A 72,089-nucleotide genomic window follows, 5' to 3' on the forward strand; every position below is an offset into this window, starting at 1 on the left:
AAACTTACATGGAGACGCGTCTAGGTCGACAAACCTTTGGACCGCGTTTGGAGACTTCCCAATACTAACTATTTCCTCGCAATCATCAACCAACAATATCAATAAATAATCAATAATGACAATCACTTATCAATGAACACTCAATAAGAATCAAACTTGAACACACCATGACCTTTCAGTCATGAATAACCACACCAGTTAAATTTAGTGTTAGGATATTTATTTCCCTATTAGTTACAATCTAATATCATGTCTATTAGTCTCAATAGCAATAAAATCATCAGAAAACATTATCTATTAGCAAACAGAGCACGACTTAATCAATGCACTGGCTATATTTGTTCAATATTTATGCACATCATTAATCTGAATCAACTCAGCAGTGTCTCATTAGTACATGAATCAACAAAGCAAGATTTCAATCATTTGTCTATTTGCACAAGGTATTAGGGAACTCCTTAACTAACCTCAAATGAGCATTAGCATGTTGGGCTTCATGCAAAACATTTAGTGAACACGAATTTGGAAAACATCTAAATTAAGGCCTCTATCAAAATAGCAGTTGGTACCTAGAAAGAAAGGCAAACCGACAATCACAATTTGCATCAGATAGTTACCAATCCAACAGATCAGCAAGCAGCGTCAGTCTTCGTCCTCAGACATCAGTCGATTCACCATCAGCAGAGATAGGACGGGGCAAAGTCTTTAGCATGAAAGCAAAGCAAAGTGTCTTTGAAGACTCATAAGATAGCATAGCTAAGGAATGATTACTTCCCTCAGATGGAGGAGAAATTAGTATCAGGCAAGAATGGGGTAGAGGATGCTTTAAAGTGATAGGACAATTGAACTAAAATATGGCAACTAGCAAACTTGCTTTAGCAAAAGTCTCATAGCAAAAGGAATGGCAAATGGCAATGGTAGGAATAAAAGTTAAAAAGCTTTAGTTTTTCCTCGGGTCACGCCGTTAAATCAAAACTCTCTAACTATTTCCTAATTCCTCACTGGATAAAGTTTGGTGCATCATTATCACTGACCAATAATTTGGTAAGCACCTAGCTTGAATTTTCCACAGTTCACAGTTCCCACATCACGGATTGGTCCACGTTATTGATGTCTTCAACGGTTGGAATGTCAGGTAGAAAATGTTACAATTTGCGCTCCAGTCAGTGTCTACATTGCCTTTTCCTAGGAGAGTAACCTTGCACCTGTTACAAATTACACTGTTGCATCTAGCAAAAACATCGCCTTGAGCAAGCCGGTTCTCATGAGAATGAATTTACTACGGCTACAGACATATAGCTCCTGGAAAAGTGCAGCTTCGTGTCCTTCAGGAAAATCAGCACACTACACGTTAGAAAATGCAATTCAATATGAGGCCAGGCAGTTAGGCCCATGCCCTCGCTAAGTTAATGAAGCACATTCTTGACACATAACCCTAATTATGATATACTAATACAAATTCAAACGTTGTTGCATAATAATTCAGAATTAACAAGCCTTTTCATTAGTCTTTGTATACATTGGTGACCACTCCCCGTGGGTACATTTCAAACATGTGCAATATTTTCTATATTAACACATTTTCGATGCAGCTTAATCACACAATATATTGCAAGCTTTCCGTATTAATATTGCTTTTAAAAGGACACACTCCAACAATCCCTCCTCTGATGATTCTTGTCATCACACAAAACCTTTCCCCACAAATTTTACATCAGTTAAAATTCTGTCATTTCAATCTCTTCCCTTATTGGTTTCCCCTTTAATTTTTCCCTATCAATTTTTCCCTTTCTTTTTCTTCCCTCCTCTTATTCTTTTTCTCCTTATTCAATGTTATTCTTTTACTAATTTAACATGCCACCCACAATCCAAATAGACAAGCTATAACAATCAATATCCCCTGTATTATTTTAGACAATATCCCATGCCAAATGTTGCTAAGCCAATTCCCCACTGAAGCAAAACCCTCTCCAACCTTTGCCCAAACACCAGGTTCTTTCAATTCCTTCAAGTCTGTACTATCCTTAGTCAAGTTAGTAAGCATACTTCTAATCTCATTACTATTATCTGGTATATGTGCACAACAATGATGCTCATTAGGCATCCTACAAACTCTGCCATTTTTCGCTAAAAGAATGTCTAAAGCAAGCCTGCTTTGAAGAGTCATAGCCATAGCCATAGCCATAGCAGCAAGTTCAGTATCCATTAGGAGTATAGCGCCTGAAAAATTTGTCAGCATGTTATCCACAATAGTAGACAACTTTCGAATCTTTATTGAGTTCAAAATAACTCCCACTGAAGGAATTATTGTCCCAAATATGTTTCCCACTACACCAGCAGTGGTCTCTCTCTTCTGTCTAGTGCGATGTAATTCAGACAACCTCGGAAACTTCTTTAAGTCATCTAGTTGCTATATCTTTGGGAAAACTATCCCCAAATACCATGTCCCATACCATCCCTTTGGAAGACGGTAATAAACATTAAGCCCACATATACAGTAGATCCCTGGGATCGACGGATCCTGTCCATTTAACATGAACTTCCATTAACTCTGAAACAACACATGCTTACATTCACTCATTCCCACAAACACATTGTCATAATATGATTTCGGCCTAGATATACAAAGCTTTCCTATGTGCAATGCATCTAAAGCTAACTTCCCTTGCTCTCTAATTGCACCATAACATTAATTACTAGCAAAAGCTCGCTGCTGTAATCTTTTTTCTAATTTACCCTATAATGCTCTCCTCTTATCATCCGTGTGATCTAAAAAGCTTTTCTCTACAGGTGTGAGCAAGCATGTCAAGTTATTGCGGTGAGCATAAGATGTACTAATTTCCAGTGTCGGCTCAAAGAATCCTTTAACTAACTTTATACTATAGTATCTAGCTATATCACTCAAATCCTCTATTATAGGCACATAAGAAAATACTAAATCGTGATTAGAATGAAAGTACTGGATCTGCTCCTGGTTATAAAATCTTGTCAGTAACATATTACAACTTATCCCATAGGTTAATGGCAAGCTATGATAGGTAACCTCTTCTTGTACCGAGATAGAAATCTGTGTACACAAAAAGCAATCCTTCGCATCCATTGTCTCCACATATTCACTCAGCAGGCGATAGAAATGTTAGTAGAAAGTTCCCCTTTTGCATTAGTTCCCTCATGTAAGTATCTCTCATCTAGCTCAAACCTCTCCAAAGCTGTTAGTGCAGTAGTAGTTTCAGGAACTGAAGCATTGTTAGTCCCTCTCTTATCCATTAGTGTCATACCCCCAATCACAACCACAATGAAAACCAAACACACAACACCTAAACCAACACCCAAGTATTTACAACGCCTACTCCCTCTATTCTCCTGCCTAGTATTAGCCATGATCTGTAAAGAATCAGAAAGTGAAGAATGGTTATTTAAAACAACAACAGAGGATAGTTAATAATTCTCTCCCGCAGCAAAGTTAAAACAAACAAAATCTTCTTTCAGCAATTATTTACAGCTTTCAATCTCACTCCCAGGATCCCTTGTCAATTCAGGTTAGCAGCTTGTCAAAATCAGTTTCCAAAAGTCAATTCAAGTTTTCAAAGTCTCATCTGGTAAATTCCAAGTCTCTTTTCTCAATTTCAATCTTTATCTCAAATCTTTCCACCAATTTTAGTTTCTTCAGCCAGACTCAGGTGCCAAAGTATTGACCTGGGACTTCTCGATCAAAACAAAATGCCAAGAACTCCTGTTGCCATTCGGCTGTAGTTGCATACGCCCATTCAGGACCTGCGTACTATCTATTTGCTACTCTCTTCCTTTTCAACTTGCGATCACCTTGCAACTCTCCTTCACTTAGATCTCCTTGTCGTGTCTACTTCTTCCTCTATGACACCTTCGACAACCACTTCTCTCCTCTTCACTTGTAACTCTGGCACTTGTTTCCTTTCAGTGTCTCTTTAGGCTTTGGTCCTTCCTGTGGCACCCCTTCTTTCTCTCTTTGTTCTATGGTGTTTTTGCTTGATGGACCTGCAATCTGCTCAGGAGGAGTCTGGACACTCTGACTCTCCTCCGCCTCAACTCCTTCACTTTCTGGGTCTGTCAAGTTCTCTGGCTCATTCTCATAATCGTCTACTTCTGGGAGAACCTTCCTCTGACTAGGCTCCCCTGCTGCCTCAGTTGAGATAGGCTCACCGTCACCCCTCTGAATCTCTTCTCCCTTGTCTCTTACTGGAGTGACCAAACCGTCTTCAACGGGCTCTCCTTCTGTCTCAGTTACCCTTCGATCACTCTCCGGCCCTGGGACTTCCCTGTCAGTTGTTGGTACTTTCAACAACTCAACTTCCTCATCGGTTGGACACATCACCTTTTTCGTATGACTGATATGAATCCAGTTCGGAACTCCAGCACACTTCACAGCAGTGGTAGTTGTTAGTATCACTTGGTAAGGTCCCTTCCAATGTGGCTCCAAGAAAGTCTTCCTTACGTGTTTCTTGATGACAACCCAGTCACCAGCTTTCAGGTTCTGTCCGGGATCATGAATCTGTGGTAGGGTGGTGGCTTCCACCTGGTGAGAAAAAGAGCAGACCACATCAGCCAGACCCTTGCAGTATTCCAACACCATATCATCCGTGATATTCACAAGAGCATTTGCAGGCCCTGTGTGCAGTCTCATAGCTCGACCCATGAGAATCTCATGCAGAGACAGTCCTGTCTTCTTGTTAGGTGTATTTCTCATTGACATTAACACTAAAGGTAATGCGTCAGGCCATTTCAAATTCTTGGCTGCACACATTTTCGGCATTCTCGACTTCAGGGTACCATTCATCTGTTCCACATGCCCTGATGCTTCAGGGCGGTAGCTACAATGCAACTTCTGTTCAATGTTCAATGCTGCACACAGTAACTTAACCACCTCATTGTTGAAGTGACTTGAGCGGAATACACTACTTGAAGCCAGGACGCGTCCAGGATACCAGCAATCGTGCAAACAGCATATCCGGTTCTAAGCACTCCTACTGAGTCTTTCAAACATGAGCCATCAACAAAGATAATTTGGTCATTTTCTTCCAATTGGGTATCTTTAATATCAGGTCTTGGTTTGGTGCACATTTCTGTTACCGCAAGACAATCAATCATGTTCTACATCTTCCAAATTTTCAACCTCTGTATTTTCACTTGGAAGCAAAGTTGCCGGGTTCAATACTGTACATCTCTTTAACGTTACATTTGGTGACCCTAATATAATTTTTTCATATTTGGTTAATCTTGCATTAGTCATATGCTGCGTCTTCGTTCGGGTTAGAAGGATCTCAACTGAGTGAGGGACCATGACAGTTAAAGGATGTCCTATCACTATGCCTTCACACTGTGTGAGGCTTTGTCCAACTGCTGCTACTGCATGCAGACAACCCGGTAGGGCTGCTGCAACTGGGTCCAAAGTAGCTGAAAAATATGCTACTGGTCGGTTTATACCTCCATGGACCTGTGTCAAGACAGACAAAGAACATGCTTCGCATTCATAACAACACAGAACAAAAGACTTTGTGTAATCAGGCATACCTAAAGCTGGAGCCCTACACATGATCTCCCTTAACTCAGTAAATGCTCTCATTTCCTTCTCTCCCAAAACTGTAGCATTGTGACCCTCTTTGACCGTCAGCCTCTGCAATGGCTTGGAAATAACTGAGAAATTTGGGATCCACTGGCGACAGTAACCCACCATTCCTAGAAACATCCTAACATCTCTCCATGTCATCGGGGGGATTCATCTGTAACGCTGCAGTTATTCTTTGTCTGGATAACTTCCTTGACCCTTTCTCAATTTGATGACCCAAATACTTCACTTCTTTCTGACAATATTGCAATTTCTTTGGGGATACCTTGTGTCCATTTTTCCCCAAGTGATTCAGTAAGGCAATCGAATCCTACTTTCACTCGTCCCTTGTTTTGGATGCAATCAACAAATCATCAATGCACTGTACTAGAGTCGATTGGAAAGGCAGCTCCAATTACTCCAAATTCTTCTTCAGTATCTGATTGAATATAGAAGGTGATTCCAAAAACCCTTGAGGAATTCGACACCAACTGTAAACCTTGTCCAAGAATTTAAAACAGAAGAGAAATTGGCTGTCCTCATGAAGAGGCATGGAAAAGAACGCTTCGGACAGATCAATTACTGTGAACTATTCCGCATCACATGGAATCTGAAACCTAATCACAGCCGGATTTGGCACCACTGGACAACATTTCACCACTATGTTATTTATCTTCCTCAAATTTTGGACAATCCGAACCTTCCCACAAGGCTTTCTCAGTCCCATTTTTGGTGAGTTACATGGACTGCTCAACACCTCTTTCAAGACTCCCTGTTTCACAAATTCTGCAATAATTTGCGCAACCTTTATAAGGACATCTTGTGCCATATGATACTGTGGTATCTGGGGAAACACAGCATTTGGCTTCACACTGACTTTGACTGGCTCTACTCCTTTTATCAACCCTACTTCTTTCCTTGTCAAATCCCACACTTTTTCTTGAACTGTTCCCTGTAAGTCTGCCGGGAGATCGGCCACTGTGAACATCGGAAAGAAATTAATCAGAGGAGATTCCTCATCTGTGGTCTCAATTTCAGGCTCTGAAACCTGTACCTCCCCTTCATCGTCACTGTTTGTCTGGACCTCAACTCCCTCATTGGAACAGGTGATTGAACACCTCGTCTTGCGCAATATGTCTCTTCCCAATAGGGATACAGGACTCGAATCGCAAACCACAAATCTGTGTAATCCTTGGAAAGTGCCAAGCTCAACCTGAACTGGATCTGTGATGGGTTAGTCAGTGGTTGGTTTGCTACTCCTACTACCTTAACTGTCCATCCCAAAAGGGGCAGTTTCGGAACCTCTGCACTTCTGACTGTGGAGCGTGTAGCTCCTGTGTCAACCAAGAATGAAACCTTATGACCCATAACCTTCCCATGAACATATGGCCCTCTCTGATCTACCTCCAAGGATGCTGCAAGCCTGCACTCTTCTCCGTCTGAACTCTGATCCGACCATTCATCGTTTATTCCATTCTCACCACACAATGGGTATTGTTGCACTGTGTGATTCTGACTCATTCTTTGACCCGTGACCTGTTGAGGAAGCACCACCTGTTGCTGGTCCATTGGGGCTAAGGGCACTTGCATTTGCTGTCTAGGTACCATGGGGACCTGCTGTTTCATTTGTTGTAACTGTATTGGCTGTATACGTGGCATCTGCACCTGCTGCGTGGATGGAAAACCTTGCATTTGATTCACATTAGTCTGAAAATTTGGATTTGGACCTCTCTATCTTGGTCCTCTCATATTTTGAAATTAACTGGCATCATTGCTTTGTTGAATAACACCATCCTGCACCATCATTGGGCACTCCCACTTCCAGTGTCCAACGACCCCGCAAGCATGACAAGGTAACAGCTTCTTCATTCCCTGTGCATCGTTTTGAAGTACTACAGTGTTCAAGTCTGAACCACGGTTCACAATACCTCCACGACCTCTACCTTTCCCCTGTGCCTGAAACATCCTGTTTCCCTGCGGCTGCTGTACCATCTGCTGTAGAAAACCTCCCTGCATCCCTGTCTGTGCTGCCTTAATTTGCATCACCATCGCTTTCTCCTACAACTTTCTCTGCTTCAACTCCAACTCATCGCTGCAGTACTTCGCATACTGCAACACCTCATCAATCGGCTTTGCTTGCCAGCAAATCAAATGATTCTTAATCATCTGGCCAATCTCCGGTCTCAGCCCTTCCAGGAAACTGAACACAAGGTGATTCATGTCCTTCGCCTCAATAACCTCTGTGCTGCTGTAATGTTTAAACGCCTTCAACAACCTCCCATAATAGGCATGTATCGACTCCTTGACTTCCTGAGCCGTTTGATCAATCCTTTGCCAATCAATATTCTTAGCCGAAACTCTCGTTTTCAGAAACTCAATCACCTTATAATACTTCATCACATCAGGAGACAGCGCACCTGTGCTTCCATCCCTTGCTGGTTCCTCAGTCGGCCAGTCTACGCTCTTTTTGCACTCAATCGACAAATCAGCTGGAACTATGATCTCAAAGAGAGTATTCAGGTCTTCCCAAAGACACTTCGCAAGCTTCACAACCCTGTCTGTTTGCTGATACCACTCTATTGGTTTCTCCCTCAGCCCGGGGAAATAATTTGTAAATGACAGAATATCACCTCTAGTCCACGGTAAATGGACAAGAACCCCTCCAACAGCCTCTCTCATTGGTAACATCTTTGCCGTACGTGTATCCAGTTATGTTTTAGCTGACTGTTATATGAAATCACTCTTCCTCTTGTCTCTTTTCTTCGCCCATCTGCCTTCCCACTTCTCTAAGGCTCTCCAAACTTGTGCACTTTGCAGTATCTCCCTGAGGTGCGCTTTCATTCCCGTAGACCTCATGTGTTCAAAATCCTTTGGCTCAAAATCTAAGCAGTAACTACTCTTCAAATGTTTGGTATTTTCTAAATCTATACCGTACTTGTCAGCCAAATTTGCCAACCTCTGGTGCACCTTGCTCACTTCTCTAGTTATCTTTGGGCACAAATACCACAATTCTGCTTCCGTGTATGACTCTAGCCTGTTCACACCCATGCTCCCTTCAACAAGTTCATTGGCTTCCATACCCAACCTCATATGGTTCAGGTACTCCTCTCCTTCCGCTCTCCCTGCTGCTACAGGAGCAGTCTGTGGAGTGTTAAGCTTGTCTAACCAGTCGGTCAGCTGTTGTGCTATTAAACCTTGCAATGAGATATTGCACTAAAGGTGTCTGGTACATTTGCATTTGAGATCTGCGGTGTCAGCAGTCTCGAGTCTGACTGTCTCATGGCATCTGGAGGAGCCCCAATCGAACTGAATCTAACAAGGACCTAGATCCTTCAAACGTCGGTTCCACCGGAATCGGCCCTTGGGAGCTTCCTAGGAACCCTCCTCTTGTCGTATCTTGTGTCATTACATCTTAATCGCATACTCTAGGCTTCGCCTGCGCATACAATGGTACTAGTGGACCAACTGTAATAGGCAACGATATGGCATCTGGTGTCTGCCTATTTCCCAAAACATGTGGAAGACTAACTCCCATATTCTGGCTCATCACTGAAGTCATGTCAGACTGCGGTCCTGTGACCGAAGTATATCTCTGGATCATTTGCGGCTGCACCTGGGACAGAAAAAGTGGAGTCGATTCAGTCTGAATCAACTTTGGTCTCGCATATACCGGCTCTGTCTGCACCATCAGATTAGTGGCAGTCTCCAAAATGGGTACATCAGGGTAAAGCCTCTGTACCTGTGGCGGTGGCAACTGAGGTTGCATAACGGGGGGGTGGGCATAACAAAACTACTCTGCATCAGGACTTGTGTTGAGACAGGACTAACCTGTGTCTGACTCATTGTTGCCTTCTCATGTATCAACCCTGTAGGACATGCACTGGTACTCAGGCCTATTTCGTCTGCCACATATGGTGGTGGACTATCATTTAGTAACTGATTAAGGAATTCATCATCGTCTGAGTCTTCTGTCCCTATCGAGGACTTTCTAGCTTCTTTGTCTCTGGAAGGACTTTTGTCAGTCTTACGAGTAGCTTTCCTCCCTTTGCCTTCATCCGCTTGGGCTATCGCTGGAAACCGCTTAAACCCGTCTAATGTCTTTCTTCTCCAAACTCTCTGTACACAATTGCATCTACCCTCCGCTAGTGTCTTTTCTTCTCTCCTCATTCTCCTCTCAAATTTCTGTTGCTGTCTTGCCATTAGCTCCCAGATTGCTAACGCTTCAAACTGTGCTGGACTCGGAGGTGGCTTCAGATCATATAGAACCATCCGCAAATTTTCCAAAATCCTCAAATTGAACGTCCCATTTACAGGAAACGCTAGGCTCCCAATTTTCTCCTGCGCTTTGCACCATTGCTTTAACGAAAGACATGGCTCGACACCCTTTTCCTCCATTAGAATATAAGCTGGTGTAACCTCCCCTACACTCGCAGTAATGTATACGTCTCCCCTCAAAGCGCTCTTTAAAGCCTTGAAAATGTTTAGATTTACATCTTTTATTTTGTTGAAATCAGATCAGGAAGTGACTTAAATTCCCAGAATTCTCTTCACCTATCTTTTTAACCAATCGACTCTCACGGACGACTGCCAATCCGTGCGCGACCCTTCTCACTAACCAACCTATCCCAGCGCGGCTCCAATGACGTCACACTCACACGCACTGTGCCTGACAAAGTCTTGCGGCTTGTCTTCCCACTCTCGATTCACAAAAAAACTAATGCAATATTGTTGGACTTTTGCTTATGCAGGGTCATCCCCAGACTTTTTTGCCTCCTGCCTCCTATTTTTTTCTGACATGTTGCTGTTGGCTTTTCAACTCTGAGCACTTTACCACTGCTAACCAGTGCTAAAGTGCATATGCTCTCCTGTTTAAATTGTATGTAAGTGGTTTATCCATGATTGGCATATTTGATTTACTAGTAAGTCCCTAGTAAGGTGCACTAGAGGTGCCAGGGCCTGTAAATCAAATGCTACTAGTGGGCCTGCAGCACTGGTTGTGCCACCCTCATAAGTAGCTCTGTAATCATGTCTCAGACCTGCCACTGCAGAGTCTGTATGTGTATTTTTACACTGTAAATTCGACTTGGCAAGTGTACCCACCTGCCAGGCCTAAACCTTCCCTTTCCTTACATGTAAGGCACCCCTAAGGTAGGCCCTAGGTAGCCCCAAGGGCAGGGTGCAGTGTATGGATAAGGTAGGACATATAGTAATGTGGTTTATATGTCCTGACAGTGAAATACTGCCAATTTCGTTTTCACTGTTGCAAGGTCTGTCTCTCTCATAGGATAATATGGGGGCTACCTTTAAATATGATTAAAGTGTAGATTCCCCTAGAGAGTAGATGGACATGTGGAGTTTGGGACCCCTGAACTCACAATTTAAAAATACATCTTTTAGTAAAGTTGATTTTGAGATTGTGCGTTTGGAAATGCCACTTTTAGAAAGTGAGCATTTTCTTGCTTAAACCATTCTGTGACTCTGCCTTGTTTGTGGATTCCCTGTCTGGGTCAGTTTGACAGTTGGGTTGTTTTTCACCTCACACCAGACAGTGACACAAAGGGAGCTGGGGTGTGATCTGCATTTCCTGATTAGCCATCTCTGCTAGGAGGGAGGGGTGGAGTGGTCACTCTCATCTGAAAGGACTGTGCCTGCCTCTGACAATGCTGTCTCCAGCCCCCTGGTGTGTGTCTGAGGCCTTGCCTGGGCAAGGCAGGATTTCACAAGAAGGTGTGAGTCCCCTTTGAAGAAAGGTGACTTCAAAGACTAAAATGGGTATAAGAAGGGCACCCAAACTTACAAACTTTAGAAACACTTCTGGAATCAAGGGGAACCTCTGCCTGGAGAAGAGCTGATCGCTGAGGAACAAGTGCTGCCCTGCCTGTGACTGTGCTTTGTGGAGCTTTCCTGCAGTGCTGCTTCTGCCAGAGTAAGAGGGCAAAGACTGGACTTTGTGTGCCTTCCATCTTGAAGAAGAAATCTCCAAGGGCTTGATGTAGAGCTTGCCTCCTGTTGTTGAAGTCTCAGGGATAGCAAAGACTTCTTCCTGCCAGCACCTGGAGTCTCTGGAGAGACCCCTACTCTGCTCTGTGGTGCCCTTCCAGTTCCTGGGACCCTGAAAGGAGAGGCTGGCAGCCTAAGGACAAAAATACACGCACCGAGCGCCGTGCGGAGAAAAGATCGACGCGAATCCGATCGCGGCTGAGAAAACGACCCGACGCCGGTTCCGCAGCTGAGAAACGACGCCGCAGGAAACGCGACCGAAAAACCGACGCCCGGAGCAGGAGAAACGACGCGCAGCATCGCTGACGGAGGCTGAGAGATCGCACCCTGCGCCGCGGGACTTTCGGATCGTCGTGTGGCTGGCTTTTTCAACGCGCACCGCCGTGCCGAGTTGTTTTCGACGCACACAGCCGTGCAGGGTTACTTTCGACGCCCACCGCCCGTGCGGGGTTATTTTTGACGCAAACCAGGTACATTTTCACGCTAGCAGCGCTAGTGTGTTGTTACAACTACCTAAAGACTCTTTTTATTTTAAACCTTTAAAAAATCATAACTTGACTTGTGTATGTTGGATTTTTGTCGTTTTGGTCTTGTTTTGTCTAGATAAATATTTCCTATTTTTCTAAACTGGTGTTGTGTCATTTTGTAGTGTTTTCATTAAGTTACTGTGTGTGCTGGTACAAATACTTTACGCCCAGCACTCTGAGGTTAAGCCTACTGCTCTGCCAAGCTACCAAGGGGGTAAGCAGGGGTTAGCTGAGGGTGATTCTCTTTTATCCTAACTAGAGTGAGGGTCCTTGCTTGAACAGGGGGTAACCTGACTGTCAACCAGAGACCCCATTTCTAACATTGGTGACCAGCGGTCGGGATTGGACTTGTATTTGTACTTGACATACAGTAATTAAGTGTACACTACTGTTTTGATCTCAGACCACTACGTGACCACATACTACTTGTTTGGTGATCTTTTGATTTTTCTCTTAAGGACTCTTTTTATTCTACTTCCATGATTTTGCTGATCCCTTGACTGATTCTTTTCACTTCATTGGGAAATTATTTTTTTCTGCCTTTTGGAACTTTGCACTTGTGACCATCATGTCTCAATCTGGAGATGCAACAGCTGGAGCTGTGTTTGAAATGGAGAAACTGAAGGAGTACTCAGTTGCTCAATTGAAACAGTTCCTTAAAGATCTTGACTGTCCCACTGAGAGCTCCACCAGGGAGGGGGAGCTGCAACAGGCACAGAGGGCCTGGGTGACAATCAAGAAGGCTGGAAGGCACACAGAGGAGGAGAATATGGGGGGGGGAAGTGCAGAGGATACACAGTGGTGTAGTGGAGGAACCTGTTACGCCTGGGGGGAGGGTCCCCAGGAGGGGTGGCAGGGTGTCACCCAAGGGTCTGACTCCTGAAGAGTTACAGGACAGACAGGCAGAGAGGGAGTTCCAATGGGAGATGAAAAAGCTCAATTGGGAGTTGGAAGAAAGGAGGAGAAACTTAGAGATTTAAAAAATGATTTATGCTTACGAGCTTAAATTGAAAGAGCTGGAAGTCATGAGGGCTGAGTCCAGCTGGAATGGTGGCAGCAACAATTGTATATCCAGTGATGCTGCAGAAGTGCACATGCCCAGAGAGGTGGTGCCCTACTTGAAGGAGGGAGTTAACACACGCCAGGAGGTTCAGGGGTATGAGGTAGCTCCAGTGATGCACAGGGTCCCTGAGGTGGATTGGGGAACTGGCATGGGGAGTCATATTCCTACTGGTGGGAGGGACACTCTACTGACTCTAGGTGAGAGTGACAGGGAGAGGGGTTCCCCCCAGGTAGAAGTCCTGGTTATGGAGTGTGAAGACATCCCAGAAGAGTGTGGGTTGAGTGTCAGGGACAGTCAGGTACTGTCTCACCAGTCTCAGGAGGGTGATGTGGGGTGCTTTGTCAAAGCAGAGTCACTGGATGGTTGGGTGAAGGGTACTTTGGTTAATTCATGTGAGGGGCTGAGTGATGTAATTGCTGGAGAGCATATGTCTAGTCCTTATTTTCCAGAGCTATGCCAACACCAGGTGGAGTGTGAGTTCTCTGACCCCAGGGAGCTTACAATGGAGGCAGACTTCTGGGTGAGTACCAGAGAGTCTGAAGAGGCATTTGGGGGTGCTCCTGAGAGGAGTGGTCTAGGTAGTTCCCAACCAGGTGAGGTAGGGAAGGATTGTAGTGTCCCAGGTAGGTCCCAGTGTAGTGGGATGGGTGAGGGACCCCATGTCCAGTCTCAGAGGAGAGGGAATGGGGATGGGTTGAGGCCCAAGGTGCCCGAGATCCGGTCCCAGGTCCTGGAGGGTTCCCTGCGGGAACACCAGGAGGGGAGCCTAGCCTGTACCATAGGGCCATCTGTTGAGGGAGACCCCACAGTGTCAGGAGAACTTGGGGGGGCGGCTGTAGCCAGCGTCCCACCAGTTCTGGTGTCTGGCAGTACCACTCCTAGTGAAGGGGTGCAGAAGTCCAGACAGAGGGTTGAGAGGGGGTTGCGGACCCCAGTGGAGAACCTGGAGGGTCAGGGGTCAGCTCTGAGAGCAGAGCCCCCCATGAATGACCTTGGTGAGACCATTTCTGGGTTGGGGGGAATCCAGACTCTGTCAGATGGGCAGAGGTCAGGGGACCTGCGCCAGCCAGACTCTTGTGTGGCCCTTCGGGACAGTGTGTCCCTTGAGGGGGGTAAGTGTGCCCCCCTGGAAGTCCTGGTGTGCCAGGCAATGGTTCAACCGCAGGGTGGTGACCCTAGGTTGGATGACCAGGTTCAGAGGGTAAACTCTGACCTGGTAGGGGGTAGGTATGCCCCCCAGGAAGTCCTGGTTTGCCAGGCAGTGATCCAGTCTGTGGGTACAGACCCTGGATTGGGAGGCCAGGTTAAGGGTGTCCCCCCTGACCTGGAGGAAGGGGCTACTGCTAACAGTGCCCCTACCATGTTGTCTTCTGGGGGGGCCACTCCTAGTTGGGTGGTTCAGGACCCCAGAAGAGAAGGCAGGGGGAGGGAAGCCTCACACCTGGCCCTGGTCCAACCTGAAGGTACAGACCCCAGGTTGGAGGATCAGTTGCAGGTTAACATCCCTGCACTGGTGGAAGAATTGTGCAGGACTGCTTCTACAAGCACCCTGACAGTTTTTGACTCTGGGGGTGCCGCTTCTGCAGGGAGGTTACAGAGCCCCAGAGGGGAGGACCAGGGTCAGGTTGTCATCCCTGACCTGGTGGAAGAGAGAGTGGTCAAAGGGTGCCAGGCACCTGGGGCTACCACCCCCCACTCTCCACAGTCACAGTGGTTAGAGAGGCCTGAGGTCGGGCTCTCATCCCTGACAGTTGTCTGGGGCCACTGTGGCTTGCTGTCCTGGTGGACAGAGTTGCCCCTGGGGGGGGGAGGACGAGAGTCACACCCCGGGGGTGGAGTGGGCAACACCACTGTGTTGGCCCTGGTGGTACTATCTGCCCATTGCAATACATCTGTGAGCAAAGTAAAGTTAGGTGTTGCACAGATGGTGTCTGTAGATGTGGAGAAGGGTTCCCCATGGGTTAGCTTAGTGGGCCCTGAGAGTATGGACAGAGGGATCCAACTGGAGTCAGGAAGGCGTAGAACTGGAACATGCCCCTGCTGTTGTGGGCCTGGGTCCCTGTTCTATCGCCCCAATCAGGGAAGTACATCAAGGTATTGATTGTTCTCCCCTGGCTTTAGGCTGGTAAGGGGTCGTGTTGGACTTTTGCTTATGCAGGGTCATCCCCAGACTTTTTTGCCTCCTGCCTCCTATTTTTTTCTGACATGTTGCTGTTGGCTTTTCAACTCTGAGCACTTTACCACTGCTAACCAGTGCTAAAGTGCATATGCTCTCCTGTTTAAATTGTATGTAAGTGGTTTATCCATGATTGGCATATTTGATTTACTAGTAAGTCCCTAGTAAGGTGCACTAGAGGTGCCAGGGCCTGTAAATCAAATGCTACTAGTGGGCCTGCAGCACTGGTTGTGCCACCCTCATAAGTAGCTCTGTAATCATGTCTCAGACCTGCCACTGCAGAGTCTGTATGTGTATTTTTACACTGTAAATTCGACTTGGCAAGTGTACCCACCTGCCAGGCCTAAACCTTCCCTTTCCTTACATGTAAGGCACCCCTAAGGTAGGCCCTAGGTAGCCCCAAGGGCAGGGTGCAGTGTATGGATAAGGTAGGACATATAGTAATGTGGTTTATATGTCCTGACAGTGAAATACTGCCAATTTCGTTTTCACTGTTGCAAGGTCTGTCTCTCTCATAGGATAATATGGGGGCTACCTTTAAATATGATTAAAGTGTAGATTCCCCTAGAGAGTAGATGGACATGTGGAGTTTGGGACCCCTGAACTCACAATTTAAAAATACATCTTTTAGTAAAGTTGATTTTGAGATTGTGCGTTTGGAAATGCCACTTTTAGAAAGTGAGCATTTTCTTGCTTAAACCATTCTGTGACTCTGCCTTGTTTGTGGATTCCCTGTCTGGGTCAGTTTGACAGTTGGGTTGTTTTTCACCTCACACCAGACAGTGACACAAAGGGAGCTGGGGTGTGATCTGCATTTCCTGATTAGCCATCTCTGCTAGGAGGGAGGGGTGGAGTGGTCACTCTCATCTGAAAGGACTGTGCCTGCCTCTGACAATGCTGTCTCCAGCCCCCTGGTGTGTGTCTGAGGCCTTGCCTGGGCAAGGCAGGATTTCACAAGAAGGTGTGAGTCCCCTTTGAAGAAAGGTGACTTCAAAGACTAAAATGGGTATAAGAAGGGCACCCAAACTTACAAACTTTAGAAACACTTCTGGAATCAAGGGGAACCTCTGCCTGGAGAAGAGCTGATCGCTGAGGAACAAGTGCTGCCCTGCCTGTGACTGTGCTTTGTGGAGCTTTCCTGCAGTGCTGCTTCTGCCAGAGTAAGAGGGCAAAGACTGGACTTTGTGTGCCTTCCATCTTGAAGAAGAAATCTCCAAGGGCTTGATGTAGAGCTTGCCTCCTGTTGTTGAAGTCTCAGGGATAGCAAAGACTTCTTCCTGCCAGCACCTGGAGTCTCTGGAGAGACCCCTACTCTGCTCTGTGGTGCCCTTCCAGTTCCTGGGACCCTGAAAGGAGAGGCTGGCAGCCTAAGGACAAAAATACACGCACCGAGCGCCGTGCGGAGAAAAGATCGACGCGAATCCGATCGCGGCTGAGAAAACGACCCGACGCCGGTTCCGCAGCTGAGAAACGACGCCGCAGGAAACGCGACCGAAAAACCGACGCCCGGAGCAGGAGAAACGACGCGCAGCATCGCTGACGGAGGCTGAGAGATCGCACCCTGCGCCGCGGGACTTTCGGATCGTCGTGTGGCTGGCTTTTTCAACGCGCACCGCCGTGCCGAGTTGTTTTCGACGCACACAGCCGTGCAGGGTTACTTTCGACGCCCACCGCCCGTGCGGGGTTATTTTTGACGCAAACCAGGTACATTTTCACGCTAGCAGCGCTAGTGTGTTGTTACAACTACCTAAAGACTCTTTTTATTTTAAACCTTTAAAAAATCATAACTTGACTTGTGTATGTTGGATTTTTGTCGTTTTGGTCTTGTTTTGTCTAGATAAATATTTCCTATTTTTCTAAACTGGTGTTGTGTCATTTTGTAGTGTTTTCATTAAGTTACTGTGTGTGCTGGTACAAATACTTTACGCCCAGCACTCTGAGGTTAAGCCTACTGCTCTGCCAAGCTACCAAGGGGGTAAGCAGGGGTTAGCTGAGGGTGATTCTCTTTTATCCTAACTAGAGTGAGGGTCCTTGCTTGAACAGGGGGTAACCTGACTGTCAACCAGAGACCCCATTTCTAACAAATATATTGCGAGCAACCAAAATAAAACTCAGATTTGCCGGTTCACTACAGGATGGGTAACACCATCGCTTCAGAACTTTACAGAGATTTCACTTAGCCTCGCCACTACTCGCTCCTTCTCAGATCCCGCATTCGCAAGCAAAATTTGACCCGCAAATTCTACTCTCGACTTGTCAATGGATTATTGTTCTAGTGCACTTTAAAACTCACCAAATCTCCATCGAAGTTTTCATTCACTCACTTTGACTTAAACTCGACTCGTCAACTTCACTACCGACCTATTCAAACTGCACAAATTACAACATAAACCAAGTGTCTCATACACTTATCAATATACTCTGGAGTATTAGACCACGCAGGGTCCGTACATCATCAACAACCACGTGGACAATTTTGAGCACAAAGCGTCACACTCGCATGAAGTTTGCCGACTTCCCTACTCTCATACTGTGGAGTACGCCCACTCCTACTAAAACATCATCATCTGGCCTAAAATCCTCACAAGCATCACAATTCACCTACGATATGCAGATGCTGTGCAAGCGCAAAACCTACTTCATTCACACTATCACTAGAACGCCGAGAACATACTCAAACTCCCTCAGCAAGCTCTGAGATTCCGGGAAAGTCATTTGGGACTTAGGGACACATCATCCCTCCAATTTGCATCATTGAAAAAGAAAAACCCCACAAAACCCAATTTATTAGGTACACCTTGCCTACCACCAAATCTCCGTACCAGGACCTCAAAGGACCAACCCCATCAATCTCTATCAAACTGTTGATCTTTCGTACTGGGGCTGTACTGCTACAAAACAGTTAATTCTCGCACCCCGTGATCCTTTATACTGGGGCCCCCAAAGGGCCAAACCATCCTCTGCAAACAAAACTGTTAGCGCGTCAAAGCCTTAATAAGTAAACTTACAAGGAGACGCATCTAGGTCGACAAACCTTTGGACCGCGTTTGAAGACTTCCCAGTACTAACTATTTCCTCGCAATCATCAACCAACAATATCAATAAATTATCAATAATGACAATCACTAATCAATGAACAATCAATAGGAATCAAACTTGAACACCCCATTACCTTTCAGTCATGAATAACCACACCAGTTAAATTTAGTGTTAGGAAATTTATTTCCCTATTAGTTACAATCTAATATCATGTCTATTAGTCTCAATAGCAATAAACTCATCAGAAAACATTATCTATTAGCAAACAGAGCACGACTTAATCAATGCACTGGCTTTATTTGTTCAATATTTATGCACATCATTAATCTGAATCAATTTAGCAGTGTCTCATTAGTACATGAATCAACAAAGCAATATTTCAATCATTTGTCTATTTGCACAAGGTATTAGGGAACTCCTTAACTAACCTCAAATGAGCATTAGCATGTTGGGCTTCATGCAAAACATTTAGTGAACACGAATTTGGAAAACATCTAAATTAAGGCCTCTATCAAAATAGCAGTTGGTACCTAGAAAGAAAGGCAAACCGACAATCACAATTTGCATCAGATAGTTACCAATCCAACAGATCAGCAAGCAGCGTCAGTCTTCGTCCTCAGACATCAGTCGATTCACCATCAGCAGAGATAGGACGGGGCAAAGTCTTTAGCATGAAGGCAAAACAAAGTCTCTTTCAAGACTCATAAGATAGCATAGCTAAGGAATGATTACTTCCCTCAGATGGAGGAGAAGTTAGTATCAGGCAAGAATGGGGTAGAGGATGCTTTAAAGTGATAGGACAATTTAACTAAAATATGGCAATTAGCAAAGTTGCTTTAGCAAAAGTCTCATAGCAAAAGGAATGGCAATGGTAGAAGTAAAAGTTAAAAAGCTTTCGTTTTTCCTCGGGTCACGCCGTTAAATCAAAACTCTCTAACTATTTCGTAATTCCTCACTGGATAAAGTTTGGTGCATCATTATCGCTGACCAATAATTTGGTAAGCACCTAGCTAGAATTTTCTACAGTTCACAGTTCCCACATCATGGATTGGTCCACGTTATTGACGTCTTCAATGGTTGGAATGTCAGGTAGAAAATGTTACAATTTGCGCTCCAGTCAGTGTCTACATTGTCTTCTCCTAGGAGAGTAACCTTGCACCTGTTACAAATTACACTGTTACATCTAGCAAAAACATCGCCTTGAGCAAGCTGGTTCTCATGAGAATGAATTTACTACGGCTACACACATATAGCTCCTGGAAAAGTGCAGCTTCGTGTCCTTCAGGAAAAACAGCACACTACACGTTAGAAAATGCAATTCAATATGAGGCCAGGCAGCTAGGCCCAAGCCCTCGCTAAGTTAATGAAGCAAATTCTTCACACATAACCCTAATTATGATATACTAATACAAATTCAAGTATTGTTGCATAATAATTCAGAATTAACAAGCCTTTTCATTAGTCTTTGTATACATTGGTGACCACTCCCCGTGGGCACATTTCAAACGTGTGCATTATTTTCTCTGTTAACACATTTTCGATGCAGCTTCATCACACAATATATTGCAAGCTTTCCGTATTACTATTGCTTTTAAAAGGACACACTCCAACAACCTCCATCGAAAACTTAGGAGTCTGGCCAGGTAACACCTTGGCATTTAAGGCTTAAGACAACTCAGTAGCTGGCACCTGTTACGGACTCTTGAAATGTCTCAAACCCATGCTGGGACAATTTGACCCACACACCTGGCAAACCATCATTCGGGCATTAATTCTGTCGCGGTTGGATTATTGAAACGTTCTGTACCTAGGAGCCAACATGTCAGTCATTAGAAGACTCTAGCTGGCCCAAAGCACCACAGCTAGACTGCTATTTTACCTCGTTAAATTCTGCTCCACCTCCGGTCTCCTATCAAATAAGCATGTAAATATAATCAACATCAAAAATTATTTTGCAGCTAAGGCTTCAGCTTTTCAAAATTTAAAAATGTAAGCTCTGGTTGCCCTGAATTGTGTCTTTATGGTGGAAGTGGAAAGAATGGACTGTGCTCAATTTCCCTAAACTCAACTGCAGCTCTTATTAGTACAGATATTTCCCCTTTATGTTTTCTAGAGATTATGTGATCAAATTAATACTCAGAGTAGTATAAACAGCCCTGGTGATTTTGTTGATTGTCCAGGAAAACTGTCTTTAAGTAGGTGCTTGTCACATTTGCCCTATAATCATCTACCTCCAGATTACTGAAATAAAATATCTCGGACGGAAAGGAATCAAAATAAAAAATAGAGCTGGTACTCAAACGCACATCATCTCAGTGAAGATCTGTAGTCGCTGCTGTTCACATGCTATAGTCAAACTGGAAGAGCAGCTAATTCCTTTCTAGGTGGCATTAATGGCCTTCTGAACGAGTAGGGTTAAGTGTTTTATATTCGGTTACTGGAGTCTACAAAGGCACAGATGTCTAATGATAATAGGAGAACGTATCTATATCTATAGTGCGAACCTATCCAAAAGGCAGCTGAGCTCTGTAAATCACCAAAGACAATGGTAACCTCTTGCGTTTATACAACTGGCTAAATGGTGACTTTAGAAAGATTTGCGTGCTATATTCAAGTAAGCAATGAAGAGAATGGCGTCAGGCATCATGTAATGAGCAATCTGATAAAAGTTTCTATTAACTGGCCAAGAGAGTAAGTATATAGATACATTGCTCAAAACGCAGTCTAAACGTAAAATAATAATTTACATTTATTTTTCCTGCCTGCTCCCCAAACAACGTCGTAACTTCAGGGTGGTGGAGTTCAAATACCCTACACCACTGCTCCCTTCTTCATTCAAAGAGTCTAATAATTATCTAGCCAGGGGACCCATATTTTGGTGTGGTTTTGCGGACAGACTCACAATTTGTAAACTGCTTTTTCAGCAATTGCTAAGTAATCCATGCCTCTCAACCATTCATGGATTGGGGGGCATCTTTGATTACCAGTGTTCAGCAATGTCTCCTTTAGCAAGCATGTACCCTACCCCCACCAGAATGTGCTGTCCCTGGAGTCACCCCATCCCAAACAAATTCCCAGGAGAATCTTCTTGGGATCCCACCCGATGGAAAAACCTATAACCTTCTTTAGTATTGAAAGGATTCTACACCAGTATTGTTGAATACTGGGGCATCCCCAAATTGTATGTCTACAGTTGCCTGTGGGGTGTCCGCAGCGGAGGCACTCCGGACCTGGAATGCACCCCATTTGCAACAGCCTGTGTGGTGTATAGAACACCATGTGTAAGTACCTAAATTGAATGAGTCTTAGACATGGTGAGATCACTAGTTGTTTTCACGCCATTTCGGCATCTACCCAGTCTTAATCCTCGAACCCAGCGTTGTCCAAGCCCCATTTATCTCTAAAGAGTCCCATAGAGTTTGGTATATTAATCACTAAGTCCTGTACAATCGTGAGCCGGTTTTCCCCATCGTGTGTTTGGGTTCCAGTGGTTTGTATGCAGGGAGTGGGGCTGGTTCCCTTATGTGTTCTAGGCGGGGTCACAGTATTTGCAAGCAGAGGAAGAACTGGGATCAGTGAAGGGAGAAATCCTATGCAGTTGGTCAAAGGATAACAAGTGTCCTTGCACACAGATATCCGCTAACTTGGATAAGCCTATTTTGTCCCATTTCTGATTTCCCCTTATCTGTATCATCTGCTGAGCCCAGGTTTGCTGTCAAATGGGTATTTCCCTGGTGATCTTCTTACTCCACTCCATCCACTTTAGAGCTTTATGCCAGCAGTTTAAAGGGACTGGTGGGGCACCGATGCCATACCCAGAATCCCTCTACTTCCAGGCAAATAGCCAGGTCGCCCCTGTCCCCAAGCAGCCCGCCTTTGAGCAAGAGCATCTGGGCTGCCCACTAATAGCTTTTGATTTTCACAGCTCCCAAGCCCCCATCCAGTAGCCCCTGAAAACATTTGGTGTTGTCCACCTTTAAGGGGTGAGGGGGGAGTCTCGGGTCTCCCCAGATGTACAGAGAGATCTTGGATTGGAACTTGCCGAACCATTTAGGCAGCATCTCCTGCATGTAGTTCTGAAGGGTGTAAATCAGTTGGGGAACTGCAATCATTTTAAATATGGCAATAAGGGACATTTCATTGCCTAAAGGTTGCACCGTCTGGCAAATATTATTTTATAGGTTACCTGCTAAAAGTCTAGTGTTTTATTTTGCATAGGAAAAAACTGTGTTGTATTCCCTCAATTATAGTTCCACTTTATGTAAGCAGTAAGAGATACAGTACTGATCTGAACACAATTTATTTAACTACTGACTGTTACCCAAATTCAAATTTTTAACAAATGTGTCATTTGTAGTTAATATCCGCTCCAGAAAAGTCTGGATTGCGATTATTCTAAAGTACTTTCTGGTCAGATGGGAGAGAAGTTGTAATATCAATGCGGTAAAATGAATAAGGCGCATGTTGGCCCATTCAAGTCAAAGCATATGATAATATATTTAAATAAATAGCTAGGCTTCTGGGCCCGCTATTCAAAGATGTTGGTACATATCTAGAATGGGCTATTTTCTCATTGCAAACATTTTAATGTGTTTCCCTACAAGAAGAAAAAGATTCTCAAATATCATCTGCACCTATGGTGACGGAGGAGAGAGCACTGCAAATGGTGTTCAGACGGTCCTTTTAGTTCTTGATCTTATGAAGGAATGCACAGACGCTTATTTGCAGAGCGTGAATTGTTTAAAATAATCTATTTGGTGGGGGAACATGGACCTGTTCACATTAGGAGGATCTGTCGACCTTGTCAATGAGGTTTAGGAAGCACATTACCTGATCAGGAGTGTGAAAGTTTTTTTTTTTGTTTTCCCCTCATAATCACTCATGAATTAAGGGTAGAAGTAAATGGCTGTACAGCAAAACCCATGAGCTGCAGGAGTGTGGTTATGGGGAGGTGTGTAGTGTAGGCAGATGCCCTCTGTGCTTTGTATGGTACCTACCAAATCCCTTGGCCCACAGGGGCTGGCTTGCAAATGGTCAAGTACTTTTGTGCCTATGCAATCTACACATGCACAGCTTAGAGAGTGAGCTTTGTAAATTTCACTTGTCACCAATAAAATATTTAGTGATTATAGTTTAAATTAGTTATTCAATAAATATGGTTTCAACAATGAAAATGAGACACTGGGGTGCATACATAATTTACATATACAGGCTCTAGCGTAGAATTAGTGCGGAGTGAATAAGCGTTACAATTTGAAAAGAATGGTGGTACTGGACGATAATTTGATTTCTCTATGGCAAAATGTATTAAATTTACTACACAATTAATAAGATGACAACTCATTCACCATTAAACACGTTTATCATTCGGGCTCCTTTATAAATCTCAACCTATTCTAATAAGGTATAGATGTTGTGAAGCATAGCATCCTGAAATACGTTTCTTAAATAGAGAAAAGTATGAAAATATCTCAACTTAATTTGAATCAAACATGTTATTCTTTAAGAAAAAAACCTGCATAATGTTTTATACTATTTTACCCTTAGTTGCATAGTCATGCAACTAAGACTACTTGTGGCTATTGAACCATGCTCTCTAGGGCTTTCAAAAATTTGCAACTTCTGTTTTGTCCCTCGTGTTTCCTACAATTAAAGACCAAATTAGTGATGGTCTTGGTTCTATTGTGTTTTCTGTATTCAACATGTGTTTTTACACAACACATTATCATCATCACACCTGCATGTTTCGCCATCCACATCTAACAAAAATTGAAAATGTAATACTTGTCTCCAAGGGCAGTCGCCACCATCATAAATAATGACTTCATCAATTTTAATAACTTGTACTGCAAATGTACAAAGTTGAGGTGTTCTATTTTTTCTAGGATCTAAAGAAAAATTGAGTGTTATAAATCTTTTTGACAATGTGAAAAATGCAAATTTTCTTGTGTTCAGATATTACCAGTTTTATTGTGGCATTTGGATTGCTAAGATCATCATTATTGAAAGGGCCAACTCTTTCAAGGTTGCCATTCACACTATAATAAACACTTCATTATTGAAATATGCAGCCACGTTATAGGTACAGTTGCAGAAACGCAAATAACCAATAACATGCAACTTAAACATATAGGCCATTACCGATATTCTTCTCCTTTAAATGAGCAAAAATATAGGAAAGCGCCATATGTAACAAAATATTACAAACATTGTTTTCGCCATCGTGGCCTTCATTGTCATATTCCAGAACAAACTCTTCTTTACAGCGATATATTTCATTGCAAAAACTCTTTTTCCTCAATATAGATATCTGAATATGATCATTGTGAACAGGAAAGAAATCCTAGCAAGAGTTCATAGAGTAAATACAAATGTGTCACTGAATTCACTCTCAACACGTTCTGAGTTATAGCAACATATCATTGAACACCAAATATCAAGATTTAAACTACAGATTTCTCTCTAAATAAGAGCACATAAACAGTATTTCATAATCATGATAAACTTCTCAGTGCAAAGCATCTTTATCTTGTTCTTTTTCAGTTGTTGCATTTTCTGGAGACAATCTGTGGCAGAGACTAAGCAGGAACAATAAAAAGAAGCACACAACAGAGATTACAATTTAAAGTTTGATTAAAAACCCATCTTATGCAGACAGAACATTTTTACAGACCTTTTCAGAACCGTGGATTTGTGCATGAATATTTTCTAGTTTCGATACATGTTGTATACACCGCAAGTAATTCTCACTACCCTAGCCTTCAGCATGCATTTCAAATGATAATTGAATGTAACATTATGACACCATTGTAAAGCAATATGTTGATCGTTTTAAAATCAGATGTGCGTTTTCCTTAAATAGGGCTTTTAGAGCTTCTTGATATTTACGTGTTTTTCACCTTGGCCATTTGAAATTGGTTTACAAGTTAGATATAGTGTATTTAGGTTGCTTAATGGTATTTTAACCTTTTTACCGTCTAACTCTTTTCCTAAGTTTAACAGCTCCATTTAAGCAGATGCTAACATTCACAAATATATCAAAGCCAGCCTCATTTGGGTAAAATTCCGCTCTTTCAACTGGGGAAATATAAACATAACACACAATTAAGTATAATACCTACAACATCCTAAAGTGCATCGTGTCCTGATGTGAAAGTGTGTCACATCCTCAAGGACCCAGGCTTTTAACCTCACCCCACCCCTTTGGTACAGCAAGCACACAATGTACCAGATTTATCCTAAACCTGGATTGGCTAAAACAGTGGTACAAGTCAAAATCAGATATGGTTCAATCAAAACTGTTGTTTCGATGAGAGCAAGGACAAGTATGGTGGGTTTATCCAATTCCCTAGATTCTCTTATGTCCTGTCCATATGCAAGAAATTTGATTTTGGTCCACCTTAGATGTACTTTCTAGAGTAGTAAGGAGATCCAAGCGTCCCATGTAGTCCCTCCAAATGGTTCTGTTATGCTGTGCATTTGTTTAAATCTAAAACAATAGCCATCTTATTAAAGGACATAAAGCAAGTACATCTGAGATATAGCCCATGCCTAACTCCTCATTAACACTATGAGATGAATGGTACAGACAGCAGGCATCTGATAACATTATTTTCAACAATTTCTAATAGACTTTATCCATTTAACCCCAGATGTCACTCCAAATGATAACTCCCAGACTCATTTGGCCAAACATATCGTTCATAGCTTGGACCATTTTGCTTCACAGTCTTGCAGCAAAATCTAAGACTGCTGACAAGGACCTTGAGAGCAGATTTTTGTTTTATGTTAAAAGCGGAGACCATGAACCACAGTGATCAAACTGCACTCCCAGGGTAAATAAACAATGATACTGTACTAATCTCTCACCCTTGAATCTGATACCTTCTTGACCTACTTGTTCTGGGACATATGAGCATAATTTGAGCTTTACTAAAATCAGTAGTAGGATCTAAAAGAGTTCATGAAGCCAACAAATGAGTCCACTAAATGTTTAGGTCCCAGTATAATTCTTGCTATCAGCACCACATTATTGGCGTAAAGTAGTCACCTTAGAGCCCACTCATCGCATATCTTGACTTTCAGTGAGCAAGGTGTCCTCCAACTCATTAAAATACAGCATAAAGGAGAATGGGGTTACAATAAACTCTTGCTGCACCACCACTTAATCTGGAAACCCTCTGTGCAGCTGCTATTCATGCCATATCTTACTGATGCAGTCATGTTCCTATGCATGTCACATAAAAGTAGAACCGTATCCAAATTTACCCCCTACAGAAAACACTTGAGCCCAGACCTGGGGGACCATCTTGTATAAGTCAGGTGGGACAACTTCAGGACCAAAGGCTTTATTCTTTGTAAGGCAGACATTTGCCTCACACACCTCATCCTGCGAAAAATTAATTGTCGAGATATCCTGGGCAGTTACAGGAATAGTGCCAGAGTTAACTAGCTGTAGCATGGTCGATCCCTTGAAAGTGTTTAACCCAATTTTCTCATTAAATGTGTGCACAAGCAGAGTTTCTGTTGCCCAAGGTGAAGAGTAGGCGGGTATGAGCTATCCATAACAGTGCTGGCTTGCATGGGAAACTCTTATGCTTCTCCTCTCATATTTTCTCTCTTTTATTGCTTCTTTGTATTTTTTGTGTTGTGACGTACCGCAACCTTGTTTCTTGATCTAGGTTTTGTTTTTTCCCAACACCTTCGGCGCAGTTTTGAACAAACAATCTATATTGTGGAGTACTGACATGAGAATTGCGACATATTCGGTCATCGTTAACCTACTCACAAATCTTCATAAAAGAGGCAAAATTGCTGCACTTTTTGAGTCCTTAGACAGACAAACCTCAGACGTGAAGGCAGAACTAGTAAACAATTGGGCAATAAATAGCTTGAAGGTCACTTTATTCCATTTTAATCTAAAATCTTGTTCAGTTGATGACACTAACCTGTTGAATAACTCAGAGTGGACCTCACCCATGGACCTTTTCCCAAAACAAAGCGAGGTTGATCGGGTTGTGACCACAGTACCCACTCCATTCAAGTTTGAATTATTTTATCAGTGACTCCAGCCTGGCTGAGACAAATCTGAAATGAACAGTGGTTGACCACTCTCTACCTTTAAAGTTGGATTGCCTATGTGGAGATGGTCAGTTCTGTCATCATTTACTATAGACACTAGTTTAAAGTCATTCAATATTGAATTTAACATTTACCTGTGTGTGGTAGGATCCAAATGTGCAATGCTTCCCAGATCGCTATCTTGCCTTTTCTTAAATCTATACCAACTTTGATAAAACAAGTGTACATTAAAGTCACCCAGAGGAATGCATTGAGTAATTGAGTGGGACTAATTTCTATCTCGCTCAAGAAAATCCCTCAGGGCCTACAAGTGCTTGTGGTTCTTCTGGGATGAATTAGGATTCCGCATTTTTAATACATTCTGCACATCATGTCTCTGGCTGGTTCTACAAGTGGAGCCATGGAGTTTGAGTTGGCTAAGCTGGATGAGTATACATGTAACCAGTTGAAAAGCTTTTGAAAAGAGATGAGATACCTGCCAGAGGAGCTACCAAGAAAGTGGAGTTTCAAATGGAGCTGAGTGCCTGGGCAGAGTCCCGTTCCCAAGAGGAGATGACGAGTTGGGAAATAGCTCTTCAGAGGAGCTACCTGCAGCAGTTGAGGGGAACATACCTGGATTTGTACTACCTGGAAGGGCAGGAAGCAGTGTCTCTAGTCATGGCCTTTCCCCAGAGGAAAGAAGAGAGGAGAGAGAATTTTCAGCTGCAGTTGTCAAAATAAAAAATGGAGGAGAGGAAGGCTGAAAGAACTGAAAGGGAAGCTGCAAGAACCTTGGCAGAAAATAAAGTACTTCTGGCGCACAAACTGAGTCTAAAAGAGTTGGAAGTCAAGGCCAGGCAGGCGGATTCCAGCAGTGATGGTGGCAGCATACATACAGTACCTGAAGAATGTTTGTATTTCCAAGGATTTGGTGCCCACTTCTGTGGTGGGACATGATATTAAGTGGTTTTCTGCTTATGAATTTGCTCTCAAGGTACACAGGGTTTCTGAAGAGCACTGGGGGTGGAGGGGGTGTCTGTGGAAACACATGCCAACACTTGGGAGGGACATACTTCTAACATTAGAAGTTGGGGATCAGACCAACACTCCCATGAAAGCCATTTTAATTGCCAAATTTGGACTTACCCCTGAGAAGTAGCGCCAAAGGTTCAGGAACAGTCAGAAATCTTGTGTGGATTTAATTGATTATGCCAGTAAGGCACTGTATGGCTGGGTGCAGAGCAGCAAAGTCAATGATTATGTTGGGTGGACAATTCAATCTTGAGAGAGCACATGCTCAGTATCTGTTTTACAGAGTTGTGCCAGCACCTAGTTGACAGTAAGCTGACCCAGGAAGCTTGCTGAGGAAACGGACCTCTGAGCTAGTACCAAAGTGTCCAAAAAGGTATCTGGGGGGGACACCAACAAAGGTGGTCAGGGTTCCCACCAGAAGGAAGAGGGGAGTAAAACTTAAAACTAAAGAGTTCTCTGAAGGCCCCCAAAATATTTCCTAAGGGAGTAGTGGTAACCAGTCCTAGTCTGATTCTAAAAAGATAGGGTTCTTTGACCATAAGGCAGTAATGTATAGAGCACTCCAAGTATGGTCACTCTAAGGGTGACTCCAAATGTCCCAAGAGGGCATAGCCCCCCTCCCCCCTTCCCCCACCTTTGGGCAAACACCAGTGTAGCCCTCGGGGAGGAGGTAGTCCCTGATAGTTTTGGGGAATAGACAGCGGTAACCATAGTGCACGTTATGGTGCCAAAAGCCCACATGCCTGCCAGTACTTCCAAGTATAGGCAGTGGGTCACCATTAAAGGGCAACGGGTGGAGGCTTTGCGTGACACAGAAGCCAGCATGACAACTGTCAACTGGTGTCAGCAGAGCAGGTCCTACTGAACACATTCCATCAACTCATAGTCGCCAACAATGGTGAGAGCCATCTGTGAAAAAAGGCCTTTTTGTCATGGTTAGCCTCCACTTTTTGCCTGGTATTTGATTGAGTCTCAAAGTTTTTAGTGTCCAGGGCCCCTGCTAACCAGGTTTCCTGGGCCAGATCTCTTCCCCTAAAATTGTTGTGATGCATTGGCATTAATGCTTGGCACAATTGGTAACACCTTTAGCTTCCACTCTAAGTCCCTAGTAAATGGTACTTGTGTACCCAGGGCATAGGGCACTAAGGATAGGCCCCTGAGGGCAGCAGCCCAGATTGTGCCACCCTCTAGGGCCATCCATCCAGAAGCACCCAACACTGCCATTACAGGCTGAGTGTTCTGATGCAATCCTCAAATGCATGTACTATAAGCAAGTCACCCCTCTGGCTGGCCTTCCATCCCTAAGGGAGGGGGCACTATCATGTATGTAAGGGCATAGTAGGGGCATATTGCTCATGCATCTGTGTCCTTGCCAAACCTGGGACATAGTAACTGAACAGAGCAGCCATTTTAAATGAATGTGCTGGACACTAGTCAGTACGAGTTTCACAGCTACATGATGGTTACTCTGAACCCAGGGTTTTTTGGTATCAAACAACTCAGAATGATACATTCAAACTGGTACCAGTATTGGATTTATTACAAAATGTACCCAGGGGTTACCTTAGAGGTGTCCCCTGCAAAATCCAACTACCCTGGCATGGTTGCTTGCCGGTCACAACCAGCCTGCCACTATCAAACAAGATTCTGGAACCCTGGTGTGAGAGATCCTGCTCTCTGGGGCACAGAATAAAGCCCTTCCTGGGTGGAGGTTCAAACACCCCCTGCACTGCCCTGCTAGCAAGCTTCAAAGGGCTTACCGCCCTCAAAACTCAACCCCCTAAGCCTGCTGCTAGCAGCAGATGGCTGCCCTCATTGCAAACCCCCACTTTTAGTGGGAGCAACTGTGGGAAAACCACACAAAAAACATGTGGTGTTGTGGCATGCGAGGTGACCCCTCAATTTATTTTTCCTCCATTTTGCATGGAAGGAAAATAGCCAATCAGGTGTAGGGAGGTGACCTCTGCCCACAAGAAGTGTTCACTTAGTGGGTTAGCCACCCTAAGGTAGATGACCCATTTTTCACTATTAGGTACTTCCCTAAACACCCACTAATTACAGTATTTAGTGGGCATCCCTAGACAAACAATCAGATTCCAAGGACAAAAGTAGACCAGCAACAAAGAAGACACAAGGCTCGAGAGCGGAAGTCCTGCTGCACCAAGAAAAGATGCAAAACCCTGCCTGCTGCACCCAGGACTCGACAGTCACTGCTGAGGGGTTCCATAGATGTTGGACAGACTCTACCAACCCCCAAAGGACCTCCATTCTTCGAAAATCACCACCGATCTGCCTCCAGAGTGAAGGTATCACTATCCTGCAACCCAAGACCAAAGACCCATTGAAGGCCATTTCACACTGGCTACTCAACAAGGAACTAGACAGTGTAGCCAGACCAGACTCCACCCAACGTAGCATGAGGACAAATTCTGCAAGCATGCCAAGTTTGGTGGCACTGCATCCCCCCCCAGTGGCCAAACGGTGCAACAGCCTTAAGGACTGATCACCTAACGTCCGACACCTAGAAGGACAGTCCGTTCCAGACTGTAAAAGAACCAGGAGAAAGCTACAGTCGAGCGACTTCAGAAACTACCAGGACCTCCCACCAGTGTTCCTGCTGACCTGCAAGTGACCTGTCCTGTTTCCAAGGGAAACCTTTGCACATAGCTCCTGGCTTATTGATTAGCTCTGTACCCGGCCTCCCTGTTCCCTGCACCAAAGATCCAGCTGTGCCCTAATGGTCCCCCACCCTTTGCAACCTCTACACTCCAAGGCAACCCTCCAGACTCACCTTGAAGTCCACATGTGCAGTGTTTTTCCAAGTGGTCCTCCGCAGTGGCCTTGCAGCTTCTCCAATGACTATCTGCAGATGCTCCCGCCAAAACCGGGAACCACCCAAACTTCTTCAGCTGCTCCATAGTGCCCATCGACAACCTCTACAAACCTGTAAAAGGAGACATTGGTAAATGCATTGCCTGAATTATTATGCATTTTAGAAGTATTTCTCCATTGATTCCTATGGTGTGTAATTACCCACAAAAAGATTATTTTTATTAAACTTCAAAAATTCATAACTTAAAAAGTACTTACCTGATTTTCTTAAGAAATTTATAAAAATCAGAAGATTTTGTAAATTGGTCTAGAATTATTCTTTTCAGTGTGTGACTTGCTTTATTAATACTGGGAGTACCGCAAATGCTTTGCACTTTTCAAGATTAGCCTAATTCCTCGACCAAGATACCATGAAAATTAGAGCATTATGTGGTCTACTTTTTACCTGTGTAAACCAACATGTGGTTGCCTGGAATCTCTGCACAGTGTGCCTAGATTTGCACACTACATAGAGAGCCAGTATCCTACATCATCTACCGTTGGCTCTAGTTCCCTTTGAGAGCGGGGGGGGTCTCAGGTACTCTGAAAATTGCTGTGAGCCATGCCATGCCTATAGATTGTCTTTTAGGCAATGGCCTGGAACACACTACCTGGCGGGAGGTAGAGCTCCGGTCTAATTTGTAGATAATGGAATTGCCTAAGTGTGTCTGCATGACTACATGTTCCATTGCTGCCTGGAAGGAAGTCAAGGGCATCTGGAGGCTGGAACAATGGCCCAAACAACTGCCAAGGAGAGGGACAAGAGAGGGTGGGAATCCTGTCCCTGAAGTTCCCGCTGTGAAGGTTGACAGGGTCCCTGAGGAGAAAGCCCCTGAGCTAACCGGGAGGACATTGCCGCGCTAGTTAACCTCCCTGAGAATGCTAGCTGGCAAGTTGAGGGTAGGCCCACCAGGGAGGAAGTCTGCATAGCACAAAAACAGTGTCACTCTTGAGGGCTTGAGGCTACAGGCCTCAGCCCTTGCAGCAGGTGAAGCCTCTGGGAATCACCTAATCTACTGGGAGAATGATGTCCTCTACAGTGAGCCGAACAATCTGGGTACTGGGGCAGCCCATGTGCTGGTAGTCCTCTAGTGTTACTGGGCCTTCCTACTGGATTTGGCTCATGACATACCCCTGGCAGGACATTTAGGGCAAGACCAGACTTTTGCCAGGTTTGCCACTAACTTGTGTTGGCCTTGAATGAAGACACCCTCAGATACATTCTGCAGAATCCACCTGCCAGGTCAGTCGAAAGTCAGGAAAGAAAGCTGAAAGCTCCCTTGATCCCACTTCCTGTCATTTGCACACCTTTTAAAAGGATAGGCATTGACTTTATTGGTCCATTGGACCCCAAAAACAGTTCTAGGCAACAGGTTCATACTGGTCTTGGTGAATCATGCCACATACTACTCTGAGGCAGCCCCTCTGACTGTACCACTGGTGACCAGAGCTCTGATGGGAATCTTTACCCGTGTGAGGTTCCCCAAGGAAATAGTGTCTGACAGAGGCACTAACTTTATATCTCTACATGAAGTCCATGCGGGATGCATGTGGTGTACCTTACAAATTCACCACAACCTATCACCCCTAAACCAATAGTCTAGTTGAGTGACCTTGAAGGGCATGATTGCAGGCCTACTTGAGGGGCCTAAGTGGGACATCCTCTTGCCATGCCTCTTTGCTTCAGGGAGGTGCCATTGAAAGCAGTAGGGTTCAATCCCTTTGAACTTCTCCATGGCCACCCTGTCAGAGGACCTCCTGAACACTGTCAAGGAAGGGTGGGAAGAAAGCTCCCAGGAACTCCACCCCCCCCCCCAAGAATCTGGTTTGTTACATGTTGGCCCTCCGGAACCATATGCACTGCTTCTGGAAAAAGGCCAAGAGCACCCTTGAGGCCACCCAGGTGGTAATGAAATGCTGAAATACCCAGAAGACCACTGTCCTAGAGTTTCAACCTGGCCAGAAAGTATGGGTCATGGAGCCAGTAGAAGCCAATGCTCTCCAGGACCACTGGACTGGTCCATATGAAACCAAAGAGTGTAAGGGGGAGGCCACTTACTTAGTGGACCTCCAGACCCCTAGAAACCCTGTAAGGGTGCTCCATGTCAACAGACTCCAGCCTCACTTTGAGAGGTCCGAAATGAGCATGCGCCTTATGACAAATGAGGATATGGATGAGTAGAGTGAACCTCTCCCTGACCTCCTCTCTCGACAGGAACATGGTGGGTCAGTGGAGGGTCTCAACCTCTCTGCCGCCCTGATACCAGAGCAGCAAGGTGAGTGGTACCAGTTGCAGGGACAATTTGCCTTACTATTCTCACTCACCCCTGGTCTCACACATCTGTGCATCCATGATATTGACACAAGAGACAGTCCTCCTGTGAAGAACAAAATTTACAGGTCAGATAGGGTGAGAGTCAGCATCCAGGAGGAGGTCTCCAAGATGTAAGCTTTAAGGGTGGTTGAGCCCTCTAGCAGGCCCTGGTCCAGCCCTGTGGTTTTAGTACCAAAGTCTGCCCCACTGGGCGCCAAACCAGAACTTCAGTTCTGCGTGGTCTACAGAGTGCTCGATTCGGTCACCAAGACTGACACACACCCCATCCCCAGAGCTGATGAGCTCATTGACAGGCTAGGCACTGGCAAATTCCTCAGTACTTTTGATTTAACATCAGGGTACTGGCAGATTGCCTTGACTGAGGTAACAAAAGAGAGGTCAGCATTCTCAACCCCTGAGGGCCTTTACTAGTCAGTTCTGGGTGAATCCCTTTGGCTTGAAGAATGCCCCTGTTACCTTCCAATGGTTAATTAACAGGGTCCTGGCTGGCAAGGAAGCTTTCTGTGCCGCCTACTTCGATGACATAGCCGTCTACAGTGCCAGCTGGGAGGATCACCGAGAGGTGCTTCATGCCCTGCAACAGGCAGGCCTGACAATCAAGGCCAGCAATAGCCAGATTGAGCAGGGTTCTGTGGTGTCTTTGGGACACCTGGTAGGTGGTGGCAAGGTGCAGACCCTCCAGGACAAGATTGAAACCATCTTGGGCTGGCAATCATCTAAAACCCAAACCAAAGTGACAGCCTTCCTAGGCCTCACTGGCTACCGCAGGAGATTTGTTAAGGGCTATGGCACCATTGTTACCCCTTTAACTGAGCTTACTTCTAAAAAGCGGCTCACATTGGTGATCTGCACAGCTTGTCAGAAATCCTTTGATTCTCTCAAGGAAGCCATCTGCACAGCACCTGTGCTCAGGGCCCTGATTACTGCAAGGAATTAATCTTGCAGGTGGACACTTCAGAGCATGGCATATGAGGCAGCCTTAGCACAGCGTATTGAGAAGGACTTAGACCAAGTGGTAGCCTTCATTAGCAGGAGGTTACTTCCATGGGGACAGAGGTGGAGTGCCATTGAAAGAGAAGCATTTGCTGGGGTCTGGGCACTGAAGAAGATGAGACCATACCTGTTTGGGACTCACTTTCAGGTGCAGACAGACCACAGACCCCTCAGATGGCTCATGCAAATGAGGGGTGAAAATCCTAAACTCTTGAGGTGGTCTACCTCCCTACAGGGATCAAACTTTATGGTGTAGCACCGCCCAGGGACTGACCACACCAATAATAATTGGGTTAACAGGTAGTACATCTGCGGTTGTTAGGTACTGTTTCAATTCCATATTTTTGCATGTAGATGTGATTTTGGATCTATGCTTTTTCAGCACTGTGTCCTGAAGATGGTCTGATGGACCCCTGATTGCCAATACAGACTGAAATGTTGACAACTCCGCCTCATTGGTATGCCATGAGTCGAATACCAAGACATTGCTTGGGTTGGACTTTTTACCAATAGATTACATGTGACCTGGGTCCTTAGTTGGGGGTACATTCAGTGTTGATCATTATTGGACATTCACATATGTGTATAAATAATGGCTTGGGAAGTAATTGTGTGTATACACAATGTCTGGGAAAGCAATTTGTTGTGAATACATTTTATCTGAACAGTACGGTTGTGTGTTTTTTTTCCATTTATTGGAGATTGGATCTTTGTGACCATTGTGATTCATTACAAATTGTACTAAAGCAATTCCTCTCTTGTGATTAGCACTTTTAGGACAAAAAGGCATTTATCTGTTCTTACTGCTCTCTGTGTGTTACAGCCTGTCTCCAATCCATGTCTCGTCTGTGCTGGGTGACCGCTCCCCTTGTGCATTCCATCCAGACAGCCATAAACACAGAACACTCAGCTGCATCTTCATTGATCTGCATGCTAATGGGTCTTCCTGGGCAGGAAGGGTTCTCGCTTACACTTCAAAGGCTAGTGGCCTGACCCCACCAAAGGACTTAGATCCCCCCCACAGATCTCCTGGCAGACAGGACTGGGCTGAAAGGGAAAATGGTGCACTTCAAAACCACTCTTGGAATCTCTCCCACTTCAATGACACATTTGGGTATGAGTACTGGGGCTCTGACCTCCTCACATCAGACACTTCTGGACTTACAGCCAGACTATGTTAGAAAGACTGCAGTGCTACTCAAAGGACCCAACTGGCCTGCTTTTCTAGAAGGACTGCTTTTCTGTGTCTTGTCCTGCTGCCTTCTGCTCCCTGAAGCTGCTGGAAGGGCTCTTCCTTCCCTTCACAAGTGACCTCCAAGGGCTTGTTAGCTTGCCTCCTGTTCTCAAGTCTCAGGGACATCAAATACTTGAACCATCTGCCCCTGGAATCTACAAGCTGTAAGTCTGCCCTGCCCTGGAAATGGGCCTAAGGTGCTGTACCTTCTGTTGTATTCATCGGAACGGCTGCAAAACAACGTGAAGCCTTGCAAAGCCTTGCCATGCAGCTGCCAGCCCATCAGAATCAATGCACAGCAATGCCAAGCCCCGCAAAGCCTCACCGCACAGCTCCCTGGGATCAATGCAAAGTGACACCAAGTCCCTCAAAGCCTTGCCGCACAGTTACTTGGAACAACGCCGCAAAGCCTCACAAAGCAACGCCTTTACAGACCGAGCACCAGGATTTAAGGTACTGTGTTCAGCGGGCCCAAGTGGATCCCTGTAGCTGGCCACCGCTCCATTGTGGTTGGCCTGAACTTCTGACTTTGTCCCAGTTCAATGTGAACAGATAACCACAGTTGGCCCTTTGTGCTTCTATGTGCCATTTTTAATTAAATCTTTAAAACTGCATATCTCAGGCTCTATGTATTGGATTTTTGTCATCCCTCTCTTGTTTTATTTATATCATAATCTATTTTTCTAACCTGCGGTGGCGTCTTTTTATGGTGTTTTCACTGTGCTACTGTATGAGTTATTGCACAAATACTTTACACATTGCCTTCTAAGTTAAGCCGTCTGCTCTGTGCCAAGCTACCAGAGGGTGAGCACAGAATATTTTAAGTTGTGTTGTGAGTTACTCTGACTAGGATTGTGGTCCCTACTTGGACAGAGTGCATACCTCTGCTAACTAGATGCCTAATTTCTAACAATAACCTGATCAATGTACACTTTGTTTCAAGTGAGACCAGTGTAATTAAACCACCCTTAGTTTGACCAAATGCAGCTGGTTAGGCAGTTGAAAAGAAGGACCTAAATCCTTCCAGGAAAAAGGAAATGGACACCTCCCATGTCTCCTGAAGACACCTTTATTAAAATTGAGCCAAGAACAATCTTTTTTTTCTGGCACTCAAACCAGCAATCTTCCAACTCAAAAAGTATATTGTGTTAAAGGCAGCAACAACTGGTGTGACTCCTGCTTCCTCATTTACCATGTCTCCCAATGCCACTATATTCCTGATGGTTGGATCTAGTATAATTGGGGCCACCACAGCTATGTTAACATTCCCTTTGGTAGGTGGTCAGTCAGACCTTTAGGGCCTCGTTACGTCCCTGGCGGCCAGCGGTAACACCCCAACAGGCTGGCGGTGTACCGGCAGTGTATTATGACCATGGCGCATTAGCCCCGGCCATACCGCCGGCCCCTCAAACTGACCGCCAGGCTTCCGCCAGGCAGTCATAATCCCCAACCGCCAGCCTGTCCATGGCGGTAAACACTGCCATTAAAAGGCTGGCGGTTAGGGGGACTCAGGGTGCCCCTGCACTTCTTCCAGAAACAAAGATTAGCAATAACTCCGGAATCAGGAACTCTGGAAAGAAAGGGTCAGCCAAACAGGAACGCTGCGATAATGACTGGAATCAGAGTCTTCAAAATAGATCACCAGAGTTCACATTCCTCAGGTGTGATTAAACCAACACCTGGTGGCCACAGGTGTGCTGATTACTCTATCCATCTTTATCCATCTTTGGCCCATAAGGGTGGAAATGAGGCTGTGAACAGGGAATTCTAGGAACTGGCAGGAAAAGCAAACTGGCTTCCAACGTGCCTAGCGTGGATCTGGAATCTAAAAGAGGTTGACAATATTATGCAAGTAGCTGTTAGTCAGTATTTGAATATAGCATAATGACCAAAAGCTTATTGAACACAGGAAGGTCCCACAGGTAGCTCCATGTTGCTGAGCAAAAGAGTTCAAGGAGATAATGCTGAAACATCCCACACACTACCATTTGAAAGCTTTAATGTGCAGTGGCATTTTTCAGGGTCATGTTCACTGAAACAAAGGTAATCTTAATAGGAAATATGTGAGAGTATCCCTTTTTATATCAAAGAAAGTTAGTCACACATGGTTAAAAGTAGATGTTCCCAAGGGGTGGCTCCTTTGCTGTGGTGAAGGAACGTCACCCCCCTGGTCAAGAGCCAGGAGATGAAAAATAAACCTATAGTTGCATTGCTGTTTCATTTTTTCACCTGCTGGCTCAACCATTAGTACAGGGAGGGGTGGGCAGGGCAACGGGTGGTGGAAGGAGGAGAGAGTATGCACCTAAATGCGCATGTGTGTTTGGCCAGCCGTCTCAGGTCGCCCAAACACACATGCAAACTTAGGTTCCTCCAGCCCAGCTGTGTTTAACAGCCGAGCTGGAGAAACTGCACAGGCCCTCAGGGTACTGTCTTAGCTGCAGAGACTGCCGATCAGACCAATCCTGATGCTGCTTTCATGCTATGTTTGGCATGAAAGCAGCGCCAAGGTTGCTTTGGAGCCTGTGCACCACACAGAGGGAAGAGGAGCACAAGGTGGCAGGAGACGGAGATGACAGTAAGGTGAGTTTATTTAATTTTTTATTTTAACTACCTCCTTCTCCTCCTCCCGTCCCTTCCCTTGAGATTAACGGTGGCCGCTGGATGTTCCATATCTTAATATGTTATCCACCAATAGTCATTTAGCCCAGTTCAAACTCTATTCAAGTAGTGCATTGGTTCTCAAAGTCCACATCACCTGGGTCCAGATTTACTAGCAATTTGGCGACACAGTAGTGCATGAAAAAGCTGAATGCCCCCTTGCCTATTTACTGAGTCACATGCCAATGATGTCATCTGCAACACACACTGCAAAAAAGCCTGCTCAGTGCAGTGTAATAGTGAGTGATGTCTTGCATGAGATTTGTATTTGAAGCACACCCTCAGTAAAACAATACCTACAAACAACCACTCATGGGTAAATCATGTAAAACATGTCATTTTGAAGAATTAGGGGCATATTTATACCCTATCTGTGCTAAGTTTGAGTCATTTTGCTTTATGCAAATTTGGCACAAAGCTAACTCCATATTTGACGTTAGACCCGTCTAACGTCAAAATATTGGAGTTTGCACCATTTTTTAGATGCATGAACCTACCTTGTGTCAATGAGATCCAAGGTTGGCGTTCCCATCTAAAAAATGGTGCTAACCCCATAGCCTCATATTTATCCCCTGTGCTAAAATGACACATGGGTGGGAGTAGGGGCGAAATAATTGTGCAAAGCTTGCTTTGCACCATTATTTAACACATGGGTCAGATGAGGCATTAAGGGACCTGTGGACCCATTCCATGGTTAATAACCATGGAATGGGTCCACAGGTGCCCTGCTCAAACTCCATGAACACATTCACCCACACCAGGGCACCGGAGGACGGGGAACACCATCCCAGGTAAGTAGGGTAAGCATGGGTAAGTATTTTTTATACTTTTTATTAATCTTCCCATCGGGGGCCCAACTTGGAGCCCCCTGCATGGCACAGGGTGCAATGGCCATGTCCAGGGAACTGGGGTCATGGGCATGACTCCTGTCTTTTCTAAGACAGGAGTCTTGTAGTATGAATGGTTTCGCATCAGAAAATGATGCTAGGCTGGTTACACTCATCTTTTTTTACTCTAACCAGCCTAATGTCAGCCCCGCCCGGCTAACATTTTTTTTTTTTTTTACGCTAGCCCACCCTTTGCACCGGTGCTAAACCTTTTGGTGCAAAACTGCGTTAGTATAATTATGCCACAGTTTTGTTATGCATGGACAAACCAAGCGTGTTTTCCTCCTCTTGCCCATTATTTGTGCCTAGCGTCATTTAGCGCTGCAGTTTTGCACACATCCACATTCTGTTACTTTAGTACACCCCTTCTGCATACTTTATGGATGTTTGCCGATACTTGATGCAAAGCCATTTGACCATACATTTTGTTGGAAAATGGGTTATTGGTAAGGGCAGGTAAGTACCTACATTTAGCAATAGGCCACTAACCTCCACTTAGGTCCAGTTAGGTCTCAGTAAATTAAACCTAGCTCAACCCTTGGTAGCTTGGCAATGAGCGACAAGGCTTAACTTAGGAGACAGAGTGTAAAGCATTCAAATATCACAAAACAGTAATTAAATAAAACACAGGAAACAGTTTAAAAATCCTAAACCAATTTATAGAACTAGAATATATTTTTATCTTTAAAATGACACAAAAACGAATAAAATCGGATGAGGGGAACCGGAGATATGAATTTTTAAAGAATTATTGTTTTTTTAGCGCCTAGAAACAAAAAGCACCAATCGGGTCATCTGGTTGCACCTCGACCGGGGCAAAATCAAAGTTTAAGGCCGACCGCAATGGAGCCCCGCTCGGCTACAGGCCACGGGAGGCCTTGGTCAAAAGTTTGCCTTCGCACCTCGTCATTTTTCTGAAGATTTTCTTCAGCGGGACGAACCTGCCAGCCCAATCCGACCTCCTGGAACTCTTTCCTGGATACATGTCGCGGGAATCCTCGGTGGAGATTTTTACCTTTGCACTTTGTTTTTTTGAGGTGAAAATCCTTCGACCTGGGTAAACCTGGATCTTGATTCGACGTCCTTGGAGCCCTCCTCGGATACGCTGGCTGGGAGGTCCCGTCAACTTTGTACGTTCGGACTTACTCTCTTTTTTGGAGATTTTCTTCACCGGGACGAACCTGCAAATCAGGCCGCGTCGCGGTTGAGGCAAGCTGGCTAGAGCTGCTGCTATGGAGCTTTTTTTCAAAAGTTCTCAAAATTTCTCCAAACTTCTGGGTCTTCTCCCAGATGTTCTTTTAAGGTTCATTTGGGGTCCACAGCTCACCCCAAGGGTCCAGAAGCTCTGAGATGATCCTTGGGGGTGTGGACTACAACACCCAGAATGCACCAGGCGCAAACTCCTTTTTGGCCACTGGGCAGTGGTCAGCTGGTTGATTTCTTCAGGAGTTGGTGCAGGGGACTCTGGTTAGCAATTTTTCACCTGTAGCAAACAGGGAGTCCCTCGTTGAACCAGTTGAAGCCAGGCAAAGTCCTTCTTGTGGTGAAGCCCAAGTGTGCAACTGGTGCAGTCCTTCTGAGTGCAGGTTCCAGGTGCAGGCCAGGGGTCCAGCAGGGCAGTCCTTCTTCTTCTGTAGTTCTTCCAGGTAGGGATCTGGTAGGGAACTGAGGTGTGGGTGCAGGTCTGCCAGTTTTATCCTTGCTCCTGGGTGAAAAACAGGGGGGTCCTGATGAACTGGTGTGGCTAAAAATCATAAACACACCACTCTCCTGCCCTCTCCTAATCTTATCAAGGGGTCACCTAGTTGTCTGGGGTTGCAGGATGTGGGGGTGTTGCTGGGTTGCTCCAAATGTCCTTCTCTGCCTTTGAAGACCAGTTTGGCAGCCCTCTCCCTTCCTGCCTCACCATCTGCCAGGCCACTTCACACCTCATCAAGGCAGCCTGGCCAGGCTGCCAGAAGCTGGCCAATCAGAGCACAGCAGCAAAAACAATGCAGGGCTGAAATTGGCAACTTTTCAGGTAAAGTTTAAAACTCTTTACCTGAACAAGTTATGTTAAATCCCACAACTGAAAGTTGTGGGCTTTATTGTAACAATTAATTTGATACCAAACTTTTTTGTATCTGTCACTTAAGGGGACTTTTAAAATTAAAATAAAGTCTCCCCATTCTAGCCTATGAAGGCCATTCAATAAAATATTTTTATAAGGTCCCTGCTTATAGTTGCATGGCACGCAGCCCTAGGGACCCATAGGGCACACTTAAGGGGTGACTTATATGTAAAAAATAAGGTAGTTTAAGACTTTGGAACTATTTTTAATTCCAAAGTCGAATCTGCATATAACTTTAATTTAAAAGCAGTCAGCAAGGCAGGCCGGCCTTTAAAATGACACTGGGCACCTCAGCAGTGCACCTATAGGGGCAGTATCTATGCTGTGGTCCCTAAACCTACATGCCCTACCATATACTAGGGACTTATAGGTAGGTTGACTTAGCCAATTATAATTAGCCTAATTTGTATATTGATTTTACACAGAGCACAGGCCCTGGGACTGGTTAGCAGTACCCAGGGCACCATCAGAGTCAGGAAAATAACAGCAAAAAGTGGGAAATGGGGACAAAACGTTAGGGGGCCTCTGCAATCAGCCCTGTTTTCTCACACATTTCTGTCAGCTTGTCAGTGAAAAAAATATTTTGCACGTGAAAGTTGATCAGCATTGGCCTTAGCACTTTGCATCATACAGTGCTCTCCCAAACGTGTAGTAAATATGTGCAATGGAGTGCAATGAACCACCCAGAGCACAGCAATATACCTCACAGTCCACGAGAATATAAACCTGAGCCTGTCCAGATCCCAGCCAGTTTAAAAATGTGATGCTGATCCATAGACTTCGACGTTTGCACTGTCAAAGATAAACTCCAAAGAGATGCTTGCATATAACGCATCACGCTTTAGGATTCGTGTCTCTTATCAAAGAGGCCGAGTAACACACTCACCATATTTGTACTTTATCACATTTTCCCTGTGTTTGTGTGCTGAAGCCTTATTGCTTTCTTGTGAAAAAAATAAAACATTCAGCAACAGAGCTCAATGAAATTGCTCTTTTGGTTCATTTGTTAATTACATAAAGTTTGACATAAGATTTGGTCACATGCAACCATAAAGCAAAGGCCAATTGGACCTAATGGTTAAATGGCACATTTTCTTAGGTGTGTCATCTTTAGCACTGGACCCTACCTTTGCAGATAATACTAATTTAAAGAAGTAGACCACACTTCTGAAATACACAGTGCCATTATGCTTTACTGTCTTCCTTTACTCTGCCATTGTAATGCAGCAAATGCTGCCTGCTTTTGAAATGGGAAAGGGAAACCCTTGCAAAATGCACCTGCCTAGCGTTCATGCCCGGCGCTACTTTCAAAAACACACAGTATACCTTTCTAATATCTTAAAATGATATCATTAACCAGAAGAAATCCACAGCTGATCAAGTGTCATAAGGCAACCATAGTGCAAGCCGATTTTTGGTGGGTCGCTTAAGTCCAAGCAATACAGAAATATGCCTTTAAAATATCTGATTATCTTTTCACACCTGTTGCACTTCCAAAACAAAGGTCTAATGCCAGGCTCTGTCTTATGGCGAATTGCTCCTTATATTTTTTAACATGTGGTATGGTGTTTACAAACTCCTCTCACTCTGCAGTCAAAGGAAACTGAATCATGTGACAATTATGCTGGGCTACAGGGAGTGTGAAAGAAAAAGCTGTAGAATGCATTTTTGTTACACACACTAAAATGTAAATACCTACGGATGAACTGCACACATTCAACATGGAAATAAAAAAAAAAGCATATTTCTGTGGTTCTGAAGTGCAATGGAAATTTTTAATGGGATTACAACAAATCAAGACACTTTACTTGGTGGTACACAAATGCCACTTAAACCCGACTTCCAAACATTATAATTTCTGTGCAATATAAATTTTTATCAGTAAAATTGTATGACTGTGAAATGTACTGGATGTTTGAGTGGAAAATGAGTTAAAGGGGTGTGCTCTACACATGCAACTTTAGTTACATTAATTATTTCCTTCCTAATGGCAACTGAAGCTAAATGAGTCGTGAACGTTAGTTGTCCAGAAAACTGTGCCATGGTGTTAAATGTTTGGGAAGCACTGACATCAGGAACATACAGGTACTTGCAATGGTTGGATATTCAGAGGTTCTACAGACACCATCTGGCTAAATAAAACACAAATTCCAAGCATCACGCTGACTGTGTTCCACTATAATATAAATGTGTTACAAGTAGCAGCATAATAAAAAATTCCCAATATAGAGTGTTTTATATTACACTTACGCTACATGATATGACAGTGTCCCTAATCTGTTCTTCAAAATATCTACAATGCTCACACAAGATTGCATAGGACGTGTTTACTAAAAACAGCATTTTCTGTATAAAACCGCCTCTGAAAACGAAATTTTAACGATGCTTTTTACATATTTTTCGAACTAATTATTATCATAATAAATCTAAAAGAGAGGACGTGTGCTTTTTCTGGAGCTTAGTAGTGCATATAGGCATGAGAAATTTCTGGTATCCTCCCTTATCCGCGCCACTTGCATTGATACAGCTTCTTATGCCCCAAAGGCATTTTGGGAAACTGCTTTTGAAGCAGTCAAAAAGACAAAAACATTAGAAATCTGACAAATGCATCCCGGGAAGAGGAAATTTTGGCATTCGGGAAAGTGTAATGGACTAAGCCAGTGGTTCCCAACCTGTGGTCCGGGGACCCCTGGGGGTCCGCGAAGCCTTCTCAGGGGGTCCACGAGAGCCTAGAAAATTAACAAATATGAAAAAATATTGACAAATTAGGTCCCCAGCTTCCAGTAATGACACAGGCGGGGGTCCTTGGATTCCGATGATGATTCAGTGGGGGTCCCTGGGTTCCATCAATGTTAAAGTGGGGGTCCACAGAAGTCAAAAGGTTGGGAACCACTGGACTAAGCCATACACTTGATAGACAAGCTCAGTGGGTTGATGTCCTCCTGGTGATATCTAATTATGGCCTGCAAGCCTCGGATATGGCTTTGGCAGGGTTAACCTCAGCTTTTAAACTTCAGAGATCAGTAGCAACACTGCTATTAAGTTTGGTATTATTAATAAATATTTAATTGTATCACAATTTTTATAACTCTATAAAATATACATGAACTTAAATGAAGCTACAAAGTTAATTATCATTTTCAACAGATCCATGCTGCAATTTTGGGAATAAAGCTGCGATAATGTAACTATCTCTTGAGGTTGTAATGCCAAAGGTCCTTCTAAGATGTACAAGCAAGGATTATATTGATGGTAAATGAGAGAAAAAGTTGTTCCTTATAGGCAAGGACCCCTAAATTGATGCTGTGGCTGACATCTGACTGATTCTACCCCATCTCCACCAACCTACCCGACTGCCACAGTCTCATCACACTGTTAAAGATATCAACGTACATAAAAAGGGAGGGGATGAGGTGGACAGTGACTCCTTGATTACAGGAAGACTGGGGTGCCTATGGGATGTTGTGACAAGTGTGTTAACAGATTTGTTGTTCTATATAAAATAATGAGACCTTTAGCGGCCTATTTAAAAGCTGGTGGAGACATCAGCACAGAAACATGAAGCAGTGAGTCATTCACCATTCATGGTGCCAATTCTGCCTTTTCTGAAGCACTTATGCTTATGCATCAAGTTTGTGGGAGAGTACATGCTTCGAGACATCCACTTTCAATGCTTGGCAAGAGTTTATTTGAGTTCTGCACCATTGCGACAGTGCAGACATGGCTGGAAACCTCCATAGTACATCCACTGATATTCAATCCATCAGGAACCAACTAGTATTTTAAATATGAAATCGAATGTGAAAGTCTGCTGATAAATTACTGTTCTAATTTTATCAATGTATACTTTGTTAAAAATTGTCAAAATAATATGTGTCCCTATGCTTATTATCACACACACACATATATACATCTAAATATAAACACACACATATTTTTATATGTGTATGTATTTATATGTGTAATGTGTGTGTGTGTATATATATATATATATATATATATATAAATATATAATTTTTTTTTTTTTTACTGAAAAACCAAAGGTTAAAGTAACTTTATAGTTAGGTGGATTTCTCACTGACAACAGTTAACGTTTTGAGCTAAAAAAAAAAAAAAAAAAAGAAATTCAGTTGTAATAGCAGCACTAACTATAGCTTGTGCCACAGGTATGCACTGCTTATAACCTCACATATGGGATCACACATGACCTGTTCTATGATAGCATTTGTGACATCATTGATGAAATCATTCAGTGTGTGTGTTAGTTTGTTTCACAGGTTAAATAGTGGTGGGTAGCTATTATGTTTCTACTGAATTTTGTACAACGTGGATTCAGCTAATGTGTGTAAATGCATATGCTGCTAATGCAACATAGCTGTGTAGAGATATTGAACACATTATAATTTTTTTCGAGTCAAGTGTAACTCTGTGTGCAGGTAGCACTTGACATTTGTTCATTATGCAGATATGTTTTTTGGTTCTATAGAAAAAGCTTTGTACAGATTCCACGTAGTAGATACCGTTCTAATCTGCCTTGATTTATTACAGAGACTCTTGTCAGCATGATAATTTATACTGAAGATAGAAGGCTGTTTGTTCCAGGAACTAAGATATGCATGTTTGCTAGTTTTCCTATAATAGATGTGCTATCTGTAAAACGTTCACCGCCGAGTGAAGGGTAGAGGTAGTTGCTTCTTTAGCACCTTCAGATTGTGGTTATTTTTTAGCAAACAGTATTTTTTTTTTTTACAACTGTTGCATAGCATGTACATTGTTCTTAGTAGATTTTTTTAATACTCTATGGTACATTTCTCATCAAAGTTTCACTGTCTGCAAACGGTGTGATACAGAGTAAACTACTCCCCCATAAAACAAAACTGTGTACAGTACCTACTATTTGGCTCAAATCATCTTCATTTTTCAATGTAGTTTCATTGAGTGTCAAGGGTTTGATACAGATAAAAGCTGTCCATATTAGGAAATTTTGTTTTTGAAGTGTCATTCACTGTTTTGTCTTTCTGTCAATAATTGTATATATATTGAACATTGTAATCGATGTGAGTTTCATGCATATTTGTTGTTGAGTGTTAATTTGATCTATGCTACCTGTTAAATGTATGCTATAGGCTTAAAGGTAAATATAATGCTTGTTTTCAACATCTAAGTGAGTTGTATCTATGCTGGTAGTTGTAATGGGTGATTTCTCCAGAACTATTTTGTACTTAGTGACAAGCATCTAATGTCATCCTAATTTATAGAGCATTGTGTGGGAAAGTGAAGTGTGAATGATGTCATTAATGATGTCATAGAACATGTCACGGTAGTGGCACAAGTTATGGTTAGTGCTGCTCACTGCTGAATTTCTGTGTTTTGTTAGTTTGATACAGTAACATTGTCAGTGAGAAATTCACCTAACTATAATGTTACTTTAACCTTTATTTTTCCAGTGAAATTATAAGGTTTTTTTTTAAAAACGAAAACAGATATTTTTATTACACCTAACAATAATGTTATTTAACCTTTTTGTTTTTTCAGTGGATTTCTAAGGGTTTTTTACGTCATTATTTTTTGTCAGTGTATGTATGGTAGAATGACTCTATAAAATATGTTGTGCGCAGCAACTGTTTTTAAAAAAAAAAAACAATATTTTTCTTTTATTGCAACATACCATGAGACAGATGTATATAGAAGGATCTATGCAAACACTGGGCCTTCTATTATCAAATTTTTACAATCCAGAGATTCTGTATGGTTCAGTTTCAGGAGAGAGGGGCTCCTTTTATAAGTACACACAGGATAAATACTTGTTTCTATTTTAGGCCAACATAGCCTCTCTGTTGACACATCTCTTGACTGTGAGGGCTGGCTGTAAGCAGCTTTACTGAGAAAATCATCCCTCTATAAAGATGTTTTCTCTGAGTGAATAGAGTGTTTAGCTTAGTACAGTAAAACCACCCTCTCTAATGATTCCTCTGAAGACAATAAAAAGTCCCTATAGAAGCATTGAAAGAAGATAGATGGCCCTGTGTACTATATTTCAGCATGCCATACACTCTGCATGGTACAGTTTGATCAAACAGTGATCCTATCTCATACTACCCTGTAAAAGCAGTATCTCCAAGTGATAGCTCAACAGAGAACTATTGTTTTTTGTAGAAGACCTTCGAGGGCTAGTACCTCCTGTATTACATGGCTTTATAAACAGCAAGGTGTCTACTAACATTTTGAACAGAGTAAAGGGTATTTGTAAAAGACCTCAGACGAACAGTAGCCCCTATGCTACTACATTTTAACAGCGTGGAGATGAGGGATGGTGAATTTTGATTTAAAATGAGAAGTTTGAAATAGATTTATATACAGAGTGATTGTCTCACTTCTATGAGAACATTCCCTCTGTACTAAGAGGTATGTGAAGGTTAAACATGGAGTGTAAAAGTGTTTAGTAAGTAATTCACTGCTACACAAAGGCATCTCTTCTGACACAATATGATGTCCGAATGGGTTTACAGACCACAAGATTTCTACTGATACTTCTGAAGAGAGTAAATGTTGGAAATTGGAATATTGGCAAGGGCCAGTAAGTACCTACACTTAGCAATAGATCACAAACCCCCACTAGGTCCAGTCAAGGTCTCAATGAATTAATCCTGGCTCAACCCTAGGTAGCTTTGCAATGAGCAGTTATGCTTAACTTAGGAAACAGGTGTGTAGAGCATTTAATATCAACAAAACATTAAATAGATAAAACACAATAAAAATCCAACACCAATTTATAAAAATAATTTATATTCTTATATTTAAAATGACACTAAACCAACAAAAATCCAACAAAGGGAACCGGAGAGATGAATTTAAAAAAAGTATATGTTTTCTAGTGCTTGGAAATCAAAAGAGACAATCTGGACATCTGATCACACTCAATCTGGACAAAGTCAAAATTTGAGGCCAACTGCGATTGAGCTGTGCTCGGCTACTGAGCAGGAGGCCTTGGTTAAAGTTTTACCTTCAGACTTAGGGCCTCATTACGAGGCTGGCCATCTTAAGACTGCCAGCCTCGCGATGGCAGTCGGACCGCCGCAGACATGGCGGTACGACCGCCCTATTATGATTGTGGCAGAGCCGCCACGGTCAAACCGCTGACACTGCCAGGCAAGCAGCGCTGCCCTATGAGTCCCCATCCACTAGACTTTCCATGGTTGTAAACACGGCCATGGAAAGGCTGGTGGAATGGGGGTGTCAGGGGGCCCTGGGGGGCCCTGCACTGCCTGTGCACTTGGCATGGGCAATGCAGAGGCCTCCATGCACAGCCCCATTGCGCATTTTACTGCCTGAATTCTGGGCAGTGAAATGCGCGATGCGTGCTGCTGCACCCGAAGCACCACAACATTGCCGCTGGCTCAATTATGAGTCAGCGGCAATGCTGTGGTGAGTGTTCCGCTGGACATACCTGCTGGCCCAGTGGAACACTCCTAATATGGTGGGCAAAAGACCTCTATTACTGGCAGTCTTTTGCCTGCAGTGGATTCGGCGGTCCTGTGAAAGGACCGACGAAGTGGTAATGAGGCCCTTAGTCCTTTTCCTGAAGATTTTTCCTCAAAAGGGACAAAGTCACAAGTTGAGACCAACATCGCTGGAGCACTTTTTGGTTATGCTGCGTGGAGGCCCTCAGTCAAGTTCTCTGGTGCAGTTCTTCTGAGTGCACTGTCCAGGTGCAGGCCAGGAGTCCAGCAGGGCAGTCCTTCTTCTTTGTATCTTGTTCCAGTAGGGATCTGAAGTGGAGTGCAGCTCTGCCATATTCATCCTTGCTCCTGGAGTGGAAAGCAGGGCATTGCTCCTGTCCAACCACATGCAGGCCACCACCCTCTTGAGTGACCACTTCCTGGACATTGTGACAAAGATCAATCCCAGGAAGCTACATTCCTCCAAAATCTAAGATGGCAAAAATTCAATCTTAGAGTTTAGATCTGGATGAGCCCACCCACTGGTGTAGCTATGTTTCCCTTAACACACCCCTCTCCAGCCCTCTCCTAATCTAATCAGGGGGCACCTGGTTTTCTGGGGCTGCAGGAACAGCAGAAGTCCAGTTGCTGTCTCAAATTCCCTTCCCTCCTTTGAAGTCCAGTTTGGCTACTCTCCCCCCACTCTGTTCAACCATCTGCTGAGGCAGATCCGCTCCCAACAGATGCTTCCTTTGTTTCAGCCCAGGCCACTTCACACGTCTTCAAGGCAGCCTGGCTCAGGCTGCCAGAGGTTGACCAATCAGAGCAGGGCACTAGAGGGCTGAAGTTGGTAACTTTTTAACATGAGTTCTAAAACTCCTTTCCTGTTCAAGTTACATTAAATTCAACAGTGGCAAGTTGTTGGATTTGTTATAACTTTTTTTTATACTAAACTTGCTATATTTATCTCCTTCCTATGGAAAACAAGACTTTAATAAAGTCTCTTCATGTTAGCCTATGGAGCCTATTCACTCCAATGAGAAGTAACACATGTGGCTATTTGTCACTCATCAGGGCTTATAAAACATATTTTATAAAGTCTGGTGCTTATAGCTACACTGCACCCAATCTGGGGGGCACTTAGGGCATACCTCAGGGGTTATGTTTATGTAATAATAATGTAGCCTAGGCCTTTTTAAGTCATTTTAATTCCAAAGTTGAAGTTGAGGTTAACTTAACTTAAAGGCATCCAGAAAGACAGGTCTGCTTTTAAAATGACACTGGACACCACAGCAATGCATCTATGGGTGTACTATCTATGCTGGAGTCCCTAAACCTATATGCCCTACCATAGACTAGGGACTTATAAGTAGGTTGGTGCAGTCAATTATAATTAGCCTAATTTACATATTCTATTTTACACAGAGCATTGGCCCTGGGACTGGTATAGCAGTGCCCAGAGCACAGTCAGTCAGCAACCACCAGTATCAATCAAAATGTTTGGGGATGACCAGGGCAAAAAAGGAGGTCTTGCCTACAGTAAATGATTAGTATAGAAGATTTTAGATGTAAACAGGGTATGGTTTGCTTGTGATTGTGTTTCATGAAAGAATAAATATGTCTTATACAACTCCTTACAGAGGAGACTGGTTCATGTTTTATACGAGCACAACATCTGTCATAACACTTCTCCGGAAAGTAAATAGTACCTGTGAAAGACATTACGAACAAAATGGCATTTCTACTGAGACCTCTCCACATGTTTAACGCTGGGTGTAAAAGACTTTTGTTAGAAAGCCATCCCTGTCAGAGAACCACAAGCATAATTGCTTTATGAAACTGAACCCTATATAATTACAACACAGAACACAACACATTTGAACAGTGTACAGATTGAATAAAGTAGTGTACAGATTGAATAAAGTGTAATTTGATTAAACTTTCAGTGTACATCATACAAATTCATAAACTATGAATGCTTAAGTTTAATTTCAAAATGTACTCTCTACGAAACATCTTTGTACAGGGTGAAACCTCAGTGTTAAACAGATTAGTAAGCAAATATTTTCTTATGCAAACATGTTTTATCAGAATGAGCTGCATCTATGATTTAGTTCACTTAATGCACATTCCCTGCTGCAAGAGAACACTATAGTGTACGTTTAACTGTATTTAAGACACCCATTGTCCAAAAATATATACATTAAGTTGAAAAGTTAGAATACATGTCAACCATGCTTAAGAAACATCTACATCCTAAACCAAAACTATTACCATTGCCACCTTTGAACTCAACAATATGTAAAAGATACAGTCAGTGTTCCACTTGGCATCCTTGGCGTGGTGTCCCCTAACTTTTTGCCTCTGTTTCCTAGGTTGTTGATGTATGCAATTGGCTTGTCCCTGATTGGCATATTTGATTTACTGGTAAGTCCCTAGTAAAGCGCACTAGAGGTGCCCAGGGCCTGTAAATCAAATGCTACTAGTGGACCTGTAGCACTGGTTGTGCCACCCACATTAGTAGCCCTGTAACCATGGCTCAGATCTGCCAGTGCAGTGTCTGTGTGTGCAGTTTTAAACTGTCAATTCGACTTGCCAGGCCTAAACCTTCCCTTTTTATACATGTAAGTCACCACTAAGGTATGCCCCAGGTAGCCCCATGGGTAGGGTGCAATGTATGTTAAAGGTGGAACATGTACTTATGTGTTGTACTTGTCCTAAAAGTGAGATACTGCCAAATTCGTTTTTCACTGTTGCAAAGCCTAACTCTGTCATAGGTTAACATGGGGGCTGCCTTTAAATATGATTAAAGCGTAGATTCCCTTTTGGAGCCAACAGACATCAGGAGTTTAGGGTCTCCCAGACTCACACTTTAAAAATACATCTTTTAGTAAAGTTGTTTTTTAGATTGTGTGTTTGAAAATGCCACTTTTAGAAAGTAGGCATTTTAACGCTTAAACCATTCTGTGACTCTGTTTTTTGGATTCCCTGTCTGGGTCAGTTTGACAGTTGGGCTGCTTGCACCTCTCCCTGGACATTGACACAAAGGAGGCTGGGGTGTAGACCGCATATTCTGATGAGCCATCTGTGCTAAAGGGGAAGGGAGGAGTGGGCATTCACACCTAGTTGGGCTGAGCCTGCCCTCTCACAATGCAGTCTCTGACCTCCTGGTGTATGGCTAGGGCCTAGCCCGGACAAGAAAGGATCTCACAGACACTTGAGACTTTACTTTGAAGCAGGCCTACTTCAAAGGCAGAAAGGGGTATAAGAAGAGCACCCCAAACCCCAGACTTTAGATTACTTCAAGGATTCAAGTGGAACCTCTGCCTGGAGAAGAGCTGAGGAGTTGCAGAGAAGTGCTGCCCTACCTATGACTGTGCATTGTGGCGCTATCCTGCAGTTGCTGCTTCTGCCTTCGCAAGGGGACGGAGACTGGACTTAGTTACATTCCTGCTTGAGAAGTGACTCCAAGGGCTTGGAGAAGAGCTTGCCTCCTGTTTTGAAGCCTCAGGGACAGCAAAGGCTTCAACAACCAGACCTGAGTCTACTTGCTGTGGACTCTAGCTTGTCAGAGGGTGCCATTCCAGTTCCTGGACCCCTGAAAGTGAATTCCTGGAGAGAAACCAGTCTACCAATTCTGGATGACGACGTGCGACTTTGCAAAGGACGGCTTTGCCGGGAACTGCAACGCCACTTGCCCTGAGGCCGTGGACCTCACTGAAGTGTGAATCCATCAACCCAGTGAGCTGAAGCCGCTACCCCGGAGCCGCGACACCGCCTGCCCCGAGGCCGTGGACTTCGTAGAAGCCCGATGACCCTGTAGGCCTTGTGTCGCTGCAACCGCTGATCCTGCCCAACTTCGCTGACAGCGGAGTGTTGTAAGTCGGACGTCCGTGATGATCCAATGCCATTGCAGTGCCTGCAGCCCTGTGACATCATCGCGACCCTGTGAGATCGAGCCGAAGCATTGTCATTCCGCCGGGTTCACATCTGCTGGACATTGCATCCCACACCGCCTCACCTCAACCGCCCTGTAGGGAGAACCCGACGCCGTTGCCCGACACCGCCGTCTTCCTGCCCCGTGGTACTGGAACCAACGCCACATCAGATCCAGCAAAGCTGCTCTACCTGACTCTGTGCACCGGCCTGTTTTCAGCCTGTTCTAAAGGTACTGTATCTGAGGGTCAACCAACTCCGTGAACGACGTCATTACGACACAGTGTTTCACCAACTTGCAGTGTTTTTTCACCTCAGATCACTGTTTTCTTGCTATAAGTGCTAAATTCGTATTTTTAACTGTAAAATGTGGATTCTTCTTGTGTTTGGTCTTGTTTATTTAGATAAAATATTCAATATTTTTCTAAACCTGTGATGTCATTTTGTAGTGGTTCCACCGTATTGTTGTTTGTGTCACTACAAATACTTTACACCTAGACTCCGAAGTTAAGCCTACCTGCTTGTGCCAAGCTACCAAGGGGGTGAGCAGGGGTTAACTGAGTGTGATTCTCCTTTACTAGAGTGAGGGTCCTTGCTTGGACAGGAGGTAACCTGACTGCCAACCAAAGACCCCATTTCTAACAATCAGCAAACATTCAAAAGCAAGCAGTTTTTATTTCTGTTTAGCGTTTTAAACATCCAAATTTGTAGTATTAGCATAATATTCACATTTTCTAAACATATACTTTATTTTAATATTTAGTCAGAGACTTCATAGTTAAATGACACTATGGTGGTCATTACAACCTCGGCAGTCTTTATACAAGACCGCTGAGGGACCGCCGTGCTGAAGACCGCCAGTGCAGGCGGTTTTCCGCTCGGCGCATTATGACCGCTGCCAGCCCTCCGTCCTTCTCCGAATGGAGAGCCGCCAGCAGCCATACTGGCGGTCGGCGGGGAAGTGGAGGTTGCTCTACCTCCACCGCCCCGTCAACAGAACACCGCCCACCGAATCACGTTCTGTGATTCGCCGTGGCGGTGTTCTGTTGACGGGGTGCTGGCGGCGGAGCTGCCCCCATGGATCCTGTCCCCTCCCGGAGGATCAACAGACCAGGTAAGTTGATCGTCCGTTAGGGGAGTGGGGTGGGGGGTGTTGTGTGTTGTGTGCGTGCATGGGGGGTGCGTGTGTGTATGCATGCAGGGGTGTTGTGTGTTTGGAAATGAGTGCCTATCTGTCTGTATGTATGTCTGTATGGATGTGTGCGTGTATGTCTGAATGTGGGTGTGTGCGTATGACTGTGTGTGTGGCTGTTGGCATGTATGTTGGTGTGTGTGCGAGTATGTGTGTTGGTAGTGCCTGCGTGCGTGTCGGGTGTGAATGTGTAATGTAATGTTGGGGGTCGGGTGGGGAGGAGGGTCCTGCCAACTTTGGGGGTGGCAGGGGTGGTGGGGGGTGTAGGGAAGGACTCGGGTGGGGGTCGGGGGTGAATGACACCCTTATCAGTGCCAGGGAAGGAATTCCCTGGCACTGATAGTGCTCACCACCATGGATTTCATGGCGGTTACTAACCCCATGAAATCCATGGCGGTCAGCCGGGTCATGATACCGCTGACGGTATTGTGACGACCGCCGGGCTGGAGACCCAGGTCTCCAGCCCAGCGGTTGTCTCCGCCCTGGCCGTCGGTTCGGAGAAGTGGCAGATGACCATGGCGGTAACTACCATGGTCATAATTCCAAAAATTTTACCGCCAGCCTGTTGGCGGTAAGACCGCCACTTCTCCGCCAACCGCCAGGGTTGTAATGAGGGCCTATATTTTTAATTACCTGAAAATTAATCTGTGTCTTGAAGGTAGCTGAATACACTAATCACTTTTAATCAACATTCCAATGACCTCTGCTAAGCACAAGTTAAAGAGATTATGTTTGCTTCAACCCCAAACCACTGAGGACAATCTCAGGTGGCTGAGGTTGTACAACACATATAAGTATCTGAACCCTGAAGTCTTTTAGTTAATCAAATTGAAGCTTTTCATAAAATCTGTAGAGAGAAAGTCAACTATTGGTTGACCCTATTATAACCTCAGTCTTGCATTCTACACAGAAGAAATGTATCTGTTTCACAGTACACGTACTACATGTACTGTAATTCCCTGTGATAACTTTTGTAACCTTTTATTTTTGATTTATTATTCATCTTGACTACCAGTGTTTTATTTCTATTGCTTTATGGTCGCTTTAACCTGTTAATTGCATTGGTACTGTAATAATACGCGCTCTTTTCTCTCCCTGTACAATCTGACTCACAAGACTCTCTCAAGAACAAAGGAAAGACTGTGTGCTAGGGTCACTTGGTCAAGTTGCAAGCATCTCTCGCAAGAGTCATGTAGGATCAAACGAGGACCCCTCCCCCTTATCAAACTTCATCTGCAGGTGCTTGTCAATGATTCTCAATGATCCTCACAAGACTCTTGTGGGACTGAACTAAAATCTGAAAATCAGCTAACAGAAAAGCTCATACTGTTTATCAACTGTCTACCATACAAACAGAAGTTGGTCACAACCTAATCTACTTTTTAAACTGCTAAAAATCTACCAATTACATTTCTAAATTTGTCACCCTCCCATTTTGTATCTCCTCATATAACATATCCTCCTGAAGCTTACTCATTCTGCTGAGCACTTCTCTTGTGACTGAGATCTCCATAGAGCACCATAGTTTGCTTCTGGATTTTGGGACACAGCTTCATTCACTGGGCTAGAGAATATGCCATTAACTCTGGGATTTCCAAACTCGGACATAACTTGGATTGGCCAAAGAGGTATGACGTGGCATCAATTGTTATCAATGGTTGAGAACATTTTGGAGTGTGAGCACCTACACCTATAGTGCATTTTGGTGGCAATGACCTAGGCTCAAACACAGGTTTTGCGCTTGAAATCCAAATGAAACAGACATTTTCATAGCTGATGCCTCTGTTTCCTCAAACTGCCTTTGTATGTTCTAATAAATGTTTAAGGCTGAAATGGCAATGGTTAAAAAAAATGTGTCCTAAGAGTGAGAAGTCCTGGAAGCATGTCAATAAAAGAGTTTCTGTTTATTTGTGACCATGACATCGGTTCTATAGATCACAACAAAATCTAGTTTGACATGCTAGGTGTCTATAGGAGATATGGAGTGCACTTCATTATAGAAGCAAACAGGATCTTCCTTAATGACATCAAGGCATGTATCTAGTTCTTTGTGTAACTGAACATTACACACTATAAACACAAAGGCTCTGGTCAGAGCCACTGTTTTGCAATATTATGTCATTATTTCATTATATAAATCCTTTTTTTTTTTTTTTTTTAATACCGACACCTGCGAGTCTTGCAAGACACAAGCACCTGCTCTCACTCATATATTTGTTGAAATCTCTTCCAAGAGTCTTATGAACTTGAACATTCAAACTATATTTTAGCTCTGTATCGCAGAGTGTGAGTATTAGACTGTGCAAATACACAAGGCTCTGTCCTTTAACCTGTCTCTTGAGAAAGATTTTCTATACACCACTATTTTTTTTTTTTTATGATCGCGGAAGAGTCTTGCAAGTACATAACATTTTTTGGGGAGAAGAATTGACACTTTCTTTCATTACAGTACGTCTGCCTCATTGTCCTCACTAGTAGTGTGTGAGAAGAAAGTGGCCTCTCCAATGATACTTTTATCACAGTATGTCAGAAATGCATAGTAGGGTTTTAGGAGACACTGAGTTCTTCATTAACACCTCTATTCAGGGCTATAAGAGTGTATAGTATGGTATCGGAAGATACAGTCTCTCCAATAACACCTGGTATTAAAATATTGCATATTCCACTACTTTTTTAATGAATCCATGAGAGTCTTGTGAGATTGTGAACTTTTTTTAGAGGAAAAATTTAGAATTTCTTTTATTACAGTACTCATACCTTATAGTCCCCATTAGTAGGGTATGAGGAAAAAGTAAAATCTCCAATGAGACTCTTTCACAGTATGACAACAGTGCATAATAGAGTGTAAAGAGAGAATGTATGTCGGAACAACGCATGCTGGAACCATGCATGTCTGAACGACACGGTCGGAACAACGACCGCGTTGTTACCACTAATGCCTTTACCACGAATGCCTTAACAACGATTTTTCGTTGTAAGGGCATTCCTGGTAAAGGCATGTGTGGAATGGCATGCATGGTTACAGCATGCGACCCCCTACCCCCCACACCTAAAATTACTGCGACTCCTCACCCCTAAAATCACCCAACCCCCACCCCTAAAACCTAAACTGCTGCGACCCTCCACCCCGCTCCTAAAACCTAAAATTACCCCAACCCCCACCCCTAAAATTACTGTGACCCCATCCCTAAAAAATAAAACCACCCCAACCCCCGCCTGCCCCTAAAACCTAAACTAGCCAACACCCCACCCCTAAAACTACCGCGACCCCCCACCCGCCCCTAAAACTACTGCGACCCCCCACCTGCCCCTAAAACCACCCCAACCCGAAAACCTAAACTACCCCCAACCCTAAAACTACCGCAACCCTCACCTGCCCCTAAAACCTAAAATTACCCCGGCCCTAAAAGTACTGTGACCCCCCCACCCCTCCCCTAAAACTACCCCCACCTCTGCCCCTAAAATTACCATGATCCCGCCCCTAAAACCTAAACCACCCCAAGCCCTCACCCCTAAACTTACTGCAAGCCCCCCCCACCCCACCCCTCAAACATAAATTACCCCGACCCCACCGCTAAAATGACCGCAACCCCCATCCCTGCCCCTAACACCTAAAACCGCCCCCACCCCTAAAACCTAAACTACCCCAACCCCCACTCCCATAACTACAGTGACCCCACCCCTAAAATTACCCCATATCCCCGCCCCACCCCTAAAATTACCACAACACCCCTACACCGCCCCTGTAGTTACTCCAATCCCCGCCCCTAACACCTAAACTTCCCCAACCCCACCCCCAAAACTACTGTGACCCCACCCCTAAAACCTAAAATTATCCCATATCCGCACCCGGCCCCTAAAATTACCACAACCACCCACACTGCCCCTAAAACCCAAAATTACTTCACTCCCCGTCCCTAAAACCTAAACTACCCCCACCCGCCTGCCCCTAAAACCTAGGATTACCCGACCCCACACCTAAAATTACTGCGACCCCCCACCCTGCCTCTAAAACCTAAAACTACCCTAACCCCTACCCAGCTGCTTAAATCTAAACTACCCCACCCCCCCACCCCACCCCTAGAACCTAAAATTTCTCCAACCCCCCCACCCCTGACCCTAAAATTACTGCCACGTCCCACACTGCCTCTAAAACCTAAAATTATCCCAACCACCCACCCCACCCCTAAAACCTAAAACCACCCCAACCCCTAAAACCTAAACTACCCCAGCCACCACAATGCCCCTAAAACCTAAAATTACCCCAACCCCTCACCTGCCCCTAAAATTACCCCAGCCCCCACCCCACCCTTAAAATTACCACAACCCCCCACCCCTCAAACCTAAAACCACCCCAACCCCCACCCCTAAAACTACCATGACCCCCCACCCACCCCTAAAACCTAAAATTACCCCGACCCTGTACCTGGAACCTAAAATGACCCCAACCCCCACCCTGCCCTCAAAATGACTGTGACCCCGCCCCTAAAACCACCCCAACCCGCCCCTAAATAACTACCCTGACCCCCCACTCCCGTCCCTAAAACTACCCCAGCCCCACTTACCTGACCGCGTCCTCTCTGATCTGGAGACTGTTTTCCTCTGCCTTAACCATGCATGTTCATTGTTCCAGACATGCGTGGTTAAGGTAGAGGAAAACAGGGTCGTTGAATGAAGGTAACCAGTGTGTAGAGTAAGGTGTAAAGAGACTCTGCCTCCCCATTAACACCTTTCCCCCAGACTCAGCAGTAGGCATAGCAGGGTAGGAAAGGTACTCACCTTGCATAGTTGGATTTTACTATTCCATAGTACTTCTATCAAAATAGCCATATATATTACGCTGTGGGAATGGATTTGACTGTCCAGTCACAGCTCTCCCCATGATCATACATATACAGCAGTGTGTAGGGACATTCTCCTCTCCACTAACACCAATCTTGAGGTCAACATGAATGTGTAGTACGGTGTGGGCAAGGAGTGGCCTCTCTGCTGACACCTCTCCCTAGACCAAAAGCTATACACAGTGGTGTCTGGGAAGGGAGTAGCTGCTAACACACTTTACCAGGGTGGAAGGTGTCTGTAGAAGGGTTTGAGAAGAATGTATCTCTCTGCCCGTACCTCTTCCCATGCTGGCAGGCATGCATATTGGGCTGTGGGGAGGATCTGCTCTGTCTGCTGCCAGATCTCTCTTGCATGTTAAGTATGCGTAGTGCAGTGTGGGGAGAGACGGGTCCCTCTCCTGTGACCTGTGTCTTGGATGACAGGTGTGCAAATTAGGGTGTGAGAAAGGGCTTACCTCTCTAGTCACAGCACTCCACAGGATTGCAGATGTAAAAGTAAGGTGTAGGGATGGAATTACCTCTATGGTAAAGAGCCTATCTTCCATAACAACTGTAAAAACCTTAGTGTGGAAGCTTTTGGAGATGGTATGTTCTGGTTGACTGAGGTGAGACCCTAGCTAGGTAGAGCCTATCACTCCTGTTAGGGGTGGGTGATTACACTCACCTTTGAGTAGCTTGGCACAGAGCAGTCAGGCTAATCACAGGGGCAATGTGTAAAACATTGGCACAGCACTACCACATAACAATCACACTGAGCGTCACAAAAGAGACTTCACATGAGATGTATGTAAATAAAGTTTGTATTCAACACACATTAATTAACACAACATGAACATCATGTAAATCTGGGCATAAATCACATTTAGAAATATACCTAGTGGTACTAGAGCCAGCTGTGTTAATACGACATTAGCAGTATGTACACGTGAGAAAAATAATACTTTCCCTCCCAGCACCCTCATGCGGTGCAATCACGTTGGCAGCACAAGACCCACCCTAGCCGTTACCCCCATTCAATATCACAACAGTTATACGATGCATCCAGTTTCCCAACGATAGCAGCAATGTGTACATGCCAAGAATCTCAGCACTTTAAAAAATTTAAAATAGCTCTGCAGTCTAGGCCACACAGTTAAACTTCATTAGTAATAGTAAGCAATGTGCATGGCACCCCTGCCATCCGGTGTGGCCAGTACCAGGCAATCACTTCCACACAATTGCTCCTCACCACTATGGGATACCATGGATATTAGGCAGGCTAGTATAAACGCACTCGCACACACTCGCTTCCAGCTCCCTAATGCGGTGCTCTGGCATTCTGCTGATGAGTTGTCAATAAGTTCCCAGATCACTCTTGGATCCGATCCTTCCTCCACCCTTCAACCATTTTCTGTCCTTAAGAACTAGAGATGCAGTCATCTTTTCCTGGATACTAGGCCACTGCTGGCAAGTAGTTATACTTATTGAGCATCCCAGGGCAAAGGAGGGGGAAGAAAGAAAGAATGGCTAATCAGGCAACAGTCAGCAAATTGAGGTTTGACCCTAAATCGGGAAGTTCACTCACGGGCCTCCACACTAGCCTTCTGGATAGGCCCTGGTCTGCAAAGCACAGAGGAAGTTCGCCTTGGAACACACACTGTTCACAGTGGTGTCCAGCCAAGCCAGACACTCCAATCCACAAATAGTCACCAGTTCCGCACCCCACAAGCACGATGTCTGGTGCATGATGACTTGAGTCACATCTGACAATTCCGCTCACACATGAAAAGTTATCAATGCAGCACCTCCCTGGAATGAGGCACAACATCTGGTAGGAGATGACTTACATCACACCAGGCAATTCCGAACACACAAATAGTTCCAATCCCGTACCGCCATGTATGAAAGTTCAGCAGTGCCACATGAGGTAGAATATGACACTGCTCCAGGTATGTCCCCACCTCTAAGGGTCGCAACAAGTGACACAGACACCACACACAATGAGCATGCAGTCGGGTGTCGCATGAGAGAAATGTGGCACTCTCGACAAAAGCCAGCCTTACGGGGTCCTGCAACCAGTGAATCCGCTCACTACGATGCAAGAAGGGTACATGGTCCCTTCCCAGGGCAGTAAATACTCCTGGGCACAACAGAATTCTCTGGCAGTGTGGATCATGCAGTTCGGGATCTCCACCCTGCGTTCCTGCAAGTGCATCTCTAAGTTGCTGAAGTGGGGTAACCCTAGTCTCACTGAAGTGTGCCTTCAATGTTAGGGGGAGTTCTAATGATTCACCTTTGAATCCCGGATGCCTCCCCTACATTTCAGTTCTGTCTGTCATGGAGCAGTGGAATGCAGATCTTAATCTTTAGTGGGGGCATGATCTGGCTCTTAGAGGCCAAGTGTCAAAAACCCTCCCTCCAATCTATCCTGCCAGGCCCTCAAATGCAGAGGTCTGTTCTAGTTGCCCTAGCTTTATAGCTGTCACTGGGGAATGCACAGATGTGTTTTTCCACAGCCTTGAGAGGAAAGAAGCTGAATTAAAAAGGCACACAAAAGACATCTTAGAGCATAGAAATAGCCACTTTCTAGAAGTGGCATTCCAAGGCTTTACTGACAAAGACACCTTTACCATTGGAACGGGTTTGTCATTGTGAATCCAAAGATAGTAAACATTATGAAGCTTCTCCACTGCAATCCACTATTGCAGCTAGGATTAATTGTAAACTTTCCCCCATATTAACCTATAGGCAAAGCAGCTCTCAACAGTAGTGAAAACACACATTGTTATTCTTCACTCCCTGGGCACATGTGCCCTGGTGCTTGCACAAGCCTGCAGGGGCAGGCTGGACACAAGTTTTAAGCACACCACAAAGGTACAAGTGCCCCATACAAGCCTCCTGTGACAGGCTCAGTAGATATATAAAAACATCACTGTGCAAGTGTGCACCAACTGGCAAGTTGACCCGGAGCCGCCAAGCTTCCTCAGACCCTGACTCCAACTGGAACTAACGTGATTCATTCCATTATTGGGTATTCACCTTCTTTTATATCTAATCAAGATCACTGTTGAGAAATTGGACCTTTTTCTTAGCCTGACTGCTGCCTTTGATTTGGGTAATAGCATCCATCTTAAATCTCTTGACCAGAGTGGAATCGGAATACATATCAGCACTACATTCTCTCGTTTGTCCTGGTGATGATCCTTAAATCAAAAAGGGTCGAAATGTCAACCATTTTGTACAGCTAAAATTGGGGCCTTATGTGTTGATTCATCATGTGTAAATTACGCATTCAACTATCTTTTTCCACATGTGTATTTAACATCGTCTCCCCATAAGCTCTAGTGTTTGTATATCTGTGTACGTATTGGTTTATATGTTCTTCACCCTGCCGTTGACACGCACAATATGCACAAGTACTTTATGCACTTTTTGATTAAGAGAACAGTGGCTGCTCTGCTTTATAATGCTATTTTAACTGCAATATAAACTTTAATCTGAAATCATATGCTTTCCTTGGTCACCTTAGTCTGTAAGGTTTTATAACAGTAGTTTTGATGTTACCCCTGTCAAGACCTTTTCACAGGGCACTCCTGGGTAGGGCACTGTTCTGCTTCGCTTCAAACTAAGAGGGAATGAGGCTAAACAATGAAAAAAATGCAGCACTTTTAGTTTGAGGCACTTCCCAGGTCTCAAATGAAAGTATACAAAAATATTAACTTGAGCATTTAACTTGAATGTAGCAAAACACATGCAGATACTAAAATAATCACAGTAGTTGAAAAATAATAAGCAGAAAAAGGTTAATATATCAACAATGAATACGTATGCAGTGAATATATATATTTATGCTTGGGCACAGCAAAGATAGATAATTAAGATATCATCATGCATCACCATGGGGATCAAAACCAACATCATCCTTGTCCTTGCCAACGTCAAGCTGTAGAACCCTGGACAGCTGAGACAGTAGAAATATTCCCCAATTGGACTGTGGTTTTCCGAGCAATGCGTCCACCATCAGAAATGAGTTCCTTCTGTCCAAGTGCCAAGTTGCCCCACCCTATATACTGTAAACAAATTCAAGAGGAAGGGTCTGGTAATGTTCCCCCTCCCTTCGAATAAGTTGTGAATTCAAGCGCTGGCAATACTTGGTCAGTGTTGAAAACACACAAAAAGATTGCCCAGATCCCAATGTGCATTTCTAAGACAGAGCTGTACCCTTCTCTGCTATAAACATTCTCATCCTTGTACACTCTTATCATCGGTGAAAAAAGCAAAAACATATTCAATGTAGAGAACAAGCTGTGCGTGGAAAAATACCTGCACCACCGATGTGATGGCATTTGGAGCTAAGCTAAGCACAAAACTGAGTCAGTGGTCAAGATGGAATCGGTGGTTAAATACAGGTAGCATTACAGGCACCTCCCCCAATCACCTGCATGGGTAGGAAGAGTGCACACATTTTCCCACTACAGTACAGTGGGAAAGTGCTCAGAGTCCTAAGGCCATGCAAAGCGAGTCAGCAAAAAACTTGGAGGAAGAAGCAAAATGTTTCAGGGGGTTTAATAAGAAGAGCCATGTCCAACAGTATCACACTGACCTGTCAGCTGTGACATATCCCCAGAGTAACATATGCGCAAAACAAAACTGTGGGTAAAAACTGTTACCTCTATGCATGCCTCCCTCAATAGTGATGCATGTCAACAGTAGAGTATGAAATTGAGTGTCCTCTCTCCTGAGAGTTTTTTCATGCACAACTGATGTCCATATTTGAATGTGGGGACAAACTCACCTCTCTTTCATTCATCTACCAGTGGTGACAGTCATTCATAATACTGTGTGCACAGCAGCTGATAGCAGTGTGTATTAGAGTTTGAAGATGTATTTCCCTCTGTGCCAAGGCCTCTTTCTTGTATCAGAGGTCTCTATATTACAGCATGGACAAGAACTGATATTTCTATTGACACCTCACTGTTGCAAGACAAATCACCATAGCTGCATAATAATATAATTGGCTTCTCCATTACCAAGTGTCTGTAGGATAAAATATGTGAATTGTACCATAGAGTTACATTTACATGCTCCAGCATATTTGCAGTGCCTGAAGATGGAACTGCCTGTTTTAGTGAGTATTGCAACACCACAAGAAAATTTAAATCTCTAGTAAGTATTAAGCAAAGAAATCAAAAGTGACTTTAAACTTTTTTATTACAACAAAACAATTGAATAACAATACAAAACTACAACAACTATATTAACAAACTGTATGAAAAACGAATAAACAAACAAGAATGATGCTCATCAGCAGGGGCTGATGTCCTCCACTTTTTTGCTTTATTTGCCTACTGGATTTTAATGTACTAATCACTTCTTCCCCTGTCTTTTAGCCACATTAGCCAGCCAAAGAGGCTTTGGTTTCCTGGTATATCATAACAGGCTAGATGGCAAGAAAGTCCCAGCAAATCAGCATATCTATAAATTACAGTTTTCAAAGCCTATCTCATGCAGAGTTAGCTCGTGCTTTAGAACTACACAATTGGTCCGGAGCTTCCACATTACAAACATTATAAAGTGTACCTCTTAAAAGCTATTTTAACATATCTACACCTCCCCACACATTTTTTTCAAATCTGTAAACTGTGTAGAATAAGTTTACCAACACTAGTACACTTACTGACACTTCACAACAGCATTTATTAAACACCTGGACATGAAGTTCTTTCCTAAATGTGGATGAAGACATCAGTCTCTTTCACCTCCACATAAATTCACTTCTGCTGAGCACAACTCAAACAGACTTCCTTCTCCTCCAAAACAGCAAGAACAAACTCAGCTATATCTGGTTCTGCAGCAATGGCAACCCAGCATTTCTTCAACCATGTAATAACAATGGTAATTATTGGTTGAGCCTTGTCCCTTTTTTATCTGCTTCTCCCCATACAATATCAAGTCTTTGGTAGAATCATATAACACCTATTGGCAAGCCCAGTAATTTTTCATGAGGCTCTCGCAAGAGGCTTGCAGGATCGTAAAACACCTCTTGTAAGGCTCAGTAATTTTCCATTGGGTGTTCAAAAATGGCCCTCTCTGAAGGGTAACCCCAAACTTTTTGCCTTTTCCCTCCACTTTTTGCTGAATTTGTTTCTGTTGGCCTTAGGACTCTCAGCACTTTACTACTGCTGAACAGTACTACATTGTGTGTGCTTCTACCCTAAAAAATTGTAACATTGGATTATCCACAATTTGGATATTTAGGCCCATATTTATACTCTTTTAGCGCCGCATTTGCGCCGCTTTTTAACGCAAAAGCGGTGCAAACTTACAAAATACAATTGTATTTTGTAAGTTTGCGACGCATTCGCGTAAAAAACGTACGCAAATGCAGCGCTAAAAAAGTATAAATAAGGGCCTTAATTTATCTGTGGGTCCCTAGTAGAGAGCACTCCCTATACCCAGGGCCTGTCAATTAAATTCTACTAGTAGCTTGCAGCACTGATTGTGCCTCTTTCTCTTCGGCAGACTAGACATGAATTATCATTCCGTCATCTTTTAAAAACCTGGCTGTTCTAACTTCTGCGCCTTTTGCCTAACTGATGGAGATTTTTGCCTCAAAGCGCTGGGAAGCCTGAGGGCAGCTATGTGCTATATAAATCTAACATAACATAACACCCACACAATAGCCCTTTAAACATGTCTCAGGCCTGCCAGTGCAGGGCCTGTGTGTGTAGTTTCACTGCCATGTCGACTTGACATTCAAGCCTCTTGACAAGCCTTAAACTCCCCTTTTTATTACATATGTCACCCCTAATGTAGGCCATAGGTAGCCCAAAGGGCACAATGGTGTGAAAGAAAAAGGTAGGGCATATACGTTTAAGTTTTACATGTCCTGGTAGTGAAAAGAACCTACATTTGTTTTTCACTACTGTGAGGCTTACTCCTCTCATGGGAATTCCTTATTACACTCCTAAGTGGTAATTCCTGATTAAGAAGGCTCGTCATTTTTCATATCACGGAATGGCAATGATAAACCCTCTTTGCTGGCAATGTTGGATTTAACATGATATCTTTTTAGAAATACCACTTTTAGAAACTTGGTATTTCTCTGCTCTTAAAGCTCTGTGGGCCTGTAACCTGTCTCCAGTGCACATCTGAGTAGATGACTGCTTGACATTGTGCATTCCCTCTAGACAGCCACACATAAAGGAAGGGTAGGTGTGTCTGAGTGCCCATCTGCATCCTGATGGTTCATCCTGGACAGGATGGTAAAGGGGAGCTGACACATCTGAAAAGGCTGTGCCCTGTACCCCTGTAGTGAGCCTGGTACCAGGGTTAGGAAGAAAGGACCTCTGAGCACTTCAAAGAACTTCTTTGATGTAACCCACACTTCAAAGGCACAACTGGGTCTCTGACCCCAGAAAAACAGACACTTCTGTACCTGTAAATTACAGAAGGGCTGCTATGCTGCTACAAGGACTGCCATGCTGCTGGACTGCTGCTCTGGTAGAACCGCTTTTATGCTGTGCTGCCCTGCTGCTTGCTGTTCTCTGCCCTGCTGAGGGAGAACTGGACTTTGACTGGAACCCAGAGTGATTTCAAAGGTCTTGTTGTCTTGCCTCCTGTTGCGTGAGATTCAGAAAGATCAAAGTCTTACCACAATGTCCTGTACCTGGCCCATTGGAAGTGGACCCAGGTACTTGTTCCAGTCAAATTGATGCATTGCCTGCCTGCCAGAAGCAGAACTGAAGCATGATTGCTGTTGCGGGAGCAGGATCGGTGCATCACACCACTCTGAATCAGTGCTCCTCCTAAATAACCAATGCATCAGCTGCTACTCCACCGAGACCTCTCTCACTCTCACACATGACAAGTGCGTGTAATAGGGAGTATGGTGAGTGACTAGCCCCTCCTTTGAGACATCTCTGTCTCTCTCAGATGATTCATGTGTGTGGTAAGGGAGGGATGGACTGGCCTCTCTGCTGAGACCTCTCTCTTTGATGATGGGTGTGCATAGTAGGGTGTGGGAAGATGCCTAACTCTACTTACAACTCTTCCCAAGCCAATGGGTGTAAATAGTAGATTCTGATAAACACCATCTCCCGTAGTACTTCTTCCTACAGTAACAATTGTGCATACGAGAGTGTATTCAAAGATCACATACTCCTTCCTATTTTTCACAATCTCACGAGAGTCTAGTGAGATTGTAACTTTAAAAAACAAATAAATAAATAACGTACTCATCACAGTACTTAGCTCATCTGTGGGAGATATTTAAGTCAATGGCTTCACAACAATGCAGCTCTGCCAATTACCATGTATCAGGGGTTAGATTAGCACATTTTAGTGCTGGTGTTTTCATCACCACTACAATGCATTAGCCACACAATTATAGCTCTCCTGATCACCCCTCAGGCAAGCTCTGTGAGTGATCACACTGGCACTGAGTGCATTATGCAGAGAGCGACCTTCTCACTTCTATGCATAGCAATGGCACTTGACTCTTCTTCACATTTGCTACCCCAAACATAATGAAATTAAGTCGGGCACCAACGGGTGATGATTAATATCACCCAAAAGGTGAGCCTAAGTATATGCCACTGTCTGTGCCATTGATGATAAATAATTCTGACTGTGGAGTGTCCAACATTGATCTGGGGTGACACATTGCCTATTGTTCTTTTCTGGCAAGGCGCTTACCCCACTCCATTGACCATGCATGGTGATTGGCCAAAAAGATAGACACAGGTGAACGGCAGCAGTTTTGTTTTTCTTTGCTGTGACAGCTAACACCAGAGTGACACTTTAACAGTCCACGGCCAGCCAAGCACAGGTCTTGCATCATGCTTGAGAAGGTGGATGTGTTGTACTCAGTGTGGAATGGATTCTGCAGCCCTGGACTGCCTCAGCAGGATTCAGAACTGTAAAAGGTAGACAATCTCTGCCACTGCCGGATCATGTATGATATTTCCTGCCCTGCCATCCTCCATAAAACAATGTTTGGCTTTCTCTGCTGAAACTGCTGCTGGTAAACTGCTGAATGCAGGGTAACTCACTCTGAATGGAGGGCAGGAGGGTAGTGCTGCTGTGTGTCACATGGTGCACAGAGCACAGACTTCTTAAAACATGGCACCACTTACTCACTCTGTCAAATGGTTTAGTTTTTAAAAGCATAACATTATATTAATTTGTAATTCTCATATTTGAGATTCTGCAAACTACACAACCTACTCTCTGAGGGCCAATTTGTTTTCTAGTTACATTTTACAAGCTCAGGTTCATTTTTAGGGTCAAGGGTGCACAGCTCTCTGTCCCTGTTGTAAACTCTCTGTGGGCTTTTAACCATGCCCAACGCATGCCGTCAGCTTGGTTGGTTTGTGGGATTGCCTTTTAAAATTTGCATGATTTTATTAGTGAAAGGCATGCATACGGTATGCCATTTCCGGTGTTTAATGTTGCTCGAGCGCAAGGTAAGCTACTGAAAACATACAAGGCTGGATGTTTCCAGTATGGCTTCTGGACTACTTTTTCTTTTTATTTAGTATGCAGTGCAATCTCTCTGGGCAGTAATCGAGCGCTTTGCATGACATCGACCCTGTTACATGAATAATTGCACTTTTGCCAAAACATTTCACTGCAAGCGAACTTCTGTTTCCTTTTGTGTGTCTGCTTTGCTCTCATGGCGGCCGTCCTCTGGCTTCTGTGAAACTTTTTTACTTTTCATTTTCAGTCTACGTGGCAAGAAAAGTCTGGTTATGAGTTTACAATGCTAATAGCTTTAACTCAAGCAAACGTGAGACCCAGTGCATTGCAAATGCTTGTTTATTTTCTTTTTAAGGATGGTGCAATTAAGCAATTTGCCCAGAATCCCTGGATGTTGAGCTAATGCCCAGCTCTACTTCCAAAGTTGACAGTTCTAATACCGCATCCTCTTTGCACTTGACCTAGTTAAGTCCATTTCATACTGGAAATACAAACAGAGGTCACCAGGAGTAGTAGAACCAAAAGAAAACAAGGTAAGGGAAAAAGGAGTGTGAAGAGCTGAGTGTGGGAGAGAGTGAGTGAGTAATGAGGGAGATGAAATGACTAAGGACTTAAGGATGGAAAGAGTTAGAGGGGATGATGGACACATGGAGAGGGGTGACATGGGAGAATAGCGAGACAAAGGAGTTGAAAGAGGAAAAGATATACAAAAGATGTTGGGTGGAAGAGCAAGAGAGGAAAGAGCAAAGAAGGGAGGAAAAGATAGCAGATGCAGAGAGAGATGAGAGCGGGATGAAGGAAAATGGAAGTTAAGACAAGAGGATAAGAGAGGGGAATGGAGTTGCAAGATACTTTAGGACTGAGAAAGAGAGAAAGTGACAGGAGGAGAATGTGCTAGAGAGTGAGTGAATGTGGAAAACAAATGCATATTCATCGCAACTGTGGCCAAAAGTATCCATGCTTTTACACCCAATTACTGAGCTAGGACATTGAGCTACATTGAAGTGATGTGTGTTGTATCTCATACTGGCCCATTTTGTACTTTGTTTCAGCACTTAAGGAAAGTTGCAGTTAGTTTAAGTTAATTAATAATGTAATTTCTAGAGGACGTGAGTGCCCTGTTCCACTCACATACCACATGTCACTCAGTCTCACATGTAAAGCATTGTATGAACAATGCTTGGCAGCTCTGATTTTGTGATGTTTATCTTTTTACATAGACTTCACTGTTTGGTTTACTTATGGTAATGTCACTTGAGGTTTCACACATTTGGCAATAGAATATCACTCAGATGCATACTGAAGTCATAGAAATGTCACACATAAGCAATCTGAAAACTTGGCAGCTATGTCTTTGCTTTAGTCACTGATAAGGCTTGTTTGTGAAAATATCTAGCACATATTCTTGAAATGAACAGAAAGCCATATGCCATTAAGACAATGCTTACAACCATGCTCCTCCCCCTCACTCCAACCCTGTGAGGTTCATTGTGCTGCCAATGCCCCTCCCACCTGGCCTGCGTAGTTAACTTGCTGCCTCTTCCCTGCTCCCCCTGTCCTCTGTTGTCCATTTGCATACTCCTGCCCCTCCCTTCTACCCCCATAGTCTGTTGTGCTGCCACTGCCCCTCCTACGTGAACTGTGTGGTATGTTGTGCTGCCACTGTCCACCCTGCATGGTCAGTCTGCTGCCTCTGTCCTCTTCCTCCTGCCATGTGTGGTCTGAATACAGCACCTACCTTTTCCCTTCTGCCCTCCATAATCCTTTGTTCAGCACCTACTTTCCCACCCGCCATATATGGTCTGTTGTTCTGCCACTGCCCTTCGAGTCTGCCCGTTGTGTCAGCTTTCGTCCCTTGACCACCTCGCACCTTCCTTCTGTTGTCTGTGTGCATTTCCATATCACCTCCCTCCTGCCCACCATGGTGTGTTCCACTGCTCCTCCTGCCAACTCTGTATGATCAGCTTGCTGCTTCTTCCCCTGCCCTTCCCCCTGCACTCTGTTGTCTGTGTACTTGCCTCTGCCTTCTGCCCTTACTGGAAAATTGAGCTGCTCTTCCCTTTTTTTCATGCCCTATGTGATAAGTTGTGGTGTCACTACCCCTTCATACACCTTGTGTAGAAACCTTGCTGCCCCTTTCCTCCACCCTTAGTTGTCAGTATGCATGCTCCTATCTCCACCCTTCTGCCCTCCACATTCTAATTTGCTGGCACTGCCCCTCCTGCATGTCCTTGATGGTCTGCTTGGTGCCCAGGTCTTCCTCTCCCCTGTCCTCTACTGTATGTGTGCAGACCCTAGCCCCTTTCCTCTGGCTCTCCATGGTTTATAGTTCCTCCACTGGTAATTCCAACTCTTCTGCATGGTCAGCTTGCTACCCCTGCCCCACAACCCCTGTCCTCCATGGTCTGTTGTGCTGCCACTGTCCTTCTCTCCTGGCTTCCATTGTTCGGTGTGCTTCCACAACTTGTCTCACTTGTCGTTGCCTACTTCCTTGCCACCCTCCATGGTATCTAGGTCTGCCACTCCACCCCCGCTCTGCATAGTCCATTTTGCTGCCATTGTTTCTCCCATCTGCCTGACATACTCAGCTTGCTACCTGTGTCCCTGTTCCCCCACACCTGCCCTCTGTTGTCTCAGTTCATGCAGCTTCCCGATCACTCCCAACAGTGTTCTAATGGGCAACTAGAGCATTAACATTCAGTGCAAATGATCAAAGTATGGCTCACCTAAAGCCATCATGATGGAATCAAACTATAAACCCTAAAAAATTACCTTTAGAAATGGACAAAATGTGGGTTTTTGCTAGGCCTAGGTGTAGCTCCCCTGTGCCATCCAAGTTTGTGGAATTCATGCAGAGTAGCGCTGAGTTCCTGAATTCCGCAATCAGGCATGGAGCGGAGTTTGTGTGCGCGAGATTTGGGTTTGGTGCTCTCTTGCTAGTGCCACAATAATCTCGGGCCACTAGCAAGCACGTGCAAGACTTTGCGTTTGCTCGCTCTGCATCCGACTGGGCACACAAGACTTTGTGTTTAGCTGCGATGCTTCCGGTTGCAACGGCTGCTCCCTAACGCACCTGGAATTGATTTTCCACTCAAAATGCATATAAATCTAATCAAAAAGAGGTTTTTGAGTGAATTTTCTTCTCCAGTGGACCCTGCAAGTTGTTTTTTTAGTGTGGGAAGTCTTTTTCTTGTTTTTTTTCAAACAGGAAGGAAGTGCCCCAGAGACTCCAAGTTCCTGTTCCTGTCCAGCAGGCTCCTCCCAGTGCTTTGTCTATCTTCTGGTCACTTTTCACTTGGATTTCAAGGTGAAAGGATCACTCTCGTTGTCTGCTGGATATACCATTGGATATAAGGACTTTGCTTTTATGAAATCACACAAGTACATTAAAAAACGATTGCTTCAGGAACAGCTAAAGAAGGTGTCTGAAAGGTTCGCACTCAAGTGTGAACGAAAACTCAGAAGCGTGTGCCTTGGTTGAGAGACTAGGCTATTGCTTGACTTGTAATGCAAGGCTGCAAAAGGGCATTATCAAGTCCAAAGAGTACATCTGTGCCACCCTACTTGATCCACGCTCCAAAGAAGTTATTCTCACTTTCGTTCTTTTTTCTGAAGAGGATGTTTCAAAATATAAGAGGTGGATCATTGAGCTAGCA

This window comes from Pleurodeles waltl, chromosome 1_1 (assembly GCF_031143425.1).
Source record: "Pleurodeles waltl isolate 20211129_DDA chromosome 1_1, aPleWal1.hap1.20221129, whole genome shotgun sequence".
Lineage (NCBI taxonomy): Eukaryota > Metazoa > Chordata > Amphibia > Caudata > Salamandridae > Pleurodeles > Pleurodeles waltl.